The 72,089-nt window shown below is 40.3% G+C and overlaps 1 protein-coding gene across 1 annotated transcript; it reads left to right on the top strand.

Moving 5' to 3' along the window:
• Window positions 1-4,365: 4,365 nt before the first annotated feature.
• Window positions 4,366-20,572, top strand: LOC116219727 (zinc finger protein 260-like). Its single transcript, XM_031563467.2, has 4 exons — window positions 4,366-4,432; window positions 5,216-6,045; window positions 18,670-19,598; window positions 20,061-20,572. The coding sequence occupies exons 1-4, from the start codon at window positions 4,366-4,368 to the stop codon at window positions 20,404-20,406; spliced, it is 2,172 nt and encodes a 723-aa protein (XP_031419327.2). The 3' UTR covers window positions 20,407-20,572.
• Window positions 20,573-72,089: the final 51,517 nt, after the last annotated feature.

The following is a 72,089-nucleotide window of genomic DNA, read 5'->3' on the forward strand; positions in this document are numbered from 1 at the left end:
TCTTCAAAGAATACACACAGGAGAAAAGCGCCATCAGTGCAGTACAAGTTGGAAGGCCTTTAGTCAAATACTGGGGGAAAGCCACACCAGTGCAGTACATGTGGGAAGATCCTATTTGAAATGTGTGTTGGGGTAGAGATTGAAACATAAATTGTTAGGGTACATGAATTCAATAAAACAAAAAACTTGAAGTGAGGGTTTTCTCAAGTATGTTTGTGTGGTGGGGATTTGTGTGTGTGTGGTGGGTGTACATTTATTTAATTGACAAGCAGCAGTTAGCACTTGTACAAAAAAAGTAGTGTTTGTGCAAGCTTCCTAGACTCATGGCCTAAACGTCACCTCATCTGAAGGCTCTTGGCTCATCAACAGCTCATAGATCTGTTAGTGTTAGGGGTGGGAGGGGAGGGGGAGACTAAATATATCCCCATTCCTTATTATAGAGATATCTGTATTTAATCTGTTAAACAGAAAAGCGTGCAAGTCATATTAATCCTGAACAGAAAGGGACTTCACATGTATGGATTAAGTTGAAAAAGGAATTCACTTCCTCAGATATTCACATTTACCTGTGTGCCATCCAAATGACTCCCCTTTCAAATACTACAATCGGAACTTATAATCCATTATAAATATAATACTATATAACCCCATATGACTCAGCAATTATAATTAGGGTTGCCAACTTCCTCAACCCCAAATGAGGGACACTTTCTTCCAGGTGCGCGCGCGCATGTGCGCCAACAGCTGACCAACAATAATGGAAATCGCAAGGTTTCATTAGCCATACCATAAACCTACTAATGTCAGTGTAATTTTGGCAAACCACTACTGTACTTGCTTGGATGTATTGTTCATAGTAATAGTCAAGACAATTATTACAAGTTTCTCTCAAATTTCATGTTGTTTTCTTGAAATAGCATTAGACTATAACCATATGCCACAGACACTGCAAAACGTTAGGCCTAAACCAACCATTGTCCTAACCTGATCAGCTCTGTGCTGCATCTGTTTCTTGAATCTGACCATTTATTAGTCATCAGTGAGAAGATCCTCTCTACAAAGGCATTCGAGCCTGGCACGCTGAGGACAAATCTGTTAACTCTAGCTTCTTATCAAGTTGATCGGGGGAAAAAAGAGAAAAAAGCACAGGTAAATCTTTATTTCATCCTCAAACATTCTCCTCAGTACCATCGGACAGTTTTCCCCAAGAGACCTGAAATATGAGGGAAGAGCAGGCCAGGTTTCTAGGAGACGAGTCACAGCAGGATGAAGGGAGAGCCATCTCGTGCACACATGACGCAATATTTTACGCCACTCTCTAACGACAAAAGCGAAAAAGGAACGTAATTCCTCTCTTCGAGATGCCGACACTGAGAAGTGGCTGTATATTTTTAAAACAATGGTCTCAATATCCATGCATGTTTGCATGCATTATGTGCGACGTGGGATGGGCAATTAGCTTTTAGAATGCCATCGTTTGCGTTGCTGAGTAACTTGTAAACAGAGTGATGTTTTCCATAATTCACGTTCGCATTATCGGCTGCATACAGCCTATCCTTAATTTTCCAGGCAGGTCATTAGAGCTTGGTGTATGCCATTTGTCGTTTCATCACTGTCTTCATAAAAGTCAAGCAGCTTGGATTGTACGCCATCGGACACAGAGAAATACCTCACGCATACTGGAAACATTTTTCTATTTCCCTAATGCGAGGCAAGCAACAACCGTGTCCCATAGCAACGTTTGCGTGAGTTTTGGCGCGTTTACAGTAGCCTATTATTGGCTGGCGAGGCTGTGATTGGATTGTTTCCTAGGACATTGAAATCCAAGTTCTACACTGAAACTTAGTGGAGAATGAGTTTGTGTTCCTGACAGAATGTAATAAGTAGAACAACATCAGGGAAACCTCCCAATGTCTCCACTCCTGCAACATATTGAGAGAGAATTCATGTACAGTGTCTTGCATAAGTATTCACCCCCTTGGATGTTTTACCCTTTGGTTGCTTTTATAAATCAATCATGGTCAATATAAGTTGGCTTTTCTGACAAAACAAAATCACAAAAAGCCCTCTTTAATGTCAAAGTGAAAACAGATGTCTACACAGTTATGTCAATTAAATAAAAATATGTAATGAAAAATAAGTGATTGCATAAGTATTCACCCCCTTTAAAGTGACTGACCTAATTCAACAGAGGTCCAGCCAATTGGTGCTAGAAGTCTCACAATTAGTGAAATGGGGAACGGTGTGCAGTGAATGTGTCTCAGGTGATTGTAGTATAACGACACCTGTGTCTGGAAGGTCCATTCACTGGTCAGTATTCAGTAATCAGTATTCCTGGCTCCTGTTACACCATGAAGACCGAAGATCACTCCAAGCAACTCAGAGAAAAGGTTATTGAAAAGTATAAGTCAGGGGAAGGATACAAAAAAATGTCCAAGGCACTAAACATCCCCTGGAATTCTGTTAAATCCATCATCAAGAAATGGAAGGATTATGGCACATGTGTAAATCTAGCTAGAGCAGGCCGTCCCCACAAAGCTCGGGATATTCCAATGCCTTGCAAACTTATCAGCCGTTTGGGTAGAAGGAATCCAGAGCCAATGAGGCAGGATATAGTCCAACAAACTTGGGAACACTAAGCGCCACGCATTCACTCACCAACTCCAGACAGGTAAACGGAAGACTTCTTCGGGCACAACGGGCGCCTTCATATTTAAAGTCTGCGCAATCATAGTCACATGTCCCCCGTAACTCAGGTTCATCCAAGTCAGCTGCTTGCAAATGTTCTTCATTCCATGAGAAAATACATACATATCAATACCATACATAACATTCTCATTTTTAATAGCCATGTACAAAAGGTGATTTTAGGCAACTTTTACAATGTATGCAATCACTTATTTTTCATTACATATTTTTTATTTAATTGACATAACTATGTAGAAATCGGTTTTCACTTTTACATTAAAGAGGGCTTTTTTGTGATTATTTTTTTTTTTGTCGAAAAAGCCAACTTATATTGACCATGATTGATTTATAAAAGCAATAAAAGGGTAAAACATCCAAGGGGGTGAATACTTATGCAAGGCACCGTATAGTCTGCACCTGAGTGTTAACCACTTCTGCAATCTGGTTTATATTTGTATTTTGTAACATTCCTGCAACCCTAAATCCTTTTTTTTTTTTAATTATGTGAATTATATATTTTTTCTGTTCTGCTCTTAATGTAGGGTACTTAATCAAAGGATGGCAAACATTTTAGCTGAGCAAAATACTCACCAACTGTCAAAAGAAAAACATGAAAATGTTAACTGGGGTAAATATATTTCTAATATTATATCAGTTCTGATATAATATTTATCCTCTTATCAAGTTATACACTATTACATTACATACATGCCAATATTCATACATACACATATGCATGCATAAATACACACAGAAACATACAGTATGAAAATGAATGAAGGCTTTCTTCAGTTTATCAGCCCTCCCCCACTTATCTTTTCCTACTCCATCACCTCTCAGTTCACACATCCACCCCACCCCACCTAACTCCCTTTGTGGAGTTTCTGCAGGCTGAGCTATGGCCATGCCCACCTGAGGACCACTCGATGTGTAAACGGTGCTCATAGACATGCTAGGTTGCATTCCAAAAGCTCCTACAGCTGATTGGCTAGGTTTGAATCCAGGAAGATAATTGGTCGGACAGAAGAAGCAATATATTAAAACCACAGAGTCAGATTACTAAAAAAATGAATGGAGGCTTTCATCAGCCCACCCCCACTTCTCAGCTCACACATCCACCCCACCCCCACCTACCTCCCTTTGTGGAGTTTCTGCAGGCTGAGCTATGGCCATGCCCACCTGTGAACCATCAGTCGTGTAAACGATGCTCATAGACATGTAATTCCCTCCCATAATCCTTTGTGATGCTAGTTTGCATTCCAAAGGCTCCTACAGCTGATTGGCTTGGTTTGAATCCAGAAAGATAATTGGCAATATATTAACACCACAGCGTGGAGTCAGATTACTAAACTCACCTTTTTAAGGCTGGCACTGGGATGCTCTGGAAGTATACTGTATGTGTAATGCACCAGCAATACAACTATACTGTAGTTTTTTCTTCATAGATTTTCTTTTTCCAAAACAGAACTGAAGTCAGAAATGTCTGGATTTACTGAACCTTCACAACTGCCGACTTCAGTGAAAAGGGAGATAAAAGAAGAAGAATTTGATTATTTCATACAAGACTATCTGTCTACATCGAAGACAGTGGAAGAAAAGCCTGGACTGGAATATGAATGCAAGACTGAAATGGACACGTCACCCACCATGACATTGAAAGAAGAAATGTATTCACCAATGGAAATCAAAGATGAAAAAGAGTTAAATTCAAGAGAATATGGTGACTTCGACTCTTCACCTACAAGTAAGTTTCTTGCTTATTGTAGAGGGTTGTGTATATTTTAGGGCTGTTAGCGTTGACGCGTTAATCTATGCGATTAACGCGATTAAATATTTTAACACAGTTAACGCAACTTAATTTTTTTAAACTTTAGTTTAGTTAGGGCTGTGTAGGCTACGGTTAACTCGCCTTGCTCCTTGATTGATGTCAGGTGAAAACTTATGAGTGAAACAATAATACACAAGAAACGGAAAATACTTAGAAGGTATCCTAACAAAACACAGCAAGTTACTATAAGATTAATTACACCAAGAATCAGAGCAACAACAGATTACAACACAGCTAGCTAATAAGTGCTAACGTCTGCCACCAACTGAGTTATGAATGAATGGTGTGCTAACGGTCACATATTAGAACGTAACGTATCTAAATTAATAATAATTACATTTTACTTTACAACAAACTAACACAGTTCATAGAATTTAAACATAGGTCACTTAAACATATTTATCACAGTGTGAGACAGCTAAATAACTTTAGTCATTGTTTTTGAGCAAGCAAGGGAAAGCATAATTTAAGTTGCGTTAACTGCGTTAAAATATTTTATCGCGTTAATCGCGGCCGCATTAATCGCATAGATTAACGCGTTAACGCTGACAGCCCTAATTAAAAGATATATATTTTTTGGTATTGTTGAAATTACTGGGGAGAGGGATGTTGTTGAAACTTTTTTTTCTAACATGACAGGAGACGTTCAAAGGATCCAATCTAACAAAAGAGGGAACACTGATCAAAAAAGGAACAAAGAAAGCCGTCATGAACGCCCCCAGTGCAGAAAGACTTCATACCAGGAATTACATCCCCGACTGGACACCAGAAAGAAACAACATGACTGCTCCCAGTGTTTCAAAACATTTGTAAACCCTTCCTCTCTTGCAATTCATCAACAAATACACACAAGAGAAAAGCCCCATAAGTGCAGTACATGTGGGAAGGCCTTTAGTCAAATTTCTTCTCTTAAGACACACCAGAATATCCATACTGGGGAAAAGCCATATAAATGCACTACATGTGGGAAGGTCTTTAAAAAATTGTCTCATCTCAAGGGACACCTGAAGATCCATACTGGGGAAAAGCCACACCAGTGCAGTACATGTGGGAAGGCCTTTAGTTTATTGTCTACTCTCAAGACACACCAGAGGATCCATACTGGGGAAAAGCCCCATCAGTGCAGTACATGTGGGAAGGCCTTTAGTCAAATATCTTCTCTTAAGACACACCAGAATATCCATACTGGGGAAAAGCCATATAAGTGCACTACATGTGGGAAGGTCTTTAAACAATTGTCTCATCTCAAGGGACACCTGAAGATCCATACTGGGGAAAAGCCACACCAGTGCAGTACATGTGGGAAGGCCTTTAGTTTATTGTCTACTCTCAAGACACACCAGAGGATCCATACTGGGGAAAAGCCCCATCAGTGTAGTACATGTGGGAAGGCCTTTCGTCACATGTCTGCTCTCAAGACACACCAGAGGATCCATACTCGGGGAAAGCCACACCAGTGCAGTACATGTGGGAAGGCCTTTCGTCACATGTCTGCTCTCAAGACACACCAGAGGATCCATTCAAATAATGTGCTGCCCTGCTAATCCATGATAGTATCACTTACTGATATATTTCTTGATTAGCTGAGTTTTAAACAACATTTGATGTTAAAGATGAAGTATTTTTCATCATATTTGATACGTGTCTTAGAAAGGTAGTTTTTGTGCGTGTTTTTTCAAGTATGTTTGTGTGTGGGGGATTTGTTTGTGTGTGTGTGGCAGTACAATATATAACTGACAAGCAGCAGTTAGCGCATGTACAAAAAAACAGTAGTGTTTGTGAGAGTTTCCTAGACTCACAGCCTAAACGGCACCTAATATGAAGGCTCTGGGCTCATCAACAGCTTATAGATGTGTTAGTGTGAGAGATGGGGAAGGGGGAACTAAATGTCTCTCCCATTCCTCATTATAGGGAACTCTGTATTTCTTCGGTTAAACATTTTCATGTCAAATGTGGAAGAGAGTCCGAGGGAACTGTTGTTTTGTTGACAGAAAAACAAGTCATATTCATCCTGAACAGAAAGGGACATCACATGTATGGATTAAATAAAAAAAGGAACTCACTTTCTCAGATATAACTCCCCTTTCAAATACTACAATCAGAATTTATAACCCATAATAAATATAATAGCCTAAATGTCCGTATGACTCAGAAATTATAAAGTTCCAATCTGAAGGCCCAGTCTTGGTTACTCTCAGATCACAGCCGTGTCACATTAAGTCTAAAAAAGAATAATAATCCTGAAGCATCCTCTGAGATCCTGCTCAAGAACCATTGATTGATAAATTACAAAAACTAGAATAAAATATAAACTATAAACAAATATTCTGGATACATCTGTATATATATGTATATATAGAGTGAGAGAGCGAGAGAATATGGTCCCAATGACTCTTCTCCTACAAGTAAATTGCAGATCATGAGAAAGTAAGAAAAATAAACAACATTCATTGCAATGTGTTATTTATATTTACACTTGGATTTTGGTGAATTGCTTTAACTTGTGCTTTACTCAATAAAATGTTAGATCTGTATAGAGAGTAGATATAATATGAATACTTCCTTAATCATGGGATACTATTACTATTGTCTGTTGAAAGAGAGAAAGTGTCTGCCATATTTTGGTAGATAGTGTGGCGTCAACGGCATTTTTCTGCTGTTACATTGCTGACTTATTGGCCGTCTATCTAGCCAATCACACTTGCACGACACAATGTGAAGAATCAGGGGCGTATCTATAGGGGGGTGCAGAAGGTGCGGTCGCACCTGGGCCCGAGCCATAGACATATTTCTGTCTAAATTGACGGCCCACCCACAGTCCTGCGACTGACAGAAGAATCATACTCACATTTTCGCCGCTCAAAGACACTTTTGTTCAAGAATTGGTATTATGCCATTGAGAGTGTTTAATGATATACTGTATATGCGCTTGAAAAGGCAAACTTATATCCATCATGGTAGGTATTATTTGTGTGAAAAAATAGTAGCAATCTGTAACTAAATGATATGCTTATCTTACATACACTATAGAAACTATAAAAAAAAAATTCAATGAAATATATAAGTTCTTATTTTCTTAGGTATTTTTGTCATATTCAGATTTGCAAGGATGATTGCTGGGTAATATGTATGTTGTTGTCCAATGTCAAGTCTCTATTTGATCATGTGACGAGACGATACGATATAGCTAGTTTAGCAGGCGCATAATCTGAAGGTCAAGACCAACAAGCTGACTGAGCACAGCCAGAGGCACAGCACACCTACAACCAACGATGCTTTTCAAACATAAAAGTGGTGATGCAAGATTTGCTTTTTCAATGGACAAGAAAGCCTGACCATTCAGCCTCTCCTTCTCAGGTAGGTCTTAATGAGTTTCAATTTGTAAAAGGGTCGCTCGGCTGTTGCCACTGTCAGAAATAATAGCAGGGCAGTGCACACCCCACCGAAGGTGGATTTTACAGAGTGATAATCCATAATCAGCATAACCATGAGCAATCTCTGCTCTAAAGCAGGCCCTGAATGATAGGAGTTGTGCACCAAACGTTATTCCTATGTCCCTGTTATAGTGGTCAGACGGTGCCATGTCAATGTTCCGAAAACCCTGTATTCTGAAAATATACTAATTTGCCCAGATACCCCGACAACACAAAACTCATTAGTCTGACAGCCCGCTGTTCCAAAATTGTGAGTACAGTAACGTGAACCACTATAGCCCACATGCAGATCCCAATGAATTGATTACACAATCATAAACATATAAATGCATTTATTTCACAACCGTGAACTTTAATTCAGAATATTATTATACACACATGGCATTTGCATTGCGATGATAAAAAGAAAAGTTTATGTAATTGCAGTCACAAAAGTTTTAAATGTTTCTCCACTATGTGTTATCTTGAGCTACTAAAGATGTTTGTAAGTTTGACTCAATTTCCCATCATGCATGTAACCTGTCACTTCCTGCTGAGAGTTTGGATGAATGACTGGATGCACGCATGAGGTCAAGTTTAGCTAGTATTAAGCTACTAGGTAAAGACGATACAAGCTGAAATATTCTCTCATGCTCGCTAAAGAAATACAAGCTGTATATCCCTCTTAGTCCACAGACAGGCAAAAGTGGTATGTTATGTTTTGTTTGGTTATTATTTTAATAACGTTTAAGATTGTTCTCGTGTGTATGAACGTATGATTGATTGCTGTACGTCTATTATTTTAATAACGTTTAAGATTGTTCTTGTGTGTATGAACGTATGATTGATTGCTGTATGTCTTTTATTCATTTCTGTATAGTTCTAAGGTGTATTGGTGTCTGTTTGTCAGCGCAATAAAGAACATCAGTGTTAAAGAACCTGGACCTTGGATGTGTGACTAAGGGCGGCACAGTTTATGATAGCCAACTTTCAGAGCAAAAAACCTGCATCATTCTAAATAGCCCAGGTTAATAATAATAAAAATAATAATAATATTAATAATAATAATAATAATAAAAATGATAATAATAATAATAGGCCAAGTCAAACAAAGTTGTGGACCAAGAACTGAACTTCTGCCCAGTATACTGGCAGCGTGCGGAGCCCTTGATTGTAATCACGTTTGAGACGCGCAATTGTCCTCTCCAGGCACTGTAAGATAAATTCAGTTTATGTATGAATTTATTAACATTTTATTTCTATTAACAATGTATGCCCATTTAACCAGTATAACTAAAGGCAGTTGGAAAACAGGTTTCAGACAGAGGGGCCTACGATAACAGCGGTCCGTTACTCTGATTTCTCTGTAAACCAACACGCAATTAAGTTTAACTTAACAGCACCTCCACTTTCTCTTCTGTGGAGGACACAGTTTAAGTGCAGAGACAAACAAATGCAACATTTGCTGATTAGCCTACCTGTTGTTAACAGCAGGACACACACAACACTATCCAAAATGACATTGCATTGAAGAAATCAGGCCTATGATGTGCATTGCGCATGCATGCTTTGTCAGTGCTTGACAAGATCTGCGTAATGTCCTGCGACAATCTGCCGGTGATTTCCTTTGCACGAGTGGTACGCTATATTCAAAACCAGAGTAGGCTAAGTTAACAAATATTGCCTAGGAAAAGTTATATGCATGATAGCCCGGTGAGCGTCTCCGCTATGCTGCGCAAACTAAACGCTGTGTGTGTTTTGTGCCACTTAAAATATTTATTCTAAATTATGCCAGAGCCTGCACTTCCAGCATCCCTGTTTAGGCCTATGTGTAAAACATGAAAATTCCTCACACGGATTGCAGCAAACACGCCAGTGAGCTTGCATTCTTCACCTTGCACACGCACTTTTTGCCACCCCACCACAAACATGAATCCAGCACCACTGGTCGGAACAATGACATTTCTGAACAGAGGGTTTAATTTTCTCGGAGTAAAGATATTTCGGACTATTTTTCCGAATATCAGGTTTTTCGGAACACTGGGCAGTCCCTGGTCAGACAGACGTTTTGCCTGGTCATATAGCTCATCATTTACTGCAAGCTAATGACCACTATAACAGGGACATATCAAAAACGTTTCCTGCACAACTCCTATCCTTCAAACTGCAGAGCCATTAGTTAACAGGTTGTTATACTTTCAGGTCGCCGCCGAGCGCCTGTTTTATTGTGTATGTGTTTTTCAGATGTGGGTAAAGCTGCTGTGTGTGCTGCTGTCCCAAATAATGCCTTTCATCAGTGTTTTAAGAATGTTTCAGCACATTTACCGTCTGCTTACGTTACCGGGAGTCAAAGCACTATCCATGTTTCTGATCGCTTTTGCGTTTCTGTCTACTTTCCCAATACATTTGCCGAAGTAACTAATTTGACAGTAAAATCCAACACATTGTTGTTAAAATATATATACGCCAATGGTGTGTGTGCAAGCATCATGACTAATAACTAGCATGCACTAAAGGGCCCATCATAGCTACCTTAGGCCACTGACTAGGGGCCGTCATAATAGCCTGCACGGGGGCCCGTCGTAACTACGTTACGCCACTGTGACGACATCAGCGCCAGTAAAAATGTCTCCTGGTAGCCGAGACTTCCAAGCGACGGTTAAAAGTGTCGACCATGACTTCATTTCTGTCGGCGACAGTTTTAAAAGTGTCGGAGACCTAGGTATGAATTGGCCTTAGTAGTTCTTTGTTCAACAATGGCAAGAACCTTCTGAAAAGTCTATATTAACACTGGCAAAAACCAAGCATAAAGACTGCTCATAAATCCAGTGGTGAAAAAGCCCCAAGGAAGCAGCTGGCTACAAAAGCGTTCCACACACTGGTGGCATGAAGAAAAAAAAAGTAGTTTTTAGTATGGAAGGTGGGTCAATGCCACACATGCACACACACACACACACACACATACACGCAGCCGCTTGATATGTAATGTGGATGGGTTAGTGGTCAAAGGCTTGTAATGTAATGTGGATGGGTTAGTTGCCAAAGGCTTGTAATGTAATGTGGATGGGTTGGTGGTCAGTTCCAAAGGCTTGTAATGTAATGTGGATGGGTTAGTGGCCAAAGGCTTGTAATGTAATGTGGATGGGTTAGTGGCCAAAGGCTTGTAATGTAATGTGGATAGGTCAGTGGTCAAAGGCTTGTAAGGTAATGTGGATGGGTTAGTGGCCAAAGGCTTGTAATGTAATGTGGATGGGTTAGTGGTCAAAGGCTTGTAATGTAATGTGGATGGAGTTTGCATGTTCTCCCCGTGTTCACAAGGGTTTCCTCCGCAAAGAACCCCAACACAAAAGCATGCAAAAAGAATAGAAAAGATCGCTCTCCTCCGTCCAGACCAGGATTGGACTGAACACTTGGCCTGGTCCCCGGGCGCCATAAAAGGAAGGACAAAGTTAAAAGGCAGAAGGAAAATTTCACTGGCGACCTCATCAGCATGCGTGTGTGTGGGTGTGTGTCCTATGTCGCCGCCGAATGCATGTGTGTGGTTTTGTGTAATAATACAACATGACTTTGACTTTGACTTTGGATGGGTTAGTTGCCAAAGGCTTGCAATGTAATGTGGATGGGTTAGTTACCAAAAGGCTTGTAATGTAATGTGGATGGGTTAGTTGCTAAAGGCTTGTAATGTAATGTGGATGGGTTAGTGGTCAGTTCCAAAGGCTTGTAATGTAATGTGGATGGGTTAGTGGCTAATGCCAAAGGCTTGTAATGTAATGTGGATGGGTTAGTGATCAGATCCAAAGGCTTGTAATGTAATGTGGATGGGTTAGTGTTGATTTCTTTCTCGGTTATTTGCAAGATTTTTCTCTGCTTTGTTGAAGTGTAACGAAGTTTGCTACTTCATTGCTCTTTTTATCCTTATAATAGTAACCTTATGAGGACACTGTTTAGTATCTTATATTTATATTGTGTATTTCATGTATATTGCTCCTTCCTTCTGAGACTCAAGACAATTCCAGTTGCTATATAAATAAACTTGTATTGCATTTGATGAAATTACAATATTTGCAGATGCAATATAGCACACACTGCATTTGTCTAGGCTAGCTAGCAGTGCAATGGGCACATATTGTGCAAAACGTAGAAACGTTGGCCAAACCAACATTTTAAACTGAACTTTTATTTTGACACTCTTAACGGCCTTCAATGTCTCTTATTGTCGCCAGCTCCAAGGAACTTTCATCACAAACAATGTGCTTGGAACCCGGGAACAAAACACACAGATGTTTACGGTGGTTAGAGTAGAAATCGTTCCTATTAAGGCATTCGATGCTGGATTATAGTTCTTTAAAATCCTAATGTAGCTGTTGCCCGTGTAAAACAAACCGAAGACGGCTGCAGAAGATGTCCGACGCCTAACAGAAGTTTCTATGGAGCTCCCGTTTTCTAAGTAAGCCGAGTAGCCTTGTGATGCCATATGTATATATGCCATAACTGGGGGATATCTGGTGTGTGTAAAGTTTGCGATAGGAGCTCATATGCCTCTCCCTTGTACGTCGCTTCGAACAAAAGCGTCTGCTAAATGACTAAATGTAAATATGCGCCTAAAAATAGTTGATTAACCCCCGTAAATAAACTTGTCGATGTATAAAGATTTTATCCTTTAATATAGAGCGTGGTCTTTAAATCTGAGAGCATTTTCGTTCATTTCAAGTCATGAATTTGTATTGGTTGGTGAATTTTGGTAACGTTATTTCATATCAATCAGAGAGAGAGAGAGAGAGAGACAGATAGCGAGAGCGAGCAGAAGTCTGTGAGCAGAAGCAACAAGAGGGCGAGTGCGAGAATTTCACATTTCTTCAAGCAACAGTATTTGAGTGCAGACAAACAGTTTTGAGCAGGAACAGAGCGATTTTGCACGAGGCTATTTGAGAGAAAGGGCAGCTTTTGATGAAAAACATTACTGAACCTGAAATAAACCTGTACAGATGTCTGATTTGGGTAGGATGGTGATAACATTAAGCCCGTACAGATGTATGAATTAGGTAGGATCAGTGGTGGAGGAAGTGCTGAAGTTTAGTACTTAAGTAAAAGTACAAATACCCAGCAAAATATATACTTAAGTAAAAGTAGATGTACTACATCAACAATCCTACTTACATTAAGTTAATGTAAAAAGTACTTACTTTTAAATTTACTTTAATTATTAAAAGTAAAAGTACTCACGCAATGGGTTGTATCTCTGTGCCATTTTGATAAAGAATGCCGATTAAGCTACTGGTAATACTTATCCCTCTACAGACGTCACTACTAGTAATAATTACAAGCAACAACATTTGTTTATTGGAAAGGTTGATGTACTTATTGGGCGTACCCTCTGTAATACAGTTCACACTCAAATTTACAATTCTACGGATGATATCTACCAGGGATTATCTGCAAAATGAATACCGTTAAGCCTAACCAATAAAGACAACATACAATATCTTTAAATCTTTTATTTAATTGTAAACGTGTACAAATATAATTGTAAAACTGGTCAATGCAGAGTTAATGCTCTATTGATTGTAGAAAAGGAAAAAACATAATAATGTGTAACCCAAGACTAAGCATTAAGTTTGCATGCCAGGCAATAACTAGTCAATAAAAAGGCAGATCTTCACGCTAGCTTGACATAGCTAACCTAACCTACCAGCTTTATCTTACCACTACGTTAAATAAATAATGACAATACAAACATGTTATTTTGATACTATTGCTGTATGTCAACATGTATTTCACTAGATAACAGTATTATATCATGTCAGTAACCGACTTAAATATATATATAATATGCAAAAGTCAGGGACATTAATTTAGCCTAGCAAGAATTCCACTTATCTGACATGCTTCTTCAAATTTGAAGGCAAATTCTTGAAGGCTAGCAACTCCTTTTTTGGAGGCAGACAGGAAACGCACTGAAACCTCCACGAGTCATTCTTGGGGCCTCTGAACTCGAATATGTCTTTTAAATAAGGCCAAGGGTGGCTCATATCAAAGGGCTCTGCCTTGACGGCTGACTCTGGATCCATGTTGAATGATTAGGCAGTTTGTCAGACTGTCTGTTGAATGTTTAAGCAAAAGGCAAGGCTACCACTTGTGCTGCTGCCAAACGTGCACTCTGCTATTATTGGAGCTGATAGAGCCACCTGATTGGTTTAAACTTCCAAAACAGCAACGCAAACCAAATTGTGTTGTGTATGCAACAGTTTGGCGGAACTGTGTTCATGAAATGCAACACATAACGACACAAATTGTAGAAATGTAGTGGAGTAAAAAGTATAGATAAAAGCTGCAAAATGTAATGCTAAAAATGCTAAAACTAGCGAAACCTCTTGAAATGTGCTTACTTTGAAACTATGACAAACTAGTTAGTCAACAACTGTCCTAACTCAGTCAAACATCAAGCAAGTGCAACACAAGACAAAGCAAGACGGCAAATAAGCTACTTACTAGTTTGGCAGACAGTAGAAACCAGGCGGCTTCAGGCAAACCTACATAACCCAGTAATATGCCTACGGACCCTGGTATGGCAATGGCACGGAAGCAATTCTCCATATTAAAAGTCATTGTAGTGCCCCATTTTTTATTAAGCTGTTATTTTAAGGTAAAACTGCTTATCCTAACCCTAACCGAAGTACAATTACTGCATAATGCCACTTTAAGTGAAGTACAGATACTTAAAAATGTACTTAAGTACACTTCCACCATTGGGTAGGATGCTGATTACATTAAGCTCGTACAGATGTCTGATTTGGGTAGGATGGTGCTTACATTAAGCCCGTACAGATGTCTGATTTGGGTAGGATGATGATTACATTAAGCACATACAGATTTGTTCAAATATGCTTTTTGTAAAATGTTTCTTTTTTTCTCACTTTAAAAAACTTTTGTCTGACTTGTGTGATATTGTATAGACCAGGGGTCTTCAACCTTTTTCAGCCCAAGGACCCCTTGGCTGAGAGAGACACTGAGCCGGGACCCCCACCCCCGCCGCCCCAAATTTGGGCCTGATATTCATATAATTTATTTGGAACTAAGTGTCAGTCACACACACACACTCCCCTACACATGTTTGAACAGAATTACAAATCATCTGTGACGCACAACTCGTTTCAATTTATTCTGTTTATTATTGACATTTGTTCGACCTTACAGTTAGCCATTACTCTGTATTCAATTAGGGAGGGACAAAGAATTGAGTAGCTTGAGAAGCTTAAGTATGGATGAAATATCTCATACCTAGTGAGAGATCTGACGTTTGAGAATTCATCATTCATGTCTTTGGCAACAACATTCTCACTATGAAGCATGCAGTGCGTCATACATGGCTCTTGCACCGTCTGTGCACATCGCGACACATTTTGGCCAGGGTATATCATGTTCACGGGAAAAAATTGTCGATCACTTTGAAAATCTCTGAACTTTTTTTTTACCTCCAGGCAGCAGCTGCTTACAGAATCGAAATTCCTCCTGCATCTCATTTTGGTCGACAAATCACAAAAAAGCTAAAAGCTGAGCGTCGTTTGACACATCGGTGGATTCATGTAATTGTAGTGCAAAATAATCTGCCTTCGGGAGTTTTGCGACTAGTAGTGCCCTCACATCAGCTGCCAATTCATCAATAGGGCGGGCATTGGGATGCTTTTCATTTTTTTTACATACTCATCCTTCCCAAAAATTGTTTTGCACATATCACTAGCTGTTGGCAATACTAAACTTTCCGCAATTATGTATGGCTGTTTGGTCTGAACGACACGTAATGTAACTTGATAAGAGGCTTTTAAAGCTAGCTCGCACACTTTGGCTGATTGTCTCATCAAGGTCTGCTGGCCCTCAAAAGATTTTAAACGGGAAATATTAAATGTTTTTTTCTTTCAAGTGAGCATGGGTTGTCTTTGAGTGTCGTTGCAGCTTTGATGGTTTCATAGTTTCGTTTGATAGCACGGAAGAGCAGACCACGCACACTGCTAATTCTTCACCATCGGTCTCTTTGTAGGTGAAGGTAAACTTCAGATAGCCTAATTCTCTGAATATTTACGTGTCTTCTCCCGTTTGCGCTTTTGGCTATTCATGTTGGCATCCTCTGAAGGTAGATCATCTGAACCGCCATCAGTGGTGTCTGACGAGGAGTGTTTGTTCAGAGAAATTACAAAACGATCAATTATTTCAAATTGTATGGTTATGGCAGGTAACGTCTTTTGACACCAGATAGCTAAAAGTGCATATGTTGCCATTATGATCAAATGATCGCGTGAAGACTCATGGGTAGCCTATGTATTATTTTTAAGGAATAGAAAGCAATTTTTATGTTCTGTTTATGTTTATGTAGTCTTTTGGACGTTGTACATTTTTGGAAGAGGGAAAAAATGCTTCAGATGAAATCATTTGGCGGACCCCCTGCAGTACCTCCGCGGACCCCCTGGGGGTCGCGGACCCCCGGTTGAAGACCTCTGGTATAGACCATCCATTTGTCCCTGGTTATCTTTTGTCAGATGTTAGGGTGTTTTTTTGTTTCGTTTTTTTTTTGTCTTTGTGTCTTTGTGGTGTTTGGGCATGTTGCTAATATTTTACTTGCATTACAGAATTGTCCTGCTGGGTTTCCATTGCAAAAGACAGCTGAGGTCTACAATGTCAGGATCTACTGAACCATCACAACTACTCATGTCAGTGAAGAATATAAAAGAAGAATCTGATCATTTCCTTCAAGAGTATTTGTTTGAAATTCAGACAGTGGAAGAAAAGCCTGAACTGGAACATGACTGTAAGACTGAGACGCACACATCACCAACCCTGACCTGCAAAGAAGAAAATTCTTCTCTGATGGAAATTAAAGAGGAAGAAGAATCTGATCATTTCCTACAAGAGTATCTGTTTGAAATTCAGACAGTGGAAGAAAAGCCTGAACTGGAACATGACTGTAAGACTGAGATGCACACATCACCAACCTTGACCTGCAAAGAAGAAAATTCTTCTCTGATGGAAATGAAAGAGGAACCAGATTTAAGAGAATGTGGTGATGACGATTCTTCTACAAGTAAGTTGCTGAATAGTTGGTTAAGTAGAATTCAGATCTAATTCATTGCCATGTTTCGTTAACATTTACTAAACACTGAATGGTTAGTGAATGGTTTTACTTGTGCTTTACTCAGCAAAATGTGGGTCTCATGGAGGGATGTCTGTTTCATTGTGAATAGAGATACTATGGAAATACCTCAGTCATTGGACACTATCTGCAGTCTGTTACGTTGTGAACAGAGACACTAGTGGAAATACCCTAATCATGGGACACTATCTGCAGTCGGTTTCATTGTGAATAGGGATACTATAGAAATACTTTAATCATGGGACACTATCTGCAGCCTGTTAGAGTTGAAAGAAAGAAAGAGTCTGCTGTCATTCTGTCTTCTGCTGTTTTAATTTACATTTTCAATTCTAGCAAATAATACATTTGATTAAAATTATATAATCAGAAATATAATGTCTGAAAAAGTTCAGTGTTGTAGGAGAGAACAGTGAATGGGCAGACAGACAGACTTTCTTCTGTTAAACATTCTCATGTCAAATCTGGAAGAGAGTCCGAGGGAACTGTTGTATTGTTGACAGAAACACGTGCAAGTCACATTTATCCTGAACAGAAAGGGACGTGACATATATGGATTAAGTTAAAAAAGGAACTCACTTCCTCAGATCTTCACATTTACCTGTGTGCCATCCATATGACTCCCCTTTCAAATACTACGATCAGAAATGATGATCCATAAAAAATATAATTACTATATACCCTTGTTTGAGTCCGAATTTATACAGTTCAAATCTGAAGGCGCAGTCCGGGTTATGGGAGACATGAACGGCAGGGAACTGAGAGAGAATCAGACTATATTGATTCAAATGTGATTACATTCATTCATGACACATAGATAATTTAAATGGGAATACATACAATAATGACACACAAATACATCAAAGCAAACAGAAGTGGCAGTTACTGCAGCTGTGAAAAAAAAATGAAAATATAACATACATATTTCTGTATTTAAAAACCTCTACTGCAAAAATAAATTAGATCCTGCTCAATAACCATTGATTGATGAATTACAGAAATCAAAGATGAAGAAGAATTTGATTCAAGAGAATATGGTGACTTCGACTCTTCACCTACAAGTAAGTTGCTTGCTTATTGTAGAGGGTTGTGTATATTTACAATACTTGAATTTTAGAGGTTAACTCCTGCTTCACAATGTGAGACCTATTCAATGAACTGAAATACTGTGTGTATATTTTAGTCATGTGATAATGTTTGCAGACTGTTATATTTAAAAGACAGAAAGTGTCTGCCATCATTTTTTCTCTAACTGTTATTCTGGGAGACTTTTATACTAAGTCACTTCTAATTGATGTGCAATTTTAGCAAATGGCCAATATAAACAGTACCAGTCAAAAGTTTGGACACACTGTCTAATTTTTTTTGAGAAGTTTTTATATATATGGTATAAATATGTCAAAAGATACATGTTTGATGGTATTGTACAAATTACAGAGGAGAGAGATTGTTTGTATTATATTACAGGAGACGTTCAAAGGATCCAATCTAACAAAAGAGGGAACACTGAGCAAAAAAGGAAAAAAGAGAGACGTCATAAACGCACCCAGTGCAGAAAGACTTCATACCAGAAATTACATCAACGACTGGACACCAGTGAGAAACAACATGAATGCTCCCAGTGTTTCAAAACATTTGCTAGACGTTCCGATCTTGCAATTCATCAGAGAATACACACAGGAGAAAAGCCCCATCAGTGCAGTACATGTGGGAAGGCCTTTAGTAAAATGTCTCATCTCAAGACACACCAGAGGATCCATACCGGGGAAAAGCCGTATCAGTGTACTTCATGTGGAAAGTATTTCAGGGCTAGCTCCACCTTCAACAGACATCAGATTACACATACCGGAGAAAAGCCACATCAGTGCACTACATGTGGAAAGGCCTTTAGTCAATTGTCTTCTCTCAAGACACACCAGAGGATCCATACTGGGGAAAAGCCCCATCAGTGCAGTACATGTGGGAAGGGCTTTAGTAGAATGTCTTTTCTCAAGACACACCAGAGGATCCATACAGGGGAAAGGCCTTACCAGTGCTCTACATGTGGGAAAGCCTTTAGTCAATTGTCTGCTCTCAAGACACACCAGAGGATCCATACTGGGGAAAAGCCACACCAGTGCTGTTCATGTGGGAAGTCCTTTAGTAAAATGTCTACTCTCAAGAAACACCAGAAGATCCATACTGGGGAAAAGCCACTCCAGTGCAGTACATGTGGGAAGGCCTTTAGTCGAATGTCTTCTGTCAAGGCACACCAGAGGATCCATACTGGGGAAAGGCGTTACCAGTGCTCTACATGTGGAAAGGCCTTCAATGGCACATCTAACCTCAAGGCACACATGAGGATCCATACCGGGGAAAAGCCACATCAGTGTTCTCAGTGTGGAAAGGCCTTTAGCCAAATAGGTAATTTCAAGACCCACCAGAAGCTCCATACTGGAGAAAAGCCACACCAGTGCAGTACATGTGGGAAGGCCTTTAGTCAAATGTCTAATCTCAAGTCACACCAGAGGATCCATACTGGGGAAAAGCCACATCAGTTGTTGCGGCGACAACTGAATGTCGCCGAGAGGCTAAGCCAGGGAGATTCACTTAGGTGACGCGCTACCAACAATTCCAATGTCTGCTCGGAGGTTACGATTTCTTCTGTTTATTTATAGGCAGATAAAACATCTTCATTGGACAGGACGGCAGATAGAAAGTGCAAGTGCTTCTGTGCAAAGTGGCGATAATAAATATACATAAAATGCATCCAGTAAGCGTTTAGTTAGTCCATAAAATCCATACCAAAGTTCCAATAGTCAGTCTATTGAGCGGTCAACAAAAACTGTGCTCTCCCTACTCACCCCCTCGCCATACTACCACAGGTGCCCAGGTGCATATATTCATTCATGATTCCCGATGCCAATACCCACGTGACTTGCATACACACCCACCAGATACCAAAATAAAAGCAACAAAGCACAGACTAATTTAACCATGGCATATGGCCGCTATATCAGTGTTCTCAGTGTGGAAAGGCCTTCAATGGCACATCTAACCTCAAGGCACACATGAGGATCCATACTGGGGAAAAGCCACACCAGTGCAGTACATGTGGGAAGGCCTTTGATCAAATGTCTGCTCTCAAGACACACATGAAGATTCATACTGGGGAAAAGCCACATCAGTGTTCTCAGTGTGGAAAGGCCTTCAATGGCACATCTAACCTCAAGGCGCACATGAGGATCCATACTGGGGAAAAGCCACATCATTGTTCTCAATGTGGAAAGGCCTTTAGCGATATGTCGAATCTCAAGAAACACCAGAGGATCCATTTAAATGATGTGACGCCCTGCTAATACATGATGATACTTACAGAAATATTTCTTGATTAGTCGAGTTTTAAACAATGTTTGATGTACAAGATGAAATATTATTTGATCATATTTGAAATGCGTGTTGGGTTGGAGATTGAAACATAAATTGTAAGGGTACATGAATTGAATAAAAAAAATGTTGAAGTGAGGGTTTTTTCAAGTATGTTTGTGTGTGTGTGTGGGGGGGGGGGGGGTTCATGTGTGTTTGTGTGGTTGTACAATATATAATCGACAAAAAAAAGTAGTGTTTGTGCGAGCTTCCTAGTCTCACGGTCTAAACGGCACCTCATATGAAGGCTCTGGAACTGTTGTGATGATGACAGAAAAACGCACAAGTCATATTCAACCTGAAAAGAAAGGGACATCACATGTATGGATTGAGTTAAAGGGGGTAGGGAATGCAATGCCATTGAAAAGGGTAGACACAGACTAACAATACTACCTTGATAAAAAAGACTTTGCACTCACTGTTGTAATGATGTAGTGTAAGATGAGTTTATTTTCCTGACGGAATGTGATAAGTATAATAACATCAGTGAAACCTACTTCTCAAGAACAGAAGACATTTTGCTCTGGGTTTACAAAAATTGAAAAAGAGGAAAAATGAGCATTCCTCCTAGATGAAATTGGTGACTGCATACACCTAACCTCCCAGTATCTACACTCCTACCATATATTGAGAACGATTTCAAGTATGGGGTTAATAGTCAGATTACAGTAGTGGGAGCACTGCTATATTCAAAACCCAGTTCTACACTGAAACTAAGCGGAGGATGAGTTTATTTGACTGAAAGGAGGTAATAAGTACAACCACATATGGGGAAACCTCCCAATGTCTACAATCCTGCCACATAGTGAGAGAGAACTAATTTATGGTCTGCACCTGAGTATTAACCAGAGGGTTACAGGAGTGTTACAAAATCAACATATAAACCAGATTAAATTAGTGGGAGTACTGTTAACCAGAGATTTAGATTTATTTTTATTTATTGTAATGATGTGAATTACATTTATTCGGTTGTGCTCTTAATGTAGGGTACCTAATCAAAGCTTTGCAACCATTCTAGCTGAGCAAAAAACTTGTTAAGAAGAAAAACATGAAAATGCTAACTGGGTAAATATAGTTATAATATTAGGTCTGATATTATATTTACCCTCTATCCTCTTATGAAGTTAAATAAATACACAAACAAACATACAGTATGAAAATGAATGGAGGCTTTCTTCAGTTCATCAGCCCACCCCCACTTCTCAGTTCACACATCCACCCCACCCCCACCTACCTCCCTTTATGGAGTTTCTGTATGACCATGCCCACCTTAGCACCATCAGATGTGTAAACGGTGCTCATAGACATGTAGTTCCTGCCCATAATCCTTTGTCCTGCTATTTTGCATTCCAAAGGCTCATAGAGCTGATTGGCCAGGTTTGAATCCAGGAAGATAATAGGTCAGACAGAAGAAGCTATATATTAACACAACAGCAAGAAGTCAGATTACTAAACTCACCTTTTTAAGGCTGGCACTGGTATGCTCTGGAAGTATACTGTTTGTTTAATGCACCAGCAGTACAACTAAACTGTAGTTCTTTCTTCATAGATGTTCACTGTATCCTTGCATTAAAGGATAGTGTGACCAATTTTCTTTATCCAAATCAGAACTGAAGTCAGAAATGTTTGGATTTACTGAACCTTCACAACTGCCAACTTCAGTGAAGAAGGAGATAAAAGAAGAAGAATTTGATGATTTCCTACAAGACTATCTGTCTACATTTAAAACAGTGGAAGAAAAGCCTGGACTGGAATATGAATGCAAGACCGAAATGTACACGTCTACCATAAGGACCTTGAAAGAAGAAAACTATTCACCAATGGAAATCAAAGATGAAGAAGAATTTGGTTCAAGAGAATATGGTGACTTTGACTCTTCACCTACAAGTAAGTTGCTTGCTTATTGTAATGTGTTATGTATATTTACAATACTTGAATTTTCTAGAATGACTAACTTGTGTTTCACAATGTGAGACCTATTCAGAGAACAGAGATACTGTACTGTACATACAGTAATACCTTACTTATGGGATACTATCTGCAGTCTGTTACGTTCAAAAGAAAGAAAATGTCTGCCATCATTCTCTAATTCTGTAACTCAATTGTGTATGAATCTCTGTAACTCAATTGTCTGTGCATCTCTTTTTACATTTACATTTAGTCTCTAGGTAGACACTTTTATATTAAGTAACTTCCAAGTGACGTGCAAATGGCCAATACGTATAAAGATGTTTGCAAGGATTGTAGAAATTACTGAGGAGAGGGATGTTGTTGATGCATTTTTTTCTAACATTACAGGAGACATTCAAAGGATCCAATCTAACAAAAGAGGGAACACAGAGCAAAAAAGGAACAAAGAGAGACGTCATAAACGCACCCAGTGCAGAAAGACTTCATACCAGGAATTACACCAGCGACTGGAAACCAGGAAGAAACAACATGAATGCTCCCAGTGTTTCAAAAAATTTGAAAGCCCTGCCTCTCTTGCAATTCATCAACGAATACACACAGGAGAAAAGCCCCATCAGTGCAGTACATGTGGGAAGGCCTTTAGTCAAATGTCTCATCTCAAGACACACCAGAGGATCCATACTGGGGAAAAGCCCCATCAGTGCAGTACATGTGAGAAGGCCTTTAATCAATTGTCTAACCTCAAGAAACACCAGAGGATCCATACTGGGGGAAAGCCACACCAGTGCAGTACATGTGGGAAGGCCTTCTTTACATTGTCTCTTCTCAAGACACATCAGAGGATCCATACTGGGGAAAAGCCCCACCAGTGCTCTACATGTGGGAAGGCCTTCAGTGAAATCTCTACTCTCAAGACACATCAGAGGATCCATACAGGGGAAAAGCCACACCAGTGCAGTACATGTGGGAAGGCCTTTAGTCAATTGTCTCATCTCAAAACACACCAGAGGACCCATACAGGGGAAAAGCCACACCAGTGCAGTACATGTGGTAAGGCCTTTAGTCAATTGTCTTCCCTCAAGACACACCAGAGGATCCATACTGGGGAAAAGCCGTATCAGTGTACTACATGTGGAAAGTATTCCAGGAGTAGCTCTGACCTCACCAAACATCAGACTACACATACTGGAGAAAAGCCACATCAGTGTTCTCAATGTGGAAAGGCCTTTAGCCAAATGTCTAATCTCAAGAGACATCATAGGATCCATTCAAATTATGTGCTGCCCTGCTAATACATGATGGAGTATCACTTGCTGAAATATTTCTTGATTAACTGAGTTTTAAAAAACGTTTGTGTATGTACAAGATGAAGTATTATTTTATCACATTTGAAACATATGTTAGGGTAGAGATTGAAACATACATTGTTAGTGTACATGAATTCAATAAAAGAAAAACTTGAAGTGAGTGTTTTTTCAAATATGTCTGTGTGGGGGGGATTTGTGTCTGTGTCAGTGTACAATATATAATCGACAAGCAGTAGTTGGAGCAAACAAAAGTAGTGTTTGTGCGAGCTTCCTAGACTCATGGCTTAAACGGCACCTAATATGAAGGCTCTGGGCTCATCAACAACTCATAGATGTGTTAGTGTCAGAAATGGGGGAGGGGGGAGGGGGGAACTAAATGTCTCTCCCATTCCTCATTATAGGGAACTCTGTATTTCCTCTGTTAAACACTCTCATGTCAAATGTGGAAGAGAGTCAGAGGGAACTGTTGTATTGTTGAAAGAAAAACACGCAAGTCATATTTATTCTGAACAGAAAGGGACTTCACATGTATGGATTAAGTTTAAAAAGGAACTCACTTCCTCAGATATTCACATTTACCTGTGTGCCATCTAAATAACTCCCTTTTCAAATACTACATGCAGAAATTATAATCCATCATAAACATAATTACTATATGCCCCCATGTGACTCAGCAATTATAATCCATCATAAATATAATTACTATATGCCCCCATGTGACTCAGCAATTATAATCCATAATAGATATAATTAGTGTATACCCCCGTATGACTCCTGCACCTTTAATACTAAATGAAGACATTTTTCTGAAACATTGAATGAAAATCAAATTGTCCCAATTTTTAAAGACAGGGACAAATACCACCGAAACAGCTGTAGTGGTATTACAGTTAACGTTTAAGAGGCCCCAAAAATTCATGTTGTTAAAGCTCCGCAAGTTTTTGTCCTAGAGACATAAAAAGAACACCCACAGCAACCTTGAACCCTTTATTTTTAAAATATGTACAGTATACAATATACAAATATAAATAGTCACTTTGTAAGGAGAATATAACTAATCCCTTGCACACTTCAGTCTCTGAGTGAGGATTCAGCTCCTACGACCCGCCCATTAGCACATGCCAGCTATTCATATGATACAGGAATGGTGATTCAGTGATCTTTATTGGGTCATGATGTGTAAGAAAACCTGTAGCCTGTAACCTGTGGAGGGCCACAAAGACATTCCAGGGCCATTACGTAATGGCCATTGTCTTTGACCGAGGTGTCCCAGGCTGTTTACACCTAACTCATCAATATGCATTTGTAGGGACACAGTTTTGGAGAGGCACAGGTCACTCTGAAATTATAAATATGTAGTAGTGAAACCACACATACTTTCTGAATGCTAAACTAACATATGTATAGCTAACACATATGTTTACAAGTTTCAGAAATAAAAAGCCTTGTGAATACATCTTTACAATGTGTTTTTGTACAAAGTCTGAGCAAATCTGAAACGAGGTTTTTCAAAGGGTGTGTTTACAACATTTTATTTTACTACATTCCTTTTACTCTCATGTTATTATTGCTAAGGTCTTCTAGAATATAATCATATATGCCACTTGTGCATCAATACTTTTAGTTAGGGGAAATATACAAAAACATCAAGGCATGTGAGACTTTCCTAAAAAAGTCAAACAGGCCTGGGCCTCTTAAGGGTTAATGACACATCTAGCCTCAAAAGATACCAGAGGATCCATTAAATGATGTGCTGCCCTGATAATACATGATGGAGTATCACTTATTTAAATATATCAGATTATATTAGTTTTAAACAATATGTGATGTACATAATAAGTATTATTTCTTCATATTTGTAATGTTAGTTGGGGTAAAGATTGAAACATAAATTGAACAAAAAAAAAGGAAGTGTTTTTTCAAGTATGTTTGAGGGGAGTGGGATCTGTGTTTTTGTGTCAGTGTACAATATGTAATCGACAAGCAGCCGTTAGTGCTTGAACAAAAAAAGTAGTACTTGTGCAAGCTTTCTAGATTGATGGCCTGAACGGCATCGCGTATGAAGATTGTCTTCAGCTCAAAGATGTGTTTAGTGTCAAAAATCGGGGAAGAAAGAGAGAGGACAAGGGGAGGGGGTGGTAGGGAACATAGCATTGTCATTGAAAGGGGTAGACACAGACAAACATGGCTACCTTGAGAAAATAGGCTCTGTACTCACTGTAGTAATGTGGAAGTGAAGGACGAGTTTATTTTCCTGACAGAATGTAATGAATACAAAAACATCAGTGAAACCTACTTCTCAAGAACAGACGACATTTACTCTGTGTTTACAAAAGAAAATAAAGAAGGAAAATGATCCCTCCTGTGTGAAACAATGCATAAACCTAATCTCCCAGTATCTACACTCCTGCCACATATTGAGAAAGAATACCACATAACTGTCAATAATAAATACAATATTAACATGTATTGTTCTTTTTTTTCTTTGTCATTCTGTTCATTACATACTTATTCAATGAAAGATATATCAGTTCATTTTATAATGTTTTTCCCTTGATGATTTTTTCATTTATTTATTTTTCCTTTATTATTATTCTTAAAAAACACACACACACACACGTAAGAAAACCTTTCCTTCACATTAAGAAGACTGATAGATCGAAATTGAATAGATGAAGAATTTTAGGTAAAGCTCAAATCTCAAGACACATCAGGGAATAAACACTGTAGACAACCCGTCGTTCTCTGTGCTTGCATCATGGCATGTCACACCACCAACCTTGTGTGACAACCTTGTGGCTACTCCTCATGGGGATTGTAGTTCTCTCTGCTTGCTGCAATGATATGTGTGAGTTGTAGCTGGCAGGAAAATAACTACTGAAACCAGTTACAAAGTGAATTTGTAAATCTTTCCTGAGTTTTTCGTGAGAATTGACATGTTTCCTTATTATAATTGAATGACCTAAAGACCAAGATTTCATCTTATTGTCAGTAATTTGATGCTATTGTTTTTGGGTGATAAAAGGCTTATTTCAAATGAACTAAGCTTAACTAGACTGCGTGAAATTAGTGTGCTCTTAATGAGAGGTACTTAACAAAAGATTGCAAACATTCTAGCTGAGCAAAAAACTCTACTGCCACCAACAGTCAAAAGAAGAAAAGAATGTAAATGTCAACTGGGGTTACTATTGATCTAATATTATATCAGGTCTGATATTATATTCATCAACTTTACTCTTTTCAAGTTATATACTATTACAGAACAGACATGGAAACTTTCGTACACACATAAACACGTACATTACCTTTCAGTTCACACATCCACCCCACCCCCACCTACCTCCCTTTGTGGAGTTTCTGCAGGCTGAGCTATTGCCATGCCCACCATCAGACGTGTAAACGGTGCTCATAGACGTGTAAATCCTGCCCAATATCCTTGGTGATGCTAGTTTGCATTCCAAAAGCTCATGCAGCTGATTGGTTAGGTTTAAATCCAGGAAGGTAATTGGTCAGACAGAAGAAGCTATATATTAAGACCACAGAGTCAGATGAATAAACTCACCTTTTTAAGACCGGCTAGTTCTATACTGTAGTTCTTTCTTCACAGATTTTCACTCAATCCTTGCATCACAAGAAAGTGTGACCGGTTTTCTTTTTCCAAAACAGAACTGAAGTCAGTAATGTCTGGATTTACTGAACCTTCACAACTGCCCACTTCAGTGAAGGAGATAAAAGAAGAAGAATTTGATGATTTCCTACAAGAGTATCTTTCTTCATTTAAGACAGCGGAAGAAAAGCCTGGACTGGAATATGAATGCAAGACTGAAATGTACACGTCCACCATCATGACCTTGAAAGAAGAAAAGTATTCACCAATGGAAATCAAAGATGAAGAGGAATTTGATTCAAGAGAATATGGTGACTTCGACTCTTCACCTACAAGTAAGTTGCTTGCTTATTGTAATGTGTTTTGTATATTTACAATACTTGAATTTTAGATAATGGCTAACTTGTGCTTCACAATGTCAGACCTATTCAGAGAACAGAGATACTGTGGGAATACCTTACTTATGGGATACTATCTGCAGTCTGTTACATTCAAAAGAGAGAAAGTGTCTGCCATCGTTTTTTCTCTAACTCTGTAACTCATTTGTGTGTATCTCTTTTTACATTCACATTTAGTCTGTAGGTAGACACTTTTATACTAGGTCACTTCCAAGTGATGTGTAAATTTAGCAGATGGTCAATATATATATAAATATATATACAGTATTTTATAAATATATCAAAATATATGTTTGCTGGTATTGTAGAAATTACGGAAGAGAGAGATGTTGATGATTTTTTTATTTGTCTTATATTACAGGAGACTTTCAAAGGATCCAATCTAACAAAAGAGGGAACGCTGAGCAAGAAAGGAATGAAGAGAGCCGTCATGAACACATGAAGTGCAGAAAGATTTCACACCAGGAAATACATCACCAACTGGACACGAGGGAGAGACAACATGAATGCTCCCAGTGTTTCAAAACATTTGCTAGACGTATCGATCTTTCAATTCATCAAAGAATACACACAGGTGAAAAGCCCCATCAGTGCAGTACATGTGGGAAGGCCTTTAGTCAATTGTCTCATCTCAAGACACACCAGAGGATCCATACTGGGGAAAAGCCGTATCAATGTACTTCATGTGGAAATTATTTCAGGGAAAGCTCCTCCCTCACCAGACATCAGATTACACATACTGGAGAAAAGCCACACCAGTGCAGTACATGTGGGAAGGCCTTTAGTCAATTGTCTTCTCTCAAGGCACACCAGAGGATTCATACTGGGGAAAAGCCACACCAGTGCAGTACATGTGGGAAGGTTTTTAGTACATTGTCTCATCTCAAGTCACACCAGAGGATCCATACTGGGGAAAAGCCACACAAGTGCAGTACATGTGGGAAGGCCTTCAGCCAAGTGTCTACTCTCAAGGCACACCAGAGGATTCATACTGGGGAAAAGCCACACAAGTGCAGTACATGTGGGAATGCTTTTAGTAAAATGTCTTCTCTCAAGACACACCAGAGGATCCATACTGGGGAAAAGCCGTATCAATGTACTTCATGTGGAAAGTATTTCAGGATAAGATCCGCCCTCACCAGACATCAGATTACACATACTGGAGAAAAGCCACACCAGTGCAGTACATGTGGGAAGGCCTTTAGTAAAATGTCTTCTCTCAAGTCACACCAGAGTATCCATACTGGAGAAAAGCCACACCAGTGCAGTACGTGTGGAAAGGCCTTTAGCCAAATGTCTAATCTCAAGAAACACCAGAGGATCCATTCAAATGATCTGCTGCCCTGCTAATACATGTTGGAGTATCTCTAACTGAAATTGTTTTTGATTAACATTTGATGTACAAGACGAAATATTATTTGTTCATATTTGAACCATTTGTTGGGGTAGAGATTGAAACATAAATTGTTAGGGTACATGAATTCAATAAAACCAAAACTTGAAGTGAGTGTTTTTTCAAGTGTGTTTGTGTGGTGGGGATTCGTGTGTGTGTACATTATATAATCAACAAGCAGCAGTCAGCGCTTGGACAAAAAAAAGTAGTGTTTGTGAAAGCTTCCAAGACTCACGGCCTAAACGGCACCTAATATGAAGGCTCTGGGCTCATCAACAGCTCATAGATGTGTTAATATCAGAGATAGGGGAGGGGGAGACTAAATGTCTCTCTATTCCTCAGTATAGAGAAATCTGTATTTCATCTGTTAAACATTCTCATGTCAAATATGGAAAAGAGTCTGAGGGAACTGTTTTTTTGTTACTTTTTGTTTTTTTGTTACTTGTTACTGTTAATTGAATAATTGACAACTGATTGTGCTCCCAATTATTGCTCATGCATTTCAGGTGTGTGTGTCATGTGACGGTCTATAAAAGCTGATGCACCTGCACAAAATAAAGTGATTGAGTGTTCTCTGAACTTGCATCCAGTCTCGGTATGTTATTTGTCCTCCCAAAGTTTATATAGATTGAGTCTGTATATCTAGCAGTCAAGCTCTGTTTAACAGGTTATGGGCCCAGATGCGTTTGACGTTTGTGTGCAGAGATATCCAATGTGAGTAGCCACCGAGAGACATTTGTTTGTATGCGCGTTTGAATGCGTGTCTCACGGATTGTAGTGCCAGCACCATGAGCGAACGTACAAGTTCACGTTGGTCTCGTCTTGTGTTTAACGGAGACGAAAGAACTATGAACTGTGGGAGACTAAGTTTTTGGGCCATCTGCTGTTGCAGAAATTGAAGGACACAATTTTGAATCAGCCTGCCGATGGCGCGGAAGAAAACGCACTGGCTGAGGATGCAGCGAAGAACGCAGAAGCATACGCGGAACTGATCCAATTCCTTGATGACAAAAGTTTGTCTCTGGTCATGCGAGAGGCAGCGGATGACGGCCGTGGAGCGCTCAAGATTTTGCGCGACTATTTTGCAGGCAAGGGTAAGCCCCGTATTGTATGCCTGTATACAGAACTGACTTCTTTGCAAAAGATGAGTAGTGAGAGTGTGACTGATTACGTCATACGTGCCGAGACTTCAATCACAGCGCTGCGTAATGCTGGAGAGGTTTTAAGCGATGGACTATTGCTTGCAATGATTTTGAAGGGGCTGCCAGAATCATTTAAGCCTTTTTCCATTTTTGTCACTCAAAGTGATGAGACTCTCTCTTTTGCGGAGTTCAAGACAAAGTTGCGCAGTTATGAGAACACTGAAAGTATGCGCACAGCAGCGGCCGACGACAATGTCATGGGGGCCCGTGCGCATCCAAGGAGGGTTACCCCAGCAGGCGCAAGTGCGCGCAGCACCGAGAGCGGGGACATTGTATGTTTCCGTTGTGGCCAGAGAGGTCACAAGGTAAGAGACTGTCAGCGTGGTCAACAGTGGTACAGCCAGGGCGAGAGTACCGCACGGCGAGGAGGATGGCGACAGCGGCAGCAGGACAACGCGCACGGAGTGTCCGAGGAGACGGATGACAACACCTTCGTGTTCAAGCTTGTGACCAGTGAGCCAGGCAGTGGTGTCACCAGAAAGGGCCTGATGGTGGACACCGGTGCGACTTCGCATATCATCACTGACCTGGCGAAGTTCAAGAGCTTCGATGACCGATTCCAGTCCGAGACGCACTGCGTGGAGCTGGCCGATGGCACAAGCTGCACAGGGGTCGCGGAGCGCAGAGGAGACGCCGAGGTGTGTCTGGTCGACAGCAGGGGGCGGCGCCGCAGTGCCACACTGAAGCAGGCGCTTTACATCCCCTCGTATCCCCAAGACATCTTCTCTGTGAGAGCTGCAACTTCCAGTGGGGCAACGGTGATCTTCAAGGAAGGAGAAGACGTCTTGCAGCACAGAGACGGTACGCGCTTCCTCATTCATGAGCATAACAGACTGTTCTATTTGCCTACTGTGCCAGTAAACAATGATCAATGTATGAGCTGTCATGATATTCAGACGTGGCACGAGATTTTAGGGCACTGTAATTTTGATGATGTCATGAAGTTAGAGAATGTTGTGGACGGCATGTCAATCAGGGGTAAAGTGTCCAAATCCATGATATGTGAAGTGTGTACTCAGGGCAAGTTCACTCGGAGCAGGAACAGGAATCCTGATGTGAGGGCCAAATCAGCCTTAGAGCTGGTTCACACTGACTTGGCAGGCCCCATTGACCCAGAATCCAAGGAAGGGTATAGGTATGCACTTTCCTTTACTGATGACTATTCAAGTGCAGTGTTTGTGTACTGTCTAAAGCACAAGAGTGACACTGTAGAAGCCACCGAGAGGTTTCTAGCCGACACAGCCCCATATGGGAAAGTGAAGTGTATCAGGTCTGACAATGGTACCGAGTTCACAGGGCAGGGTTACCAAGCCCTACTGCGTAGAAATAGAATCAGACATGAAACATCAGCACCATACTCACCACACCAGAATGGCACTGCCGAGCGTAACTGGAGAACCCTTTTTGACATGGCTAGATGTATGCTCTTGGAGAGCCAGTTAGCCAAGGAGCTATGGCCGTATGCGGTCCAGACAGCAGCAGTGGTGAGGAATAGATGTTTCAACAACCGCACCAGAGAGACACCTTATTTTATGCTGACAGGAAGGAGACCTAATGTCTCCAGGATGCAGAAGTTTGGTACTGTGTGTTACGCCTACAGGCAGGACAGGAAGAAGCTAGAGTCAAGGTCTGACAAAGGCATCTTTGTTGGTTATGACAAGAACAGTCCAGCCTATATGGTCTACTACCCTGACAGCAGGAAGGTGATGAAGCACAGACTGGTGAGGTTCATGTCATGTGTTGAGGGACAGCAGACTGATGACATGTCCGACAATGACAGTGGTGTGCAGTCTAGCACAACCAGACCTGACCCTGACAAACCCAAGCAGAATGACATCCCAGAGGCTAGGCCAGGTCCAAGCCAGATAGGCCTACAGACAGGTGAGGCCAAGCCAGAATCCCAGTCTCCACGGAGATACCCTGCTAGAGAGAGGAGGAGGCCAGACTTCTATGGGATAGAGAGTGATCAGGCTCAGATCAACATTGATTATTGCTACAGGATAGTTTGTAATGTACCTCAGACGTTCAGAGATGCTGTGACTTCATCCAACTCAAGAGAGTGGGTAAATGCAATGGATGAGGAAATGAAGGCACTGAGGGATAACAACACATTTACTCTGACCACCTTACCTGAGGGCAAGAAGGCAGTGGGGGGTAGATGGGTGTATACTCTCAAAACCAATGTTGATGGATCTGACAAGTACAAGGCCCGCTATGTAGCCAAGGGATACAGTCAACAGATGGGTGTAGACTATGGAGAAACGTTTTCTCCTACTGCCGACCTGACTAGTGTGAGAGTGTTGATGCAGAAAGCTGCCCAGGAAGATCTGATCCTAAAATGGATGTAAAAACTGGATGGATGTAAAAACTGCCTACCTACATGCACCAATTGATTGTGAAATTTACATGGAACAGCCAGAGGGTTATGATGTAAAAGATCAGAAGAAGATGGTGTGTAGACTAGAGAAGTCACTTTATGGGCTTAAACAATCAGGTCGAAACTGGAACAAAATGTTGCATGACTATCTTTGTGAAAACATGTTTGTACAGAACCCAGCCGATCACTGTGTTTATCAGAGAGAAACGGAACATGACAAGGTGATCGTACTGATCTGGGTTGATGACCTGGTTATTGCAGCCTGTGATAGAGTTTTAAAAGCAGAAAAAGAGATGCTTACTGTGAAGTTCCAGATGAAAGATTTGGGTAGACTGAAGAATTTTCTTGGTATCACTTTTGACCAGTGTAATGGATGTGTGACCATGTCACAGCAGAGCTATGTTGACAAGCTGCTTGACAGGTTTGATATGCAGGATTGTAAACCCAGGTCGACACCTTGTGAACCAAAGCTGCATTACACTGATGATGAGAAGCTAGGTGACCCCAGAAAATACAGAGAGGCAGTGGGTAGCCTAATCTACCTAACCTCATGCACCAGACCTGATCTGAGTTTTGTTGTAAGCAAACTGTCACAGCATTTCAGTGAGCCGACAGAAGAGCAGTGGACAACTGTTAAGCATGTACTGAAATATTTGAAGGGCACAAATGACAAAATGTTGTGTTACAGAAAATGTGATGGGCTGAGGTTGTTTGCTTACAGTGATGCAGATTGGGCAGGTGATGCAACTGACCGACGCAGTACAACTGGTTATTGTGTTAGTCTGAGTGAGAATGGTCCTCTGATTTCCTGGAAGACCAAGAAGCAGCCAACTGTAGCACTGTCAACTTGTGAGACAGAGTATATGGCGTTGGCCGCCACCACACAAGAGTGTCTTTACTTATCTCAACTGCTTGAACATCTGGATGACTGTTTGTATGATGTACCTAAGATTTTTGAAGATAACCAAGGTACAATTGCATTAGCCAAGAATCCAGTCAGCAGACAGCGATGTAAGCACATTGATATAAAATACCATTTTGTGAGATCAACTGTTAATGACTGTAAAGTATGTTTGGAGTATTGCCCAACAGACCAGATGGTAGCTGACCTGATGACAAAACCAGCTACTAAAGCAAAGCTATTTACTTTTTCTATGTTCCTGTTTGGGGTATAGTCAATTAAGTGCAGTTGGTTTCCATGTTTGTTTTATTTTTTATTTTTGTTGTTGTTGTTGTTTTTTTTGTTTTTTTTGTTGTATGATCTATGGTTGTCAATAATGTGTGATCAAGTGGGGGTGTTAATTGAATAATTGACAACTGATTGTGCTCCCAATTATTGCTCATGCATTTCAGGTGTGTGTGTCATGTGACGGTCTATAAAAGCTGATGCACCTGCACAAAATAAAGTGATTGAGTGTTCTCTGAACTTGCATCCAGTCTCGGTATGTTATTTGTCCTCCCAAAGTTTATATAGATTGAGTCTGTATATCTAGCAGTCAAGCTCTGTTTAACAGACGGAAAAACGTGCAAGTCATATTTATCCTGAAAAGAAAGGGAAATCACATGTATGGATTAAGTCATGAAAGAACCTCACTTCCTTAGATTTTCAAATTTACCTGTGTGCCATCTATATGACTCCCCTTTCAAATAATACAATCAGAATTTATAATCCATTATAATTATGTTAACTATATATCCTTGTATGAGTCCGAAATTATACAGTTCCAATCTGAAGGCCCAGTCTTGGTTATGGGAAGTGGTGGTGCGTCAAAACAGGGCGCTAGGGCGCCGCCCCTCTTAAAATTTAGAAAAAAATAAAAGGTCAAAAATTATTATATACAAAATAATTAAAATAAGAAATGTACTGTGTTAACGCGTTAAATGTGTGTGGGAGACCGTAAGCCCCTGTCAACAACCACTTAAATGTGACCAAATATAATATATTGCCATTCGTTATCACTGAGAAAAGCCCCTCCTCCCTGGTGGGGCACCGGCCAAATGGAAGTCAATGGGAGCTTTCATACTTTTCACAGTCATTTGAGCAAGGACAGCTTCTCATTGGCGGATGAAAGATCGATCCTGGGGAAACCTCTCATGCCCAATTTTACAGTTTGTTTAGAGTTGTTAATGGACAGTGTTGAGCACTGTGTTTTCATGAAATAAATCTTTGTTTTTTAATATATTCTACTCAAAACCTCTCTTGTGTGTTTTTTTTCTCATTGTGGAGTGCTATTTAAACCGCACTGCCCAACTGCGCCCCCCCCCCCCCCAAAAAAAATCACCAGCCGCCACTGGTTATGAGAGACATGAATGGCAGGGAATTGATAGAGAATGAGATTATATTAATTCAAATGCAGGATCTATTTCGACCTCACTCGGACCGTCACCACGGTCTACACCTTGGATATTGCCTCTCCTTACTACCTTGAGATGGCTTCCCATGCCTGCAGGTCCTGCTCGGCATCTATCCCCCCAAATGCAGTACCCCCCCAGAGCTGCAGGCCCTCGGGGTAGAGCCACCTAGTGGTGTGAAGCCGCCTGCCAAAGCCGTCTCCCAGCTACGCCTGAGCAGCTGGGTAGAGTGTGTGTCAGACCAATGGGTGCTGGCTACAGTGGCGAACGGCTACAGAATTCAATTTCGGCGGCGCCCCCCTCCCTTTTCTGGGGTTCAGATGACCATGGTCAAAGACCCAGTTCAGGCGGAAGTTTTAAACAGAGAGATTTTAACCCTTCTGGAGAAGGAGGCTGTCGAGAGGGTAAGCTCCGACGAACAGCTTGCTGGGTTTTACTCCAAATATTTCATCATTCCAAAAAAAGACGGAGGTCTGCGTCCTATCCTGGACCTAAGGCGTCTAAACGCATTTGTAAAAGTGCTACCATTCAAAATGTAAAGACGTAATTTCCTAGACCAATGAGGGAATAGGTGTCTGGAAGGTTTGCGTCGGTGCGTCTTTCTCCTCGCTTTGCTGAAAACGTAACAGTGATTAAAACACCTTTCTTAATACAAACATATATGATCTGACTCCATTTTCTTTGTCTGACTCCACTCTCTGAAGGACACAGCCATAGGTCCTATCTTTTTAATGTATCTAAATACCGGGTTTTGTAGGCTGATCTCCAACTCATTCTTTTGTACACCTATCGTCTGTATATGAATTCCTCCCTTACTTTTAGTAACCAGCTTGCCTTGGAATAGTGTCGCTTAGGATAATGCCACGGCCGATTGACACACCCACGGCACAGGCAGAAACTATTCTGGATCTAGCTCAGAGGTCTTACAGCTCCGTTACGGGGCCTTGCAGCATGTTAGTCGACTTGGTTCAGGGACGGGTGCCCTGCTGAGGTAACGATCCCGTATAACCATTCGATCCAGTGCAGAGGCTGGTCGGCTCACCACCGCTACATAATACAATTAACAGTTAACTGTAGCGTGTCTAGTCCAGTGAGACATAGCCAATTCCCCCAAAGTTTTACGCTTGTGGCTACGTGGGGCTTGAAACTACCTCTACCCCGACATCTGTGGAAACACTGGAACCTAAGATACTTTTCTAGTTAAGAATTTCGGAAGAGGCACAGTGGGTCAGAATTACCAATTTATTACGACAGGTACAAGTGCCCTACTACAGTTTACAAATTCAACAAGTCTAAAAATGAACTCTTGTCGCTCGGGGCGGGCTGAGGCGTTCCAGGCAAGAGAAAGGGGCGTGTCCCCGGACGTGTTGTATACTGTGGGTCCAGCCCCCAGTCACTCACATGACCCTGTTGGTATTATGGTCTCGAGACAGGTAGTAAGGAGAGGCAATATCCAAGGTGTAGACCGTGGTGACGGTCATCGTTCGGTCTCATAGATCCATAGTTATGGACATAACTTACGTTACACACACAGGAGAAAAGCCACATCAATGTTCTCTGTGTGGAAAGAGCTTCAGTCAAATGACTAATCTAGAGAGGCATCAGAGGCTCCATTCAAATTATTTGCTGTCCTGCTAATACAAGATGCAGTATCACTTCCTGAAATATTTTTGATTAGCTGAGTTTCAAACAAGGTTTTATGTACAAGATGAAGTATTATTTTACTATATTTGAAATGTATGTTGGGGTAGAGATTGAATTAAATAAAAAAAACCTTGAAGTGAGTATTTTTTCAACAACAAAAGGTGCTGTGTAAAGAAGAATATACTACTTTAGACAGACCAAAGGAGTTTGACAAGGATGTTGGTCTCAGCCCAACCATATTTATCTATTTTAATATAAATGAATTGACAACATCCATTTAAAAATGGTGCAGGTGTCCATAAATAACTGTTGATCACGTTACTGCAACGGGCATTTGAAGTGCAGGCATCATTCATATAACTGTTTTACCTACATGTTTATATTATACTGTATGCTGGTGAAGCTCTGTGGTTTAAAAATGCACTGCAGGGGTGCACTGGAGGCAGGCACTAAGACCCTGATGGCCAATGACCAGATCAGATATAGCACTGCTAATAGCCTCATGTTGAGGATGAGTTGTATTGTAAAACTTTTGCATTTCGGCAATGTTTTTTTATTTTGAGTAAAATGTTAAGCCGGTGATGAGAAATCAGTTTTGCAGTGCGGTAACACATGTCAGGCAGAGCCCCCTTGTTCTTTTGGACGAGCCAGGTGTAGTATATTAGAGATTTCATCGCCCAAGGCCTTCTGTGCTGGTAGTGTAGTCTATTAGAGATGTCATCGCCCAAGGCCTTCCCCGCTGGTAGTGTAGTCTATTAGAGAAGTCATCGCCCAAGGCCTTCTCCACTGGTAGTATACGCCATCCCACACTAGGTTTATTCATGACGTCAGTAATGCCATGGTATTAATCTGAGAACATCTTATCATTCTTACTGGCATTTCATCAATGTTTTTTAGTTGGAGTGCTGCCAAGAGTAACGCTATTATCTGTTCATGTGGTATTCTTAAACTTAGGTACATAATCATGTGTTCAAAATCCTTAATATTGTTGTTGAGCTAGACGTTCCACTGCCATCCACAGTAAGGCAAAAACAGATGAAAAGTAAAGTATTGAGAATTAACTGGGTTAAATGTCAGGGATTCTGGTGTAAATGATAATGTCCTTACGAAAGAAAAGTTTGTTAAGTTCCGTGAATTATATTTCATTCTATTCTTTTTTAAATGGAACTTCACATTGGTATGTAGGTCTGATATTTTACTTACTCTCTCTCCTTATATCAGTATAATAAACACACACATGCTACATAAATGCTTACATATGCATAGAGTATAAACCAGCTTTGAGGCAGAATGGAAACCAGAAGTTTACCAGACCACACCAACCTCCCCTCACCATCCCCCAACACTTCTCAGTTCACACCCCCAGCCCCCTACTACACTCCTTTGTGGAGTTTCTGCAGGCTGAGCTATGGCCATGGCCACCTGAGGAACATCAGACGTGTAAACGGTGCTCATAGACATGTAGTTCCTGCCCATAATCCATTGCCATGCTAGTTTGCTTTCCAAAAGCTCCTACAGCTGATTGGCTAGGTTTGAATGCAGGAAGTTAATGGGTCCGACATAAGAAGCATCATATTAACACCACAGCGTGGAGTCAGATTAATGAATTCACATTTTTAAGGCTGGCACTGGGATGCTCTGGAAGTATACTGCATGTGAAAAATATACTGTGATTCACATACTCACAAGAAAATACAATATATTACATTATTAATTCAAATGGTTTGCTGTAGTGCAGAAGGCAAGAAAAAGTATGAATCCTTGAAATACAGTGACAGGTATTTGTTTTTGTATTTGGTGATTTTGGAGAGGTTATGAGACACTTGGAGACGTCTAAAGACACCATATGGAATCTGGTGTTACACATGTAAACTTCTGTCTATGCTTCAAAAGTTTTACACACACTGCCAAGATGTTTTTGCATCAGGGAATGTAAATGCTAGTTTCCTAGGACATTGAAAACCCATTTTTACACTGAAACTTAGTGGAGTTACTTTTCCTGACAGAATACAATAAATGCAAAAACATCAGTGAAACCTACTTCTCAAGAACAGAAGACATTTTGCTCTGGGGTTACAAAAATTGAAAAAGAGAGGAAAAATTATCATTCCTCCTAGATGAAATTGGTGACTGCATACACCTAACCTCCCAGTATCTACACTCCTACCATATATTGAGAATGATTTCAAGTATGGGGTTATTAGTCAGATTACAGTAGTGGGAGCACTGCTATATTCAAAACCCAGTTCTACACTGAAACTAAGCGGAGGATGAGTTTATTTTACTGAAAGGAGGTAATAAGTACAACCACATCAGGGAAACCTCCCAATGTCTACAATCCTGCCACATAGTGAGAGAGAACTAATTTATGGTCTGCACCTGAGTATTAACCAGAGGGTTGCAGGAGTGTTACAAAATGCACATATACGTATATACCAGATTAAAGTAGTGGGAGTACTGCTAACCAAAGATTTAGATTTATTTGTATTTATTTTAATGATGTGAATTACATTTATTCGGTTGTGCTCTTAATGTAGGGTACCTAATCAAAGCTTTGCAACCATTCTAGCTGAGCAAAAAACTAGTTCAGAAGAAAAACATGAAAATGCTAACTGGGTAAATATAGTTATAATATTATATTAGGTCTGATATTATATTTACCCTCTATCCTCTTATGAAGTTAAATAAATACACACACAAACATACAGTATGAAAATGAATGGAGGCTTTCTTCAGTTCATCAGCCCACCCCCACTTCTCAGTTCACACATCCACCCCACCCCCACCTACCTCCCTTTGTGGAGTTTCTGTATGGCCATGCCCACCTGAGGACCATCAGACGTGTAAACGGTGCTCATAGACATGTAGTTCCTGCCCATAATCCTTTGTCCTGCTATTTTGCATTCCAAAGGCTCCTAGAGCTGATTGGCTAGGTTTGAATCCAGGAAGATAATAGGTCAGACAGAAGAAGCTATATATTAACACAACAGCAAGAAGTCAGATTACTAAACTCACCTTTTTAAGGCTGGCACTGGTATGCTCTGGAAATATACTGTTTGTTTAATTCACCAGCAGTACAACTCAACTGTAGTTCTTTCTTCATAGATGTTCACTGTATCCTTGCATTAAAGGATAGTGTGACCAATTTTCTTTATCCAAATCAGAACTAAAGTCAGAAATGTCTGGATTTACTGAACCTTCACAACTGCCAACTTCAGTGAAGAAGGAGATAAAAGAAGAAGAATTTGATGATTTCCTACAAGACTATCTGTCTACATTTAAAACAGTGGAAGAAAAGCCTGGACTGGAATATGAATGCAAGACCGAAATGTACACGTCTACCATAAGGACCTTGAAAGAAGAAAACTATTCACCAATGGAAATCAAAGATGAAGAAGAATTTGGTTCAAGAGAATATGGTGACTTTGACTCTTCACCTACAAGTAAGTTGCTTGCTTATTGTAATGTGTTATGTATATTTACAATACTTGAATTTTCTAGAATGACTAACTTGTGTTTCACAATGTGAGACCTATTCAGAGAACAGAGATACTGTACTGTACATACAGTAATACCTTACTTATGGGATACTATCTGCAGTCTGTTACGTTCAAAAGAAAGAAAATGTCTGCCATCATTCTCTAATTCTGTAACTCAATTGTGTATGAATCTCTGTAACTCAATTGTCTGTGCATCTCTGTTTACATTTACATTTAGTCTCTAGGTAGACACTTTTATATTAAGTAACTTCCAAGTGACGTGCAAATGGCCAATACGTATAAAGATGTTTGCAAGGATTGTAGAAATTCCTGAGGAGAGGGATGTTGTTGATACATTTTTTTCTAACATTACAGGAGACATTCAAAGGATCCAATCTAACAAAAGAGGGAACACAGAGCAAAAAAGGAACAAAGAGAGACGTCATAAACGCACCCAGTGCAGAAAGACTTCATACCAGGAATTACACCAGCGACTGGAAACCAGGAAGAAACAACATGAATGCTCCCAGTGTTTCAAAACATTTGAAAGCCCTGCCTCTCTTGCAATTCATCAACGAATACACACAGGAGAAAAGCCCCATCAGTGCAGTACATGTGGGAAGGCCTTTAATCAATTGTCTAACCTCAAGAAACACCAGAGGATCCATACTGGGGGAAAGCCACACCAGTGCAGTACATGTTAGAAGACCTTTAGTTGCATGTCTGCTCTCAAGACACACCAGAGGATCCATACTGGGGAAAAGCCACACCAGTGCCCCACATGTGGGAAGGCCTTTAGTAAAATGTCTGCTCTCAAGACACACCAGAGGATCCATACTGGGGAAAAGCCACACCAGTGCTCTACATGTGGGAAGGCCTTCAGTGAAATCTCTACTCTCAAGACACATCAGAGGATCCATACTGGGGAAAAGCCACACCAGTGCTCTACATGTGGGAAGGCCTTCAGTGAAATCTCTACTCTCAAGACACATCAGAGGATCCATACAGGGGAAAAGCCACACCAGTGCAGTACATGTGGGAAGGCCTTTAGTCAAATGACTAATCTCAAGACACACCAGAGGATCCATACTGTGGAAAAGCCCCACCAGTGCATTACATGTGGGAAGGCCTTCAGTCGAATCTATACTCTCAAGAGACACCAGAGGGTCCATACTGGGGAAAAGCCCCATGAATGCAGTACATGTGGGAAGGCCTATAGTACAATGTCTTATCTCAAGACACACCAAATGATCCATACTGGGGAAAAGCCATATTAGTGTTCTCCATGTGGAAAGGCCTTTAGCCGATTGGCTGCTCTAAAGAGACACCAGAGGATCCATTCAAATGTTGTGTTGCCCTGCTAATACACGATGGACTATCACTTACTGAAATATTTCCTGATTAGCTGAGTTTTCAACAATATTTGATGTACAAGATGAAGTATTATTTGACCATATTTGAAAACGTGTGTTGGGGGTAGAGATTGAAACATAAATTGTTAGGGTACATGAATTCAATAAAAGAATTCAAGTATGTTTGTGTGGTGGGGATTTGTGTGTATGTGGGTCTACAATATATAATCGACAAGCAGTAGCTTCCTAGACTCATGGCCTAAACGGCACCTAATATGAAGGCTCTGGACTCATCAACAGCTCATGTGTTAGTGTGAGAGATGGGGGAGGGGGGAGGGGGAACTAAATGTCTCTCCCATTCCTCTATAGCAGGGTTTCTCAAACTTTTGCAAGCTGGGCCCCCCCAAAGCTGGTTAGGGGTAGTCGGGGCCCCCCCACCCCCCGCGGCCCGCAGCCCGCCGCTACCACCCTCAACTACACCACCATATATAGATAGATAGATAGATAGCATATTGTTATTGATAGGCCTGACATGTCAAGGTTAGGCTATTGTTATTGTTAGGCCCATACAGACAATTATTATTATTATTTTTTATTATTATTATTATTATTGTTATTATTATTATCAGTAATAGTAGGCCTACTAGTAGGCAATTCATTATTATCACCATCATTATGTTAATATTATTATAATTAAGGATTATCGACCAATTATTATTATTATTGTATTATTATAATTATCATAATAATAATAAGTGTTATTATTACTATCATTAGGATACTGTTAATATTATGCGCCTCTTGTGATCTTTACAAAAAAAATCCTACAGGTCTGTCAATGTGAGACATGAGCCTGCTTTGCCCTGCAAAGGTCCTCAAATCTTGGGGCAATGCTTGACAAACATATCCTCAGGTCATCCTCGATCTGTGCGCGGTTGCGGTATTTAGTTTTGAGCGCAGTCAGTCTTGAAAAGCCTGAAGCCAAATATGTCGACTCGAAAAAGAGGGGCATTTTTAAGGCTATGTCGCAAAGCTGATCATTGCTACCCAGAATGACGAAAGAGGGGAGATGCTTAAGCCTACTGTCACTCTTCAGCTGCTCTTTCATGTCTATTGACAGCTCGTCTGCTGAGCAGAGAAATGGATCCCGAACTCAGGCGAATGAACGGTAGTCCTCTTTGAAATAGGACTTAAACTGATTTCTGATATTCGGCGTGATAGAGTGTCATTTGATATGAGTTTAGCAGCTGCACCGGCAGCTGTTGCGCGGCCGGCAAAATCAGTGTTTCGGCAATTGTATGGGGTTTGCCAAGCTTAGCAATTCTATGAGCAACTAGATAAGTTGCCTCCAGACACAGCTTGGAGATGGTGGTTTGTTGTTGCTGGAGGCCATCACGTTTATGTTTAAAGAAGTCCACAGGCTTCAGAAACAGAAACTTGTCCATAGTTGTGTTTGTTTGCTGATACAGTGTGTGTGAAGTTAATACAGTTCTAATTTCAACGTCGTGTTCTTGTGAGTGTGTTTGTATGTGTGGCTGTGAATGAATTGCACACGAATAATGGATAAGGCTGTGCTAGGCAATGGTTCCTAACAAAACGTACTGTACACAATGTAGACAGGGACAGCACAAAATAGTATTCAAGTGCTGGTGTTTTATTTGTTGCAACACGGTGGATGATCAAAAAATGTAAAGGTAGGTGTTAAGGAGAAAAGGGCTAGCTGCAGTTGGAAGAAGGTAGCTAGCTAGAGGGCTAGCTCTCGGGGCTACAAGCTTTTTAAAAAGACTGTGGAGCAAAATACTCCTTAGAATAGGCTACAAATAGACCTACTGCAAGTGCAGTAAGGTATTACTAAGGAAGGAGTGAGTCTTTAAAAAGACTGTTTATAAAGCAACGAATATCTGAATGATAGAGGAAACTCTGCAGGGTGAGCGCTTACCATGCCTGCGTTTTTTTTTATACTCGGAAGCGTAGGTGCAACTCGCGTTTAAATGAGAAATCTCCGTTTTGATTGGTGGATCAGAAGCAAAACAGTATTTGATTTGTTTGGGTCAGTCCAGCCCCTTGCATTTCGCCTCTGAGGGAGCTTTCACTAACCAGTGACAGGTCGGCGGTCTTTTTTTTTTTTTCTCCGTCTGTGACATCGCGCCCCCCCTGGAGAGTGTTCGCGCCCCCCACTTTGAGAACCACTGCTCTATAGGGAACTCTGTATTTCTTCGGTTAAACATTATCATGTCAAATGTGGAAGAGAGTCTGAGGGAACTGTTGTATTATTGACAGAAAAACGCACAAGTCATGGGAAGTAATTTATGTCAAGTCATATTCATCCTGAACAGAAAGGGACTGGGGAAAGGGACATGTATGGATTAAAGTAAAAAAGGAACTCACTTTCTCAGATACTCACATTTACCTGTGTGCCATCTAAATTTATATGACTCCCCTTTCAAATACTACAATCAGAAATTACAACCCATAATAAATATAATAACTATAGGCTATATGCCTGTAAGACTCAGAAATGATAAAGTTCCAATCTGAAGGCCCAGTCTTGGTTACTCTCAGATCACAGCCGTGTCACATTAAGTCTAAAAAAGAATAATAACCCTGAATCATCCTCTGAGATCCTGATCAAGAACCATTGGTTGATAAATTACACAAACTAGAATCAAATATAAATATTCTGGATACATCTCTACTGTCTATATAGTATATAGAAATTAAAGGTAAGTTAATAACATTATAGGCTCCACTAGGGGATAGTATTACAGTCTCCACTAGGGGGCGCTGCTTTAACATTACAGTCACATCTCCACTAGGGGGCGCTGCAATAACATTACAGGCACGTCTCCACTAGGGGGCGCTGCAATAACATTACAGGCACGTCTCCACTAGGGGGCGCTGCTATAGCATTACAGTCTCCACTAGGGGGCTCTGCAATAACATTACAGGCTCCACTAGAGGGCACTGCAATAACATTACAGGCACGTCTCCACTAGGGGGCGCTGCAATAACATTACAGGCACGTCTCCACTAGGGGGCGCTGCAATTACACTACAGTCTCCACTAGGGGGCGCTGCTATAGCATTACAGTCTCCATTAGGGGGCGCTGCAATAACATTACAGTCTCCACTAGGGGGCGCTGCAATGACATTACAGTCTCCATTAGGGGGCGCTGCAATAACATTACAGTCTCCACTAGGGGGCGCTGCTATAGCATTACAGTCTCCATTAGGGGGCGCTGCAATAACATTACAGGCACATCTCCACTTTGGGGCGATGCAATAACATTACAGGCACGTACAGGCAAAATATGGAAATAAATGATTCAGTGTTATAGGACTTAACAAAGTAGAACAGAGAGAAAATGTATCAAATCTCTTGTTAACTTTTATTTCACATGCTTTTTCATCACCAACATTTTCATCAGTTCATTTTAGGATATTAAGAAAATTGTTTAAAATGTTTGAAAATTATTTTCCCAATATCATAGGAGACATTTAAAGATTTCTAGCAAATAACTGATCAATCAAAAAAAGTGTGTGTTCCCTTTGTGAAGTTCACTTTTTCTGTCACCTTTTAGTATGGAAGATGGGCCAATGCAACACACACACACACACTCACACACACGCCACCTCTAGTATTGTAATGTGGATGGGTTAGTGGTCAAAGAATTGTAATGTAATGTGGATGGGTTAGTGGTCAGTTCCAAAAGCTTGTAATGTAATGTGGAAGGGTTAGTTGTCAAAGGCTTGTAATGTAATGTGGATGGGTAAGTGGCCAAAGGCTTGTAATGTAATGTGGATGGGTTAGTGGTCAAAGGCTTGTAATGTAATGCGGATGGGTTAGCTATTAAAGGCATGTAATGTAATGTGGATGGGTAAGCTGTCAAAGGCTTGTAATGTAATGTGGATGGGTTAGTGGTCAGTTCCAAAGGCTTGTAATGTAATGTGGATGGGTTAGTGGCTAATGCCAAAGGCTTGTAATGTAATGTGGATAGGTTAGTGTTCATTTCTTTCTCGATTATTTGCAATATTTTTCTCTGCTTTGATGAAGTGTAACAAAGTTTTCTACTTCATTGCTCTTTTTATCCTTATAATAGTAACCTTGTGAGGACACTGTTTAGTATCTTATATTTATGTTGTGTATTTCATGTATATTGCTCCTTCCTTCTGAGACTCGAGACAATTTCAGTTGCTATCTGAATAAAATTGTATTGAATTTAGTGAAATTAGAATATTTGCATATGCAATATAGCATACACTGCATTTATCTAGGCTAGCCATTGTACTAATGGGCATATGTTGTGCAAAACGTAGAAACGTTAGCCAAACCAACATTTTAAACTGAACTTTGAATTGGACTTTTATTTTGACACTATTAACCGCCTTTAATGTCTCTTATTGTCGCCAGCTTCAAGGAACTTTCTTCACAAACAACGTGCTTAGAAGCCTGGAACAAAACACACAGATGTTTACGACGGTTAGAGTAGAAAGGGTTCCCTAATAAGGAATTTGATACTGGATTATATTTCTTTAAAATCCAAATGTATCTGTTGCCCGTCTAAAAGAAACTGAAGACGGCTTCAGAAGGGGTCCGACAGTGAGCATTATGAGGCTATGACCCCGACTGACCGACGCCTAACATAAGTTTCTGTGGAGCTCCCGTTTTCTAGGTAAGCCGAGTAGCCTTGTGATGCCATATGTATATATGCCATAACTCGGGCATATCTGGTGTGTGTAAAGTTTGCGATAGGAGCTCATATGCCTCTCCCTTGTACGTCGCTTCAAACAAAAGCGTCTGCTAAATGACTAAATGAAAATATGCGCCTAAAAATAGTTGATTAACTCCCGTAAATAAACTTGCCGATGTATGAAGTTTTTATCCTTTAATATAGAGCGTGGTCTTTAAATCTGAGAGCATTTTCGTTCATTTCACGTCATGATTTTGTATTGGTTGGTGAATTTTGGTAAAGTTATTTCATATCAATCAGAGAGAGAGAGAGCGAGACAGATAGCGAGAGTGAGCAGAAGTCTGTGAGCAGAAGCAACAACAGGGCGAGTGCGAGAATTTCACATTTCTGCAAGCAACAGTATTTGAGTGCAGACAAACAGTTTTGAGCAGGAACAGAGCGATTTTGCACTGGGCTATTTGAGAGAAAGGGCAGCTTTTGATGAAAGATTACTGAACCTGAAATAAACCTGTACAGATGTTTGATTTGGGTAGGATGGTGATAACATTAAGCCCGTACAGATGTATGAATTAGGTAGGATCAGTGGTGGAGGAAGTACTGAAGTTTAGTACTTAAGTAAAAGTACAAATACCCAGCAAAATATATACTTAAGTAAAAGTAGAAGTACTACATCAACAATCCTACTTAGAGTAAGTAAATGTAAAAAGTACTTACTTTTAAATTTACTTTAAGTATTAAACTGAACTTTCTATTGGACTTTTATTTTGACACCCTCAGCCGCCTTTAATGTCTCTTATTGTCGCCAGCTCCAAGGAACTTTCATCATAAACAACGGGAACCCGGGAACAAAACACACAGAGGTTTACGGTGGTTAGAGTAGAAAGGGTTCCTACTAAGGCATTCGATGCTGCATTATAGTTCTTTAAAATCCTAATACAGCTGTTGCCCGTCTAAAATAAACCGAAGACGGCTGCAGAAGATGTCCGACAGTGAGCATTATGAGGCTATGACCGACGCCTAACATAAGTTTCTCTGGAGCTCCCGTTTTCTAGGTAAGTCGAGTAGCCTTGTGATGCCAAATGTAGCCTATATATGCCATAACTCTGGCATATCTGGTGTGTGTAAAGTTTGCGATAGGGGCTCATATGCCTCTCCCTTGTACGTCACTTTGGACAAAAGCTTCTGCTAAATGACTAAATGTAAATATGCGCCTAACAATAGTTGATTAACTTACTTAAATAAAATTGTCGATGTATTTAGTTTTTTTATCCTTTAATATAGAGCGTGTTCTTGCAATCTGAGAGCATTTTCGTTCATTTTACGTCATGATTTTGTATTGGTTGGTGAATTTAGGTAAGGTCATTTCATAACAATTAGAGAGAGAGAGAGCGCGCTAACCAGATAGTGAGCAGAAGTCTGTGAGCACAAGCAGCCCGAGTGCACAAGAACTTAAACTGAAACACAGGACAATTCTGCAAGCAACAGTGTATTTGAGTGCAATAACTTAAACTGAAACACAGGACAATTCTGCAAGCAACAGTGTATTTGAGTGCAAGAACTTAAATTGAAACACAGGACATTTCTGCAAGTAACAGTGTATTTGAGTGCAAGAACTTAAATTGAAACACAGGACATTTCTGCAAGCAACAGTGTATTTGAGTGCAAGAACTTAAACTGAAACACAGGACATGCAGACAAACAGTTTTGAGCAGGAGCAGAGCGAGTTTGCACACAAGCAGGGGCTATTTGAGAGAAAGGGCAGCTTTTGATGGAAAACATTACAAAAGCTTAACCTGAAATAAACCTGTACAGATATCTTATTTGGGTAGGATGGTGATTACATTAAGCCCGTACAGATGTCTGATTTGTGTAGGATGGTGATTATATTAAGCATGTACATATGTTCATATACGCTTTTTGTAAAATGTTTCTTTTTTTCTCACTTTAAAAATCTTTTGTCTGACTTCTGTGATATTGTACAGACCATCCATTTGTCCCAGGTTATCTTTTGTCAGATGTTAGGGTGTTTTTTTTTGTTTTGTCTTGTGTTTTGTCTGTTTGTGTCTTTGTGGTGTTTGGGCATGTTGCTAATATTTTACTTGCATTACAGAAATGTCCTGCTTGGTTTCCATTGCAAAAGACAGCTGAGGTCTACAATGTGTTTTGTCTGTTTGTGTCTTTGTGGTGTTTGGGCATGTTGCTAATATTTTACTTGCATTACAGAAATGTCCTGCTTGGTTTCCATTGCAAAAGACAGCTGAGGTCTACAATGTCAGGATCTACTGAACCATCACAACTACTCATGGCAGTGAAGAATATAAAAGAAGAAGAATCTGATCATTACCTACAAGAGTATCTGTTTGAAATTATAACAGTGGAAGAAAAGCCTGAACTGGATCATGACTGTAAGACTGAGACGCACACATCACCAACCTTGACCTGCAAAGAAGAAAATTCTTCTCTGATCGAAATTAAAGAGGAACCAGATTTAAGAGAATGTGGTGATGACGATTCTTCTACAAGTAAGTTGCTGACTAGTTGGTTAAGTAGAATTCAGATCTAATTAATTCCAATGTTTCGTTTACATTTGCTAAACACTGAATGGTTAGCAAATGGTTTTACTTGTGCTTTGCTCAGCAAAATGTGAGTCTCATGGAGAGAATAGAGATACTATGGGGATACCTCAATCATGGAAATCTATCTACAGTCTGTTACGTTTGAAAGAGAGAACGTGTTTCATGACTGTTAGACTGAGCCGCACATGTCACCAACCTCGACCTGCAAAGAGAAAAGCATTAACTGATGGAAATTAATAAGGAAGAAGAATCTGATTTAACAGAACATTATGATGACGATTCCTCTCCCTCAAGTAAGTTGCTGAATATTTGGTTTGGTAAAACTCAAACCAAATCTATTGCAATGTTTCATTTACATTTACAAAACATGACTGTTCATTTTTTCAGTTACTGTTGGAATTTGTGCTTTACTTGACCAGTGGAGAGAATAGAGATACTAGTGGAAATACCCTAATCATTGGACACTATCTGCAGTCTGTTCTATTGTGAATAGAGACACTCTGGAAATACCTTAATGATGGGACACTGTGACGGACCGAGCCTCGGTCGCCGTCAAAAATGTGGGTTTGGCCCAAAAAGCTCAGAGACAGAGTGAGGGTTCAAAATATAAAGTTTTAATATCTTTTAAATATCCTGGAGAACTGCTAAGCATCTCAATTATAAGATGACAAACAGCAACAGTCTCCAGGCATATCACCTGCTCAGCCTCTAAATGGGGTAGAGGACAATATTCAGCAGTCAAAAAAGGGTCCACAGCGAAACATACCTGACAAGACAAGACTAACTGAACTAGACAGAACACTGAACATATATACATGGCGGCCAGCACCATTTCCACACACCAGGGTCTCAGGGTTGACACAAAAACTAAACAATACAACAATGACAAACCAGACCCTGAGACACAAATATAGTATTTCCCCCCTATCATCAATCAAAGAAATAACTATGTAATACATAAATAATGTCTCAAAGGTTTGTTAAAAGCCACCTTATCCAAGTGGTCTGGCCCAGACCATTTTAGAAGTCCCCCCTGCCAGTCTGGGCAATTAGCAGTTTCACTGAGGGAGGATCCAATTGTAATCAGTGGTATGAGTGTTTGTGTGTGCGTGTGTGTGCAAACCATGTATGTTGGGTGCGCTAGTGGTCGCAAACATGGGGCAGAAGTGTGCAGTTCATGTGCGGTCGCACCACGACCGTCACAGACACTATCTGCAGTCTGTTCTATTGTGAATAGAGATACTCTGGAAATACCTTAATCATTAGAAGATTAGATAGATAGATAGACTCACAAACATACATACACAAATCACAGTAGAAAAACAATACACATAGGGAGAACTTGTTCACAGGGAGTGGGGTGTATACAGATATACAGATATTACAGTGTGCATTGATTGTGTCAGTGTTGATGTCCACGAGGAAAGTAGTGCAAAGAGTGCAGAGAGATAGTGTTCATGTGCTTGTGTGGATAGTGCAAGGATAGAGTACTTGTGCTTGTGTGTGTGAGGATAGTGCAAAGTGATATAAATACTACAGTCTGTGCAATGGGCTAGTATAGCCAGTAAAAAGATGGACAGTGGGATGGAATATAATGAGATGAGAAGAGGAGGGGAGACTGAGGTAGACTCATGCAGAGAAGTCCATCTCCCTCCCCCTCCCCTTCTGCGTGGCGTTGTAAAGCTGTATTGCCCTGGGGACAAAGGACTTCCTCAGCCTGTCCGATGAGCATGACAGTGACAGGAGTCTGCCACTGAATATGCTCCTCTGTCCGTTAAGAGTACTATGTGGTGGGTGGTGATCATTGTCCAAGATGATCAGCAGCCTACTCAGGGTCCTTTTCTCCGCCACTGATGTTAGGCAGTCCAGTTCCATGCCAACAACAGCTCCTGCCTTTCTCACCAGCCTGTCTAGTCGCCCTGCATCCCTCTTCTTCATGCTGCCTCCCCAGCACACCACAGCATAAAAAAGGACGCTGGCAACAACAGACTGGTAAAACATGCGCAGGAGTTTGTTGCAGACATTGAAGGACCTCAGCCTCCTCAGGAAGTAGAGCCGGCTCTGACCCTTCTTATAGATGGCATCTATGTTGGCTGACCAGTCCAGTTTACTGTCCAGATGAACTCCTAAGTACTTGTAGGTGTTGACCACCTCCACACTGACACCCCCGATGGAGACTGGTACCAGAGGAGGCTGAGACCTCCTAAAATCCACCACCATCTCCTTGGTCTTGAAGGTGTTCAGCTGCAGGTGGTTATGCTTACACCACTGCACAAAGTTGTCCACCAGGCTCCTGTACTCACCCTCCTGTCCATCCCTGATACATCCCACAACAGCAGAGTCATCAGAGAACTTCTGGATGTGGCACGACTCCGTGTTGTAGGTGAAGTCTGATGTGTACAGGGTAAACAGGACAGGTGAGAGCACAATCCCCTGTGGAGCGCCGGTGCTGCACAACACAGTCTCAGATACGCAGTCTTTCAGCCTGACAAACTGTGGTCTCTCCGTCAGGTAGTCAGTGATCCAGGATACCAGGTGGGCGTTCACACCCATCTGCACAAGCTTGTCACTCAGTCGGAGGGGCTGGATGGTGTTGAAGGCACTGGAGAAATCAAAGAACATGATTCTCACAGCACCTTTCCCCTTGTCCAAATAAGAGTGAGCCCTGTGCATTAGGTAGACGATGGCATCTTCCACACCCACCTTCTCCTGGTAGGCAAACTGCAGCGGGTCAAGTGCATGGCGTACCTGGGGTCTGATGATGTGCAGTAGCAGTCGTTCCATGGTCTTACAGATGTGTGATGTTAGAGCGACTGGCCTGAAGTCATTCAGCTTAGATTAGAGTAGATTAGATTAGATTCAACTTTATTGTCATTGCACAGATTACAGGTACTGAGACCACAAAATGCAGTTTAGCATCTAAACAGAAGTGCAAAAAGCAGAAGAGTGCAGAGTATGTGCATGTATAGTGGTAATATAAAAATAAAGAAATAGGTTGTATACAGTATGCTATAAGATATATGGGGTATGAACAGTAAGAACATTAGCAGCAATAGTGGTGATTAGTGCAGATGTGATATAGGTATATGTAAAGTGAAGTCGAAGTACAGGTGAAGTTAGCTGTACAAGTTATGAATGAGGTAGGAGGCATGATATGATATAAATACAATGAATATGGACAACAATTTTAAATAAATAGATATAGATATGAATACACTATAGGTGAGGAATGTATAGTAGTTATAAAACAAGCTTGTGCAAATGTTCAGTGGCTGGAGGGAGGTGTGTGGCGGTTCAGGCCAGGGTCGAGGGGGGAAATACAGTCACTGCAGGAAGAAATGTGAGGGGGTAGCCAGGGGGGCTATCACCGTGGTGAAGAGTTCAGCAGGGTGACAGCCACAGGGAAGAAGCTGTTACTGAGCCTGCTGGTCCGGGAACGGAGGGCCCTGTAGCGCCTCCCTGCGGGGAGGAGGGCAAACAGTCTGTGGTTGGGGTGGGAGCTGTACTTCACGATGCTGCACGCCTTCCGCAGACATCTTTTGCGCTGGACAGCCTCAATGGTGGGGAGTGAGGAACCAGTGATGTGTTGGGCAGTTTTTTACTACCCTCTGGAGTGTTTTGCGGTCCGCAACAGAGCAGCTGCCATACTATCTGCAGTCTGTTTCATTATGAATATAGACACTATGGAAATACTTTAATCATGGGTCACTATCTGCAGTCTGTTACATTGTGAATATATATACTATGAAAATACTTTAATCATGGGTCACTATCTGCAGTCTGTTTCATTGTGAATATATATACTATGGGAATACTTTAATCATGGGACACTATCTGCAGTCTGTTACATTGTGAATATAAACTCCTCAAAAAAAGTTCGGAAACGTTATTTCGGTCGATTATTCCTCCCCTTTAATTATACTAATTGGTATTGTATTTTATATATTTGGAAAGCCTGATTAGTCACCTTTACAACGAGGTACAACTTGTAAGGATCGTGCATTCGTTGGACTGAGCAACACAGCTAACCGTGTGGGTAGCGGCCCAAAAAAATGTGCCAAAATCCCCTGCAATACTCTTCTGTTGGGCTTTAATCAATTGTATGACCTCAAGAAACACCAGAAGATCCATACTGGGGAAAAGCCCCATCAGTGTTCTACATGTGAGAAGACCTTTAGTAACATGACTAATCTCAAGGTACACGTGAAGATCCATACTGGGGAAAAGCCGTATCAGTGTACTTCATGTGGAAAGGCCTTTAGTAACATGTCTCATCTCAAGTTACACCAGAGGATCCATACTGGGGAAAAGCCACACCAGTGCAGTACATGTGGGAAGGCCTTTAGTCAATTGCCTACTCTCAAGACACACCAGAGGATCCATACTGGGGAAAAACCGTACCAGTGTACTTCATGTGGAAAGTATTTCAGGGAAAGCTCCAACTTATCCAAACATCAGATTACACATACAGGAGAAAAGCAACATCAGTGTTCTCAGTGTGGAAAGACCTTTAGTAGAATGGCTGATCTCAAGAGACACCAGAGGATCCATACTGGTGAAAAGCCTTATCAGTGTTCTCAGTGTGGAAAGGCCTTTAGTCAAATGTCTACTCTCCAGAGACATCAGAGGATCCATTCAAATGATGTGCTGCCCTGCTAATACATGATGGAGTATCACTTACTCAAACGTATCTTGATTAGCTGAGTTAAAAAAAAAAGTGATGTACAAGATGAAGTATTTTGTATTATATTTGAACGTGTCTTGGGTTAGAGATTGAAATATGAATTGTTAGGGCACATGAATTGAATAAAAAAAAAAAAAAAACTTGAAGTGAGTGTTTTTTTTTCAAGTATGTTTGTGTGTGTGTCGCGGGGATTTGTGTACGTGTGTGTGGGTGCACAATATATAATCGACAAGCAGTAATTAGCTAAACTAATTATCCATTCCCCATTACAGGGAACTCTGTATTTCTTCTGTTAAACATTCTCATGTCAAATGTGGAAAAGAGTCAGAGGGAACTGTTGTTTTGTTGACAGAAAAACGTGCAAGTCATATTTATCCTGAATAGAAAGGGACATCAAATGTATGGATTAAGTCAAAAAAGAAACTCACTTTCTCAGATCTTCACATTATCCTGTTTGCCATCTATATGATTCCCCTTTCAAATGCTACACACATTATGAAAGACAGATAAATCACATGGGAATACATACATTATGACACAGATAAATCAAAGCAAACATCTTGAAAGACCACTTGAGAGCAATGCCAGTATTGTAAACAGAAATGCCAAACAGTTACTGCAGCTCTGTAAAAGCCTGGGTCTGTTCATTACTTATGGTGGAAGGAACGGGGACTCTGGGTAGATTTACCTACTGCTCCCCTCTCAGCAGTAGTGTAGTAGCTCATGCAGTCACAGATCCAAGTCATATCAACTACTCTACAGTAAGGCCTTAAATATCACTCTCAAATCACAGCCATGTCACATTAAGTCTAAAAAATAATAATAACCCTAAAACATCCTCTGAAACAGGTAAACAAACTCTATCCTTTTCAAACTCAAGTTCTGTCTCTGTCAGTATGAGGCTGAACCTTAAAGCAGATACACAAATTGAAAATATAATATACACATTTCTGTATTTTAAAACCTCTACAGGGAAAATAATTTAGATCCTGCTCAATAACCAATGATTGATGAATTACACAAACTAGAATCAAATATAAAGTACAAACAAATAATCTGGATACTCATGTATCAAACCACTAGTTTAGGATGAAGCATAACATTTACAAAAATCAAATTTGACAAAAGTGTGTCAAGACATTGGTGTGCAATGAGGATGTAGTATGATGCCACCTTGGCTGAACATGCACTGCAGGGGAGCACTGGAGACAGGCACTGCTAAGACCCTGATGGCCAATGACCAGATCAGACATAGCACTGCTAATAGCTTCATGTTGAGGATGAGTTGTATTGTAACACTTTTGCATTTCATCAATGTTTTCTTTAGTTAGAGTACTTCCTAGACTGAAGCTATCACTATGGATATGAATTGCATACGTTCTTGTGGTATATGGTACATAATAGTATGTGTTCAAAACCCTTGAATTGTAGTTGAGCTGGACGCACTACTGCCATCCACAGTAAGGCAAAACACAGATGACAAGTAAAGTATTCAGAATTAACAGGGGTAAATATCTGGTATTCTGGTGCAAATGATAATGTCCTCTGTTTACTAAGAAAGGGTTTCTTAGGTGTGAATTCTATTTAATTCCACTCATTTTAAGTGGAGCTTCACAATGGTAAGTAGGTCTGATATTATACCTACTCTCTATCCTTATATCAGTATGATATACACACACATGCTTACATAAATACTCACAAATGCATTTGGTATGAACAAGCTTTGAGGCAGAATGGAAGCTTTCTTCAGTTTACCAGCCCACCCGCACCTTCTCCATCACTTTTCAGTTCACACTCCCAGCCCCCTACTAGACTCCTTTGTGGAGTCTGCAGGTATGCCCACCTGAGGACCATCAGACGTGCAAACTGTGCTTATAGACATGGAATTCCTGCCCATAATCCTGTGTCATGCTAGTTTGCATTCCAAAAGCTCCTATAGCTGATTGGCTAGGTTTGAATGCAGGAAGATAATTGGTCAGACAGAAGAAGCCATATAATCACACCACAGCATAAGGCAGGTTACTAAGCTCACCTTTTTAAGGCTGGGTGTGCTCTGGAAGTATTCTGTTTTTGTAATTCAGCAGCAGTACAACTATACTATAATTTCTTCATCATAGATTTTCACTGTATCCTTGCATTAAAGGATAGTCTGACCAATTTTCTTTTTCCAAACAGAACTAAAGTCAGAAATGTCTGGATTTAATAAGCCATCACAACTGCCCACTTCAGTGAAGAAGGATATAAAAGAAGAAGAATTTGATGATTTCCTACAAGAGTATCGGTCTACATTTAAGACAGTGGAAGAAAAGCCTGGACTGGAATATGAATGCAAGACTGAAATTAACCCATCACCCACCATGGCCATGAAAGAAGAAAAGTATTCACCAATGGAAATCAAAGACGAAGAAGAATTTGATTCAAAAGAATATGGTGACTTCGACTCTTCACCAACAAGTAAGTTGCTTGCTTATTGTAGAGGGTTGTGTGTATTTACAAGAATTTTAGAGAATGGCTAACTTGTGCTTCACAATGTGACACCTAATCAGAGAAGAGAGATACTGTGGGGATATCTAATTTAAGGGATACTAAATTAGATATGCTACATCTGTTACATTCAAAAGAGAGAGTGTCTGCCAACAATTTTTCTCCAGCTCTTTAATTCATTTGTGTGTGTATCTCTATTTACATTTACATTTAGTCTCTAGGTAGACACTTTTATACTGTCACTTCCAAATGAGGTGAAATTTTAGCAAAGGCCAATATATATATATATATATATATATATATATATATATATATATGTCAGTATAAAGATATATGTTTGCTTTTATTGTAGAAATTACAGAGGAGAGGGGTGTTGTTGAAACTATTTTTGTTTCTAACATTACAGGAGAAGTTCAAAGGATTCAATCTGACAAAAGAGAGAACACTGAGCAAAAAAGGAACGAAAAGACACGTCATAAACGCCGCCAGTGCAAAAAGACTTCATCCCAGGAAATACACCAGCGACTGGAAACCAGGAAGAAACAACATGAATGCTCCCAGTGTTTCAAAACATTTGAAAGCCCTGCCTCTCTTGCAATTCATCAACGAATACACACAGGAGAAAAGCCCCATCAGTGCAGTACATGTGGGAAGGCCTTTAGTCAATTGTCTGATCTCAAGAGACACCAGAGGATCCATACTGGGGAAAAGCCTTACAAGTGCTCTGCATGTGGGAAGGTCTTTAATCAGTTGTCTGGTCTCAAGATACACCAGAAGATCCACACTGGGGAAAAGCCACACCAGTGCAGTACATGTGGGAAGGTCTTTAGTCGAATGTCCTCTCTCAAGTCACACCAGATGATCCATACTGGGGGAAAGCCACACCAGTGCAGTACATGTGGGAAGGCCTTTAGTTCAATGTCTAATCTCAAGACACACCAGAGGATCCATACTGGGGAAAAGCCACACCAGTGCAGTACATGTGGGAAGACCTTTAGTCAATCGTCTGCTCTCAAGACACACATGAAGATCCATACTGGGGAAAAGCCCCATCAGTGCAGTACATGTGGGAAGGCCTTTATTAAAATATCTTCTCTCAAGACACACCAGAAGATCCATACTGGGGAAAAGCCGTATCAGTGTACTTCATGTGGAAAGTATTTCAGGGAAAGCTCCAATCTATCCAAACATCAGATTACACATACAGGAGAAAAGCCACATCAGTGTTCTCAGTGTGGAAAGACCTTTAGTAGAATGGCTGATCTCCAGAGACACCAGAGGATCCATACTGGTGAAAAGCCTTATCAGTGTTCTCAGTGGAAAGACCTTGAGTAGAATAGCCAATCTCCACAGACATCAGATGATGTGCTGCCCTGCTAATACATGATGGAGTATCACTTACTGAAAAATATTTTGATTAGCTGAGTTTTAAACATCGTTTGATGTACAAGATGAAGTATTTTTTATTATATTTGAACGTGTCTTGGGGTAGAGATTGAAATATGAATTATTAGGGCACATGAATTGAATTAAAAAAAAAAAACTTGAAGTGAGTGTTTTTTCCAAGTATGTTTGTGTGTGTGTCGGGGGGGATTTGTGTACGTGTGTGTGGGTGTACAATATATAATCGACAAGCAGTAATAAGCTAAACTAATTATCCATTCCTCATTACAGGCCACTCTGTATTTCTTCTGTTAAACAGATGGGCAGATAGACAGACGGGCAGACAGATGGGCAGACAGACAGACGGATCGACAGACAGACAGATAGACAGACGGATGGGCAGACAGACAAAGGCAGACAGACAGATTGGCAGACATACAGACTTATGGGCAAACAGACAGGCGGATGGGCAGGCAGACAGATGGGCAGACAGACAGCTAGGCAGAATGGCAGACAGACTGATGGGCAGACAGACAGACGAGTTGGCAGATAGACAGATGGGCAGACAGACAGGCTTTCTTCTGTTAAACATTCTCATGTCAAATGTGGAAAACAGTCGGAGGGAACTGTTGTTTTGTTGACAGAAAAACTTGAAATTCATATTAATCCTGAACAGTAAAGGAAATCACATGTAAGTCATGAAAAGAACTCACATCCTCAGATCTTCACATGTTCCTGTGTGCCATCTATATGACTCCCATTTCAAATAATTTTGATAACTATATACCCTTGTATTAGTCAGAAATTATACGGTTCCAATCTGAAGGCCCAGTCTTGGTTATGGGAGACATGATTGGCAGGGAACTGACAGATAATCAGATTACATGAATTAAAATAGGAATACAAACATTCAGGACACACAGATAAATTAATTGGGAATACATACATTAATGACACACATATAAATCAAATGGGAATACATACATTAATGACAGACAGATCAATTAAATGGGAATACATTCATAAATGACACACAGATAAATCAAAGCAAACTACTTCAAAGACCACTTGAGAGCAATGACAGTATTGTAAACAGAAATGGCAAACAGTTACTGTTAAGTTAACATGTTAAGTAATTTAGATCAAGTTTGAAATACTTGGGAAAACACCTTACTGACGATCTAACATGGACTGTGAACACCCAGCACACACTGAAGAAATCAAGGCAAAGACTGTACTTCCTACGTCAGCTGAGGAAGTTCAAAGTATCAGCACCCATCAGCTGTGGATAGTGTCCTGACAGCATCATCACTTGGTATGGGAACTATACAGCCCGTGACTGCAGTACCGCACCATCAAAGCACCTCTCCCTATTCCGCAGGAGATCTACAAGAGAAGACTATGTAGCCTACCAGGGCCCAAAGTATTGTAAAAGACTCCTAACATCCTCACCATGGACTTTTCAAAACACTGAGGTCAGGCAAACGTCTCTGCTGCTACAAGACCAGAACAGAGAGACTGATGAGGAGCTTCTTTCCTCAAGCATTCCGTATCCTGAACACACACAATGACTATATAGTAAACGGCAATTACACTTTTTTCCACACTTGCACATGGACTGTACACACACTGCACTTTATATTCCCTCTTGCTATTCATGAAAAATATTTCTTGATCTTTCTTTCTTCACACTCGCACAGAAAAAGCTTAACACCAAACGAAATTTCACTACATGCTTTACGTTAGTATTTCTATGTACGTATGTGACAAATAAACCTCCTTCCTTGTATCAATAAAAGGCAGTAATTGTACTTATACCAATGACCATTTGTTCGTTCATTCATTCATTCATTCATTCATTCTTCCACAAATGAAAACAACACTGATTAGATACTAGATAGAGGAGAAGTAATTGTTCTTTGTTTAACAATGACAAGAACCTTCTGAAAATTCTATAACAATGGCAAGAACCTTCTGAAAATTCTATATTAACACTGGCAAGAACCATGCACACTGCTCATAAATCCAGTGGTGACAAAGCCCCAAGGAAGCAGCTGGCTACAAAAGCGTTCCAGCCACTGGTGGCGTGAAGAAGCCTCACTGTTACAGGCCCACTTGTGAAGTTCCCTTTTTCTGTCACCTTTTAGTATAGAAGATGGGCCAATGCCACACACAAACACGCACGCCACCGCTAGTAATGTAATGTGGATGGGTTAGTGGCCAAAGGCTTGCAATGTAATGTGGATGGGTTAGTGGTCAAAGGCTTGCAATGTAATGTGGATGGGTTAGTGGCCAAAGGCTTGTAATGTAATGTGGATGGGTTAGTGGCCAAAGGCTTGCAATGTAATGTGGATGGGTTAGTGGCCAAAGGCTTGCAATGTAATGTGGATGGGTTAGTGTTAATTTAATTAACTGTCATTCGCAAGATTTGATATAGTTTGACATAGTTTTCTCCTTCAATGCTCTTTTTATCCTTATAATAGTAACCTTATGAGGACACTGGGTACCCACTATGCTGTTCTACAACCAATACTTTGAATGCTGGCATTAGTATCTACTATTAGTTTTGTGAATTTCATGTATATTCCTCCTTCCTTCTGTAAAGAGACTTGAGACAATTTCAGTTCATATATAAATAAAATGTAATTGAATTTAATGAAATTACAATATTTGCAGATCGACTGTATTTATCGATGCTAGCTAGCAGTACAAAGGACAATATGTTGTGCAAAACGTAGAAACTTTAAAATGTTATGTTGACTTTTATTTTGACACTCTTCATCGGTTTTAATGTTGCTTATTGTCGCTAGCTCCAAGGAACTTACATCACAGACAGGGAACAAGGGAACAAGAGGCAGAAATGTTTACGGTGGTTAGAGTAGAAAGGGTTCCTATTAATGCGTTCGAGGCTGGATAATAGTTCTTTAAAATCCTAATTTATCTGTTGCTGTCTAAAAGAAACCGAAGACGGCTTCAAAAGAGGTCCGACAGTGAGCATTATGAGGCTATGACCCCGACTGACCGACGCCTAACATAGTTTCTGTGGAGCTCCCGTTTTCTAGGTAAGTCGAGTAGCCTTGTGATGCCAAATGTATGCCATTACTCGGCCATATCTGGTGTGTGTGAAGTTTGCTATAGGGGCTCATATGCGCCTAACGATAGCTGATTAACTCACGTAAATAAACGTGTCGATGTATGAAGTTTTTATCCTTTAATATAGAGCATGGTCTTTAAATCTGAGAGCATTTTCGTTCATTTCACGTTATTATTTTGTATTGGTTGGTGAATTTTGGTAAGGTAATTTCATAACAAACAGAGAGAGAGAGAGAGCCAGCGAGAGAGAGCGAGCAGAAGTCTGTGAGCAGAAGCAGCCTGAGTGTGAGGCAGTGGCGGCGCCACAGATTTGTTTCTGCTATGGGGGAGCTCAGCGTTTTACTGAGGGTGCTATGAAATGAGGGTGATTGCCTATGTGTCACATGGTTCTCTACTACAACACCTCCCCACCATATCGTCTGTCATCTGTTTACATGTTTGCTCTCAAAAGCGTCTTTGGCGTCCATGAAAAGTGCTATACAAATCGATTGTGTTATTATCATTAGGCTTCCTCCGACGGACGCGCACATAGCTGCGTTCATTTGCGACGGTCACTGACGAAATGCATGCAGCATGTTATAGATTCTGCAATGCTCAAATACTTCACTTACTTCAGAGGGGGTTAAAGTTGGGCGCCAGGTCACCACTACCATGTCAGACAGAGTGAAATTAAACTAAACTTAAACTAAACACAAAAACTGTTGTTAAATTCATCTAAACTAAAGAAGGCATAATAAATAGCATATATAATTAACTAAAAAAGTCAAAGAGTCAGAAATGCGTTCAAAAAGTATATATGATTTCAGTTCACAATCATCAATAATCAGATAAAACCTTTGTTGGACTCCAAACATGCAAGGTGGATATTTCTGGAGTATTGGTCTTCTCGTACCAACCATGTTCATGCTTAAGCTGCTAGCACCACGGTTAGCACCCTCAGTAGTGGTGGAGGTTTGACCTCCTTGACCACGACGTTCCTCTTCAGATACCCCTGGCGTTCTTCTTCTTTTACGTCACTCTCGTTTCTTAATTAATCTTCCAAACGTGGACATTTTAGGTAGCAAAAAACGATGCAATGTTGATGTTAACTTTAATCTACCGCGCACTAGTTTGCTTTCTCCTTTAACCGTCCAGGAATGTCATTGTTTGTGCGTGCACCGTGCAAATTGGGTCAAAGGTTACTACAGAATGATTGCTCTGCGTCTAAAACAATCCGTTCATTTCAATCTGTTATCATTTTCTTTTGTGAGTGAAATATTATTATCACAATAAATAACGCGAAATGAAATACAAATAATAAATAAACCATTATTTTCATGGGGGTGATGTGGCTAATCCAGGGGGAGCTATAGAGCTTTAAGAACTTAAACTGAAACACAGGACATTTCTGCAAAGCAACAGTGTATTTGAGTGCAAGAACTTAAACTGAAACACAGGACATTTCTGCAAAGCAACAGTGTATTTGAGTGCAAGAACTTAAACTGAAACACAGGACATTTCTGCAAGCAACAGTGCATTTGAGTGCAGATAAACTGTTTTGAGCAGGAACAGAGCGATTTTGCATGCAAGCAGGGGCTATTTGAGAGAAAGGGCAGCTTTTGATATAAAAACATTACAACATCTGAACCTGAAATTATCCTGTACAGATGTCTGATTTGGGTAGGATGGTGATTACATTAAGCCTGTGCAGATGTCTAATTTGGGTAGGATGGTGTTTACAATAAGCATGTACAGATGTTTGATTTGGGTAGGATGATGGCTACATTAAGCCCGTACAGATTTGTTCAAATATGCTTTTGTAAAATGTTTCTTTTTTTATAACTTTAAAAAACTTTTGTCTGATTGTTGTGACATTGTACAGACCATACATTTGTCCCTGGGTATCTTTGGTCAGATGTAAGGGTGTTTTGTTTGTGTTTTTTTGTGTCTTTGTGGTGTTTGGGTATGTTGCTAATATTCTACTTTCTATGCAGAAATGTCCTGCTGGGTTTCCATTGCAAAAGACAGCTGAGGTCTACAATGTCAGGATCTACTGAACCATCACAACTACTCATGTCAGTGAAGAATATAAAAGAGGAAGAATCTGGTCATTTCCTTCAGGAGTGTCTGTTTGAAATTCAGATAGTGGAAGAAAAGCCTGAACTGGAACATGACTGTAAGACTGAGACGCACACATCACCAACCTTGACCTGCAAAGAAGAAACTTCTTCTCTGATGGAAATTAAAGAGGAAGAAGAATCTGATCATTTCCTACAAGAGTATTTGTTTGAAATTCAGACAGTGGAAGAAAAGCCTGAACTGGAACATGACTGTAAGACTGAGACGCACACATCACCAACCTTGACCTGCAAAGAAGAAAATTCTTCTCTGATGGAAATGAAAGAGGAACCAGATTTAAGAGAATGTGGTGATGACGATTCTTCTACAAGTAAGTTGCTGAATAGATGGTTAAGAAGAATTCAGATGTAATTAATTCCAATGTTTAATTTACATTAACTAAACACTGAATGGTTAGCGAATGGTTTTACTTGTGCTTTACTTAGCAAAATGTGAGTCTCATGGAGAGAATAGATATACTATGGCATTGGTTCTCAAAGTGGGAGGCGCGGACACTCTCCAGGGGGGGCGCGATGTTTATTGTTTATTGTTTATTGTTTATTAAGGATCCCCATTAGTCTACACCATGATGGAGACTATTCTTCCTGGGGGCCAGGCAAAAAATATTACAATACAATATAAATACATAAAATGCAGTACAGCATGATCAATTATCACAAAAACACAGACTTAGAAAACAACATTTACATTAAAAGTAAAATAGTACCTAAAATCCCTTAAATACCTAAAATAATAATCTAATCTACTATAATTTCTATTCTAATTATAGCTGCCTTAAGTTTCCTTTTGAAATCACATTTATTTCTTGTTAGTCACATATGAGGGGAGCACGTTCCAGTATGCAATGGCTCTGTACATTACTGTTTTCTTAAGTGCATTGGTTCTGGGTAGAGAAAAAGTAAAGTGACCACTTAGTGCCTGTCTAGTATTATAACCATGTCTCTCATTTGCAGGTGATAGCTGTAAATACAAACTGACAGGTTTCTGTGAGGAATACACATTATTTAAAAACAGAATAAGGCTACATGCCAGTCTTTCATCCACCCTCATCCATGACAGCCTGGCATGCATAACATCCACATTACTCCTAACAGAGCAGTGAAGTGCTGGTCTTGCCGCTCTGTTCTGAGCAAGCTGAAGTTTACTGAGTTCTTGCTTTGATGCACTAGACCAAATAACAGGACAGTAGTCCAGATTTGACAGAACTAGAGATTGTATGACTAGTCTAATTGTTGTGTTAGTTAGCAGATGAGCACTCCTTCTAATGGCATAGATACCATTAATCATTCTCACCACTGTATTATTAATCTGAGTGGACCATGACAGTGTTTCGTCAATAGTAACACCCAACAGTTTGACTTCTTTAACCTGTTCCATAGCAGCACCCTTTAAAGAGAGGCTTAATTTCTTATCTGTCCTGAGAGCATATTTAGAGCCTATTACCATGCATTTAGTTTTTAAGACATTCAACTTCAACTTATTTTCCATGATCCATTCAGAAACCAGCGTTAACTCTAGTTGAAGCACCTCATTAACATGTTCAATGCTCTCTGACGATACATACATAGTCGTGTCATCCGCATAAATCCCCATTCCTGCATTTTTTAATACATATGGCATGTCATTTACAAAAATAGAATAGAGAAGGGGGCCAAGGCGGCTTCCCTGAGGAACTCCACACTGAAGTGTCTCAATATTTGAAAGGGAGCCATTGAACATAACACATTGTTGCCTGTTCACTAAATAGCCCTTCAATAAATCAATAGCGGAATCTTTGAATCCATACGCCGATAGTTTCATGAGTAGTAGCTCATAATCTATGATGTCAAAGGCTGCACTGAAATCCAAGAGCACCACCCCAACAACTGACTTCATGTCAATCTGTTTGAACCACTCGTCAGTAAGACATGTCAGTGCAGTGCTTGTAGAGTAACCTGCTTTGTATGCATGCTGTATATCTGAGTTAATGTTGTTTTCTGCAAGATATTGCTGGATCTGCTTAAATATAATTCCCTCCAAAAGTTTACTCAAGACAGGTAAAATGATAGGCCTACTGTTTGAACCTGTAAATGGCTCCCTACTGTTTTTTGACAGAGGAGTAACCTTTGCAATTTTCCACAAATCAGGATAAGCACATTCCTTAAAACATAAATAAAAAATATGGCCTACAGGCTTAGCAATTGATTTAGCTGATAACTGAAGCAGTCTGCCGTCAATATTATCAAACCCACAAGGTTTATCACACTTAATTGTGTGAAGTATCTTAACCATAAAATCAGCACTGATTGGCTTGAAATCAAACACACAATCCTTACCACACATAATATGATTTTTTATTATAGCTTTGGACAGCCCACCACTCACAGGCGGCATTTGATTTCTTAGTGTGTTCACTTTACTGAGGAAGTAATTATTGAAGTAGTTTGCTATATCAGATGGTTTAGTAATGAATTCTCCATTCAGTTCAATAAATGAAGGTGTTTTGGCCATTTTACTTCTACCCATAGCATCATTAAGTACTCTCCAAAGTTTTTTACTGTCTCCATGGCACTCCTCAAATTTAGAATGATAGTAATATTTTTTCTTTTGTCTATTTCATTTAGTTATTATATTTCTTAGTGAGCGGTAAGCTTGCCAATCTGCTACATTACCTGACATGATGGCAGATCTTTTCAGTAGGTCCCTTTCTCTCATCAAGTTTCTCAATTCCTCATCCAGCCAAGGTGCTTTAAGTGATCTAACAGTGAGCTTCTTAACTGCAGAAAATAAATTCATAAAGTAGTCCAGTGCAGCATTTACATGCATCTTCTCAAGCACAGTATCCCACTCAATATTTTCTACATCAGCAATAAAAATCATTTTCTAAAAAGGTTTTTTATGTTCTTCTATGAATTACTTTAGGCCCTGCTTTAGGAACCTTTGTTTTCACAGTTAAAGCGACAATATTGTGGTCACTGAAGCCCACAGGAACCGACACAGCTTTAGAACATTTTTCAGAACAATTTGTAAAAAAGTGATCAATGCACATTGACGTGACCATTCCGTCCCTATTGACATTAATTCTTGTGGGTACACCTATGACTTGAGATAAGTTGCATAATGTGGCTGCATTGCTCAACTTCCTTTTCAATGTACAATTACTGGACAACCAGTCTATATTCATATCACCAAGAATGTAATCACCAAGAATGTCATTATCAGTTACATTCTCCAGCATCATGCATATGCATATATGCATACATGCAGATGTCACAGACGGAGAAAAAAAAAACGACCGCCGACCTGTCACTGGTTAGTGAAAGCTCCCTCAGTGGCGAAATGTAAGGGGCTGGACTGACCCAAACAAATTAAATACTGTTTTGCTCCAATCAAAACGGAGTCTTATCATTTGAACGCGAGTTGCACCTAAGTATAAAAAAAAAAACCCAGGCATGGTAAGCGCTCACCCTGAGACGACACTCTGCAGAGTTTGTTCAATTTCTCTTGTTTCCTCTATCATTTACATTACATTTAGTCATTTAGCAGACGCTTTTGTCCAAAGCGACGTACAAGGGAGAGAACAGTCAAGCTAAGAGCAATAAAAAGCATGGTGTAACAATAAATACTACTTTACATGAGAATTAGAAAACAACGACCTAGAAAAAAGGAAAAAGAAGTGCAGGAATGTAACTGCTGAAGTGCAAGTTAAGCGCTAGTCAGGTGCCAGTTAGGAAGGGAGGTGCTCTCTGAAGAGTTGGGTCTTCAAAAGCTTCTTGAAGGTAGAGAGGGACGCCCCTGCTCTGGTAGTACTAGGCAGTTCGTTCCACCAACGTGGAACTACAAATGAGAATAGTCTGGATTGCCGTGCTTGCACAGACGGCAGTGCCAAACGACGCTCACTAGACGAGCGCAGCGTCCTGGGTGTAACATTTGCCCTTACAAGAGCATTTAGGTAGGTGGGAGCAGAACCAGCAAGCACTGTAGGCAAGTATAAGTGACTTGAACTTAATGCGAGCAGCTACTGGCATCCAGTGGAGCTCAATGAGTAGCGGGGTGACGTGTGCCCTTTTCGGTTGGTTGAACACCAGACGTGCCGCCGCGTTCTGGATCATCTGTAGTGGTTTCACCACGCAAGCCGGCAGGCCTGTTAGGAGGGCGTTGCAGTAGTCCAGGCGGGAACTCACCAAGGTTTGCACCAGCAGCTGGGTAGCATACTGGGTTAGGTACGGCCTGATTTTGCGGATGTTGTATAGCGCAAAGCGGCACGACCTGGAGACAGAGGCGATGTGGGCCGTGAAGGTCAGTTAGTCATCAATAATGACCCCCAGGTTTCTTGCTGTTTTGGATGGAACAAGAGATAAAGAGTCAATATTGATATTGATGTTATGGTGGATGACCTGTTTGGCTGGGAAGACCATCAGCTCCGTTTTGGCCAGGTTCAGCTGAAGGTGGTGATTTTTCATCCATGTGGATATATCAGCCAGACAGTCCGATATCCACGCCTCCGATGTCCTCAGGAGGGAAAGACAGAAACAGTTGAGTATCATCGGCATAACAGTGATAGGAAAACCCATGCGAGCGGATGATAGGGCCCAACGAGGTGGTGTAAATGGCAAAGAGAAGTGGTCCCATCACAGAGCCTTGGGGCACCCCAGTGGTGAGGAGGTGAGGTACAGACAGCTGACCTTGCCAAGACACGTTGAACGAGCGCCCAGTGAGGTAGGATTCAAACCAGGTGGCGGTGGGCCGCGGGCGTCGGGTGGGTCGGGGGGATGGGGGGGCCCCAACTACCCCTAACCAGCTTTGGGGGGGGGGCCCCGCTTGCAAAAGTTTGAGAACCCCTGTACTATGGGGATACCTCAATCATGGAAACCTATCTACAGTCTGTTACATTTGAAAGAGAGAAAGTGTTTCATGACTGTTAGACTGAGGGACATTAACTGCAGTCTGTTTCATTGTGAATAAACTGTATATAGAGATACTATGGAAATACCTTAATCATGGGACACTATCTGCAGTCTGTTTCATTGTGAATAGAGATACTATGGAAATACCTTAATCATGGGACACTATCTGCAGTCTGTTTCATTGTGAATAGAGATACTATGGAAATACCTTAATCATTGGACACTATCTGCAGTCTGTTTCATTGTGAATAGAGATACTATGGAAATACCTTAATCATTGGACTCTATCTGCAGTCTGTTTCATTGTGAATAGAGATACTATGGAAATACCTTAGTCATGGGACACTATCTGCAGTCTGTTTCATTGTGAATATAGATACTATGGAAATACCTTAATCATGGGACACTATCTGCAGTCTGTTTCATTGTGAATATAGATACTATGGAAATACCTTAATCATTGGACACTATCTGCGGTCTGTTTCATTGTGAATAGAGATACTATGGAAATACCTTAATCATGGGACACTATCTGCAGTCTGTTTCATTGTGAATAGAGATACTATGGAAATACCTTAATCATGGGACACTATCTGCAGTCTGTTACATTGTGAATAGAGATACTATGGAAATACCTTAATCATTGGACACTATCTGCAGTCTGTTTCATTGTGAATAGAGATACTATGGAAATACCTTAATCATGGGACACTATCTGCAGTCTGTTACATTGTGAATAGAGATACTATGGAAATACCTTAATCATGGGACACTATCTGCAGTCTGTTTCATTGTGAATAGAGATACTATGGAAATACCTTAGTCATGGGACACTATCTGCAGTCTGTTTCATTGTGAATAGAGATACTATGGACATTTCTGTCTCTGTCAATATGAGAATGAACCTCATAGCAAAGACACAAATTGAAAATATGAAATACACATTTTATGTTTTTAAAAGCCTCTACAGGGGAAAAAATGAGATCCTGCTCAAGAACCATTGATTGATGAATTACACAAACTAGAATCAAATATAAACTACAAACAAACAAATAAACAAATAATCTGGATACTTCTGTATGATACCACTATGTCAGGATGAAAATACAAAATATAAAATTGGACAAAAGTGTGTCAGACATTTGTGTGCAATGAGGACGTAGTATGATGCCACCGTGGCTGAAAATGCACTGCAGGTGTCACGTCCGTGCTGACAGCCGCTCCAGCTACGCCCCCTTCAGCGCACTCAAGAGACCTTTCACACGAACGCGTTGGAATGCGTTGATCCGTCAGGGTTGACGGATCCCCATTCACTTTGAATGGGGTGACGTCAACCTTTTGACGAACTGAACGGAGCCACAATTCAGTTCGGCAAAGGATGACGACACCCCATTCAAAGTGAATGGGGATCCGTCGCCCTTAACGGATCAACGCATTCCAACGGAAGCGTGTGAATGCTCTGTCACTCGCACTCGTCCAGCTGCACTTCATCCCAATCATGTCACGTCCACTCTCCCCAGCTGCACGTTGTTTCGTTACTAATACATAATTAGGCGCACTTTACTTTACTTGTAGTTTCTTGGTTTTGTGTTCTCCTGTGTTTTGTGTAATTCCAGAGTGTTACTCTGAGTAGTTTTAGTTCATTTAGGTTAGTCTAGTCTCCTTCTGTGTGTTTCCCATTTGTCTGTTAGTCCGCCCTGTTTTGTGTCCATTCCCCTGTTCCCTGGCTGTTTTCATAAATATACTCTGTTTCATTGTAAATACCCGTCTGAGACGTTACGTCCCGTGACAGCAGGGGAGCACTGGAGGCACTGCTAAGACACCGATGGCCAATGACCAGATCAGACATAGCACTGTTAAGACACCGATGGCCAATGACCAGATCAGACATAGCACTGCTAATAGCTTCATGCGGAGGATGAGTTGTATTGAAAAACTTTTGCATGCTGTCAATGTTTTTTTTTTTGTTGGAGTACTGCTATTATTATTGATATGGATTGCAAACATTCTAGTATTATTCTTAAATTTAGGTACATCATTATAAGTGTTCAAAACCCTTGAATTGTAGTTGAGCTGGACGCACCACCGCAATCCACAGTAAGGCAAAAACAGATGTAAAGTAAAGTATTCAGAATTAACTGGGGTAAATGTCTGGGATTCTGGTGCAAATGAGCATAAGCTCTGTGTACTTACAAGAAAGTATGTTAGGTCCTGTGATTTTTATTTAATTCCATAGTTTTTTTAAGTGGAGCTTCACACTGGTTTATACAGCATAGGTGTAAAAAGTACAGGAATATAGAGCTGGGTGCGAGTTACAGTAGTCTAGCCTGAGATACGTAAATAAATAAATGTTCCATAAATGTTAAATTAATACATTTTACAATGAGTGATAAGCAAGATCAAACAGTTATGTCTTAAGTGCATGTTTAAAGGTTTCAACCGTTTCAGCCATTCTTAGGTATTCTGGCAGAGTGTTCCAAAGGCTGGGGGCATAGAAACTAAAAGCTGCATGTCTCTTTGTCCTGGCTTTTGGAACTGTTAGGAGTTCAGTACCGGAGGACCTCAGGGATCTACTGGGTGTGTACCTTGAGAGCATGTCTGTTATATATTCAGGTGCATGACTATGGAGTGATTTATAGCCTAGTAAGAGAATCTTGAAATCTGTTCTGAAACTAACAGGTAACCAGTGCAGTGATTTTAATACTGGTGTGATGTGCGCTCTCTGTCTTGTTTTAGTAAGGACTCGTGCTGCTGCATTCTGTATTGTTTGTAGTTGACTAATGGCTTTTTTTGGTAGTTACAGCCTCAGTCTGATATTTCCCTGCATGACCTCACTCTCGGTTAGTAAGTAGTTAATATTTTGCCTGATAGGGACCTAATATTTAGCATTGCCATTGAAATATTTTCTGGATAGAGTGGCTGACACGAAGGAGGAATATGTTGAGGTAAAGATAAAATATATTAACTAGGCTTCTGTTGTTACTGTAGTGTCTAGGGCCTTTGTTTTTAACTATGCGTTGGGTAGAGATTAAAATTGGAATAGGATTATAGGCACATGCCATAATATTATATGAAGCAGTCTGTTCTGAGGTAGTGGTGTCATATATTGCTCTGTAGAAAACATTGACAGATTCAGAATAATTTACATAAACAGTGTTATTAGTCACTACCTGGGGGGCAGAGTCTGTGATGTTTTCTACAGGATGTCAATGGGTGTTCCTCATGTTGTCCGAGAGCAGACTGGCTCCGCTCCGGTTTCGGGTGGAGGCCATCATGCTTCAGCTTGATAACTTACTTCTTTTAAAAACTAATAATGAATCCCATTCTATGGACCGACAACTTTTATTGTTCATTTTATGTTTGCTCCATATTGAATTATTCAAGGAATGCATGTGACTGCATCTTCTATACATTATAATTCAATGTGACTGCATCTTCTATACGTTATAATGCAATGTGACTGCATCTTCTATACGTTATAATGCAATGTGACTGCATCTTCTATACATTATAATTCAATGTGACTGCATCTTCTATACGTTATAATTCAATGTGACTGCATCTTCTATACGTTATAATTCAATCCATTGCATGCTTGGATTTGGTCAGAGGTGTACAAATTACTGAAATATTGTACTCAAGTAAAAGTACCTTTACTTTGATAAAATGTTACAAGTAAAGTTACCCATCTAAAAATCTACTCAAGTAAAAGTAAAAAGTAGTTTGTTTAAAATGTACTTTAAGTAAAAGTTACTTAGTTACTTCCAACAACTTGATGGGGGTCGCTCCTATACAGTGCAAAAAAGGACAAGGGGTCATAAATCCAATCCAAAAACTAGTTATTTTTAATCAAAGGAAAATCTTTACAAATGTAAGTGCACTAATGACATTAAACATGTCAAGTTGTTGTCAACACAACATTTAGGACCTTTCGGGAGGTATAATGTGCCAATTTTGTTCAGACCATCCTATAAAACATTTTCAAATACAAATGTTTTCCCTTCACCAACTCAACAGTTATAGTGCAAATCATGGTCGTCAGTGTTTTGACTTCCATAATCACTCATATACAACCAAAATGTAAGTGTGAGGGCACTTGTTTTCAAGACAGAACTGAGGAATTATTTGTTAGCAGACTGTGCTCTTCCTATGTAATAATGAGACATGAACCACATGACGGCAGTAATAAAAACCTATGTGTGTAGTATTGTTAGAGGAGCACCTGTAGTCGTTGTAAATAACGGATCTCCTAAAAAGCAAATGTGTAAGATAGCATAATATGCTATGCTGTAGCTTGCTAACCTTTTTAACAAGTTGGAACAGGCAAAGGCTGTCTAGCGAGCTTTCAGTTTGGAATTGTGCGAAACTACTATTGAAAATACCCATAAACGACCAGTATCTCAATGAGCTAATTTAAAGATCTGACATTTAGGACGTTAGAGGTCTGTAACGTAATATTTAAGGGCCAGATGCACATTAGGATGCGACGCATCAGTGGCCACGCAGTGCTCCACTGCTTGTTAACCTAAGGAGCTGTTTTAGTTTCTCCACAGTGTTTGCGCAACTCATTGGGTAGAAGGCCTTTATTTTTGAAGTAATATATAGCATCACGTCACGCATAATTTGTAGACACCTTGAAGAATATGTCAGTTCAAGATACTTATTCATTCAGGAAAAAAC

The sequence above is a fragment of the Clupea harengus genome, chromosome 26 (genome assembly GCF_900700415.2).
Source record: "Clupea harengus chromosome 26, Ch_v2.0.2, whole genome shotgun sequence".
In the NCBI taxonomy this organism is placed as follows: domain Eukaryota; kingdom Metazoa; phylum Chordata; class Actinopteri; order Clupeiformes; family Clupeidae; genus Clupea; species Clupea harengus.

Coding starts and splice junctions, on each gene's coding strand:
- LOC116219727 (XM_031563467.2), top strand. CDS start 4,366: ATGGAAATCAAAGATGAAAAAGAGTTAAATTCAAGAGAATATGGTGAC. Junction 4,433..5,215: donor CTTCGACTCTTCACCTACAA/GTAAGTTTCTTG, acceptor AAAGGAACAAAG/AAAGCCGTCATGAACGCCCC. Junction 19,599..20,060: donor ATCCATACTGGGGAAAAGCC/ACATCAGTTGTT, acceptor CATATGGCCGCT/ATATCAGTGTTCTCAGTGTG.